Source organism: Cibotium barometz, chromosome 54 (assembly GCF_041138505.1).
Source record: "Cibotium barometz isolate CiBa-2024 chromosome 54, ASM4113850v1, whole genome shotgun sequence".
Classification (NCBI taxonomy): domain Eukaryota; kingdom Viridiplantae; phylum Streptophyta; class Polypodiopsida; order Cyatheales; family Cibotiaceae; genus Cibotium; species Cibotium barometz.
Genome location: NC_141099.1, coordinates 5,925,885 through 5,989,328, shown reverse-complemented (window position 1 = coordinate 5,989,328; position 63,444 = coordinate 5,925,885). Strand labels below are relative to the sequence as shown.

Below are 63,444 nucleotides of genomic sequence, written 5' to 3'. Positions count from 1 at the left end.
TAAAATAAAATTACAATAGATTCTTTCAACTCAACTGGAGATTTTCAAACTTTAATGGGAAAAAATACACTACAAATTGCTTTTTTGGAGCGCTACAACATGATTTTAATGATTAAATGAAATGGAATATATAATCCATATTTTTTTTAGGTTAACATAATTTATTTATTTATTTAATTAAATTTTTATTTTGTGAAGTATACATTGAGCATGATTTATTTTTTTGATAATTATTATTTAGTTCATTCATTGAACGTATTAATTAATTAATCAAGCTCGATTAATTAATCATTTAGTTCATTCATTGAACGTATTAATTAATCAAGCTCGATTAATTAATTAGGGTTCTAAGGTTTTAAAAAATATTGGTTCTAACGTCCTCTCTCTCTCTTTCTCTCTCGGCGTTGACACTCTCTTTTTTTTTTTTCTTTTTTTTTTTGAGAAATATGTACTCTACTATTTACATTATCATCTCTGACTCATGGGTTATAGGTGAGTCATGATCCTCATACAATCTGCTTTAAGCTAATCATTTGTGATGCTGTAACAATCTTCCATCACTTTAATTCTAATAATGTTCCATGGAACAGTTACCTTGCAAAGCTGAACTTTTTCAAAGCACCAAAAGTTTCTAGCATTCCAGATATAGAATAAGAACCACATCCTTATTGACTGCATACAGAACTGCAATGCAACAGTAGGCATAGGGCATAAACCAAAGGTTACTGAAAACAGTGTAATTTTAACAGGCATACACTGTTGAATGTGAGACAAAATCCATTGCCACCATTCTTTGACTGGTTTACAGTACCAAAATACATGTTTAATGTTTTCCATTTTCCCACAGAGGGCACATTTCCCATTGCCAATGTTTTTCTTGTGAAGCAACTCCCCAGTAGGCAGGGCACCTGCTAAGAGTCTCCAAACAAACACTTTGTGCTTATGTGAACAGGGTAAGCTCCATATTGATGATAATCTGGCAATCCACCAATCCTGAGATCTATGCATTCTCCACAATTTATTGCATCTTTCTGATATATTCTGTTGTGCCAAGAGAACCTGATAAAACTGTGAGGTTGTGGACTTCCACCAAGAAACTGCCTCCCCTGGAAGCTGCCAGTCTCTGAACCTTTCCCACAAATTGGTATTAGGTGGAATCTGCAGATTGAATGTGTATGTACATAGTTCATTCCAAGCAAGTCTGAAATTGCAGCCTAATCTGAACCTTCTCTTAGCTGTCAAGAATAACACAAACTTGCCATCAGAATCAATTAGCTACTTGATGTGCCTGACCCCTTTCTTGTACATTGTCAAAGCTTTCCTACCCAATTTATAACAGGGTGCCTTTTTAAACAAAAAACTCCAAAACACATTTTCATCCCCTAGTGAGTTCCCTGTGTATCTAACTCTGCCATCCCAAATCAGAAAGGAGCAGATGTGTTTCCATGAGTCAATAAAAAGTTGTGCAGTTTGACAACCTGTTTTCAAAGGTGCATGTGAAAAGAGTTTCTCCCAATCAGATAAATCCCAAGCCCCACCATGGAAATACACAACAGAATAGCCAATGATCTGCCACATGCATCTAGCCCATAAAGTATCTCTTGAAAACATGTGTTTAAGCATGGTTGCTCTTCTTGCATGAGCATGTGCAGCCAGATTTAGCACTCCCAGTCCCCCTCTCACTTTGGGTTGACAGATCATATCCCATTTGATGAATGCACAGGTTTTCCCCTTGTTCCCCCATAAGAACCTTTTGAATGCAGTTTCAAAAATACTCAAGTGTGAAGGTTTCCAGTTCAACAGAGGGATATAATAGAGCAGATAGGGAAGCAGGATAGATTGCACAATCCTCAATCTAACATGTAGAGGCCATTCATCACAGAACCATGAAGCAATTTTGGTCTGAACTTTGTCTGCCACCCAAGATGTGAGCTGTTTGTTAGTCACATTGACTCCAATAGGATAGCCCAGATGTCTAAAAATGTGACCCTGATGCACTCTCTTACCAGCCCATATCAATGCATTAAAATTTTCTGCAGTAATATCAATTAAGTGAGATTTATGCAGATTCAGGTTCATTCCAGCAGCCAAAGAGAACAGAGATATATATTGCATGCATTTGAAAATGTTCCTATTAGAAGCCTGTAGAAACAAGATGGTATCATCTGCAAATCCCAAGGCTAAGAGTTGCTCTCTGGTAAGTTGAAGCCCTTGAATATTGCCTGCAGCAGCTTGAGTTTCCAAAAAAGTAAAGAGGGGATGTGTGGCCACTGCAAAAAAAAGGGGACTCAAGGGGCATCCTTGTCTGACTGATCTGCTCATATAAACTGGAGGACTTAATCTGCCATTGATGAGAACCCTAGAATATGCTGCAGCCCCTAACAGATATATGCATCTGCTTATTTTCTTCCCAAAGCCCATCTTTTGAAGAACCTGTTCAATGAAATCCCAAGCAACTGTATCAAATGCTTTGGCATAATCTATCTGCAGCATAACCATGTTCTGAGCAGTTTTTTGAGCAAGTTCAATCCCCAGTTGCACTGACAGTATATTGTCCAATATGGACCTGCCCCCAATAAACCCAGATTGGTTTTTGTGTACATGTTTCCTCAACTGAGGAGCAATTCTGAGAGCAACAGATTTAGCCAGCACTTTATATAAGAGTCCCATCATAGTTATGGGCCTCCAATGATGAAGTTGATTACAGAAGGTTTGCTTAGGCAGCAATTTGATTACCCCCTGCTTAAGATCTGGGTGCATATACTGTTGTGCCCAAATATCATTGATAAGAGAAACCACAGTTGGACCAAGTTCTTGCCAAAAACAGATCAGAAATTCTTTAGAGAGACCACAGTATCCAGGAGTCTTGTCTACTCCCATTTTACTGAGAGCATAGAATACTTCATTAGTAGAAAAGGGGATCTCCATTCTCTGGGCATCACTTCCAGAAATGGAGGTGTCCACTGTTGCTAACAAAATATCAATAGCAGCTTGTCTTTCTGCACATGTATCAGTCTCTCTCTCGCTCGCACGGGGCGCTTTGCCCTAGCTTGAATACGAGGTGCAACTGCTCTGAACACTCCAGAGAATACTTGATTAAAAAAAAACAATTAACCCTAAAATCTAATATCTAAGGTTCCTCTTTCATTTCTATTCAACATACTCCTAAGGTTTTAATACAATTAATTAACCAATTAATTAATATGCAAACAAAATTTTGGTACCATATATTTAGTTCATTCACTTTTGACAATTATTTTTTAACTGATTTATATTTAGTCAGGCCTTAATATGCAACATTATTAAGACTTAGTACCTACCTTTGCGGAACTATGTCTCTTTTCCGTATAAGATTCGGGGGCTGCAGCTTAGTCTGCAGAAGCTAGGCCAAGAGTGTGATCTAAGATTGGCTCTCACTATACATCGAAGCTAGTGTGCTCTGCAGGGCAACAGGAGACCCACTACAAGAGGTATGCAAGCATTAATTCAAGCGGCTGGTTGTTCACAGTCTGTGCTTTTCAGTTTTCTGTGTGTGTGTGTGTGTGTGAGAGAGAGAGAGAGAGAGAGAGAGAGAGAGAGAGTGTTTATGTCCTTTTTTACATGACTGAAAGTGGTTCTCTTCATGTGCATATGCCATGATTGAAAAGAGATCCTTTTTTTTTTTGGGGAGGGTGTGCGTGTGCGTGCTAGTTTGTGCAAATCTCTTGGGCCTATGCCATGTTTGTGAACTCTGCCTTTTAATCACCCAGGCAAACATTATGGCCCCAAAATGAAAATCCATCAGCTGGCTTTATCTCTCAAGGTTGACACCCCCTCCATGGAATGAGGGGGGTTTTGGATGGGCAAGTTTGCCCACTCTGTATGATGGTTTATCCATGAAATTCAAGGTGCACATATCTTTATGCACACTTGAACTTGTGCCACCACAGGGGTGTCGATGACGTGAGGGGGGATGTCATAGCATGTAGACTATGCTATACGCGTGATGGAGTTGATGGTTTGAAGGTTTGTGAGTAGGTTCTCATGGAGTCAAGGCTGCTTTTGGTTTTGTTAAGATTTGGAAATAACCCATTGGCATATTCAAGACTGCCTGTTCATCCTTTGAGGTCAGACTAGAACTTTTTTAACCACATGTATTTTGAAGGGCATCTTGAAGGAGAACTTTTTAGTGGGTGAGCCATGTCTGAACCAAAACACATTTCAAAATGACATTAGTGAGAACAGTGTTCTTTATCATTTTTTAGCCACATGTATTTTGAAGGGCGTCTTGAAGGAGAACTTTTTAGTCCCCCTCGTAACCGTACGTGCGACTTCCACTGCACATGTCTGAACCAAAACGCATTTCAAAATGGCACTAGTGAGAATAGTGTTCTTTTTGTAGTGAGCAGCAAACACATATAAATTGCTTTGAGTGAAAGTTGTTAGTACTTCCGTGTGGGCAGTGTTAGTAGGCAATTCTGTGTGGGCAGTGGTTCTTGTTTTGTAAATTAATCTTTTAGATCTGATTGAGTGTTTTCCACTCCCTTCCTTGACATTTTGAATTTGAATGATTCCTTCAAGTGTAGTGCTGTTTGGATATCAGCATGGTTGGAGCCTTCTTTGAATGATATGGCTTTGAATTAGAGAGTTTCTATGATGTATGAACTGTCTGATGATATCTTTTGATTGATTGAGCTTCAGTGGAAAGTTATAGGTTGAGCTTCTGGAAGAGGAGAATGCCTTTTTATAAACAACTTGCTCGACATGGGTCATGTTTAACAAAGTGGTTCCGGGGGAACTGGTCCACCGTTCAGGAGATGTTAACTTGCCCGACAAGATGACTAACGCCATGAGATCCTTCTAAAGGCAAAATACACATGAAGAAATCTTGTATGGGAATTGAAAGAAATTAGAACACTGGGAGGATGATTTCTGATACTGAATTGCTTGTAACCCCTGACATTGAGAAGAAGTATGTGCATGGGGTATACGACGCTATTGCACCTCATTTCAGCTCCACACGGTTTGCCAAATGGCCCAAAGTTGCTTGCTTCCTGGAGTCTTTAGTGCCTGGTTCTCTGATCATTGATGCAGGCTGTGGAAACGGCAAATATTTGGGACTGAACCCACGATGCTTTTTTGTAGGCTGTGACTTAAGCTTCCCCCTTGTTTCTATATGCTCTCAAAGGGGGAATGAGGTCCTTGTAGCAGACACTCTGCAATTGCCATACAGGACCGGGTTTTTTGATGCTGCTATATCCATTGCAGTGCTGCATCATCTCAGTACTGAAGAGCGGCGCAGGAAAGCAGTTGAGGAGCTGGCTAGAGTAGTTGCTGCAGGAGGCAAAATTCTGATTACAGTGTGGGCAGTTGAGCAAGAAGATAAGACCTTGCTGTCAAAATGGACCCCACTGACTTCGAAGTATTCAGAGGAATGGGTTGGTGTAGGAGTGAACTCCAAAATCAGCAATAAACAGCCTGCAGCTTCTCTGCAACGTATTGAAGAGCATGACTTGCAAACTGGTGCTGCACCTGATCATGACATGCTAAAGTTGGCAGAAGAACCCAGTGTTGATACTATGCAACAAAACTTCAGTACAGAGAACACCGAGGCCAATCACGCAGAACAACAGGACTTTTTTGTTCCATGGCATCTGCCTTACCACCGGGCTGAGATAGGAGGAGCATCTGCTGCAGCTGTTGCAAGTGGGTTTGCAAGGAAGGATGATAAGAAGGCAGCAGTTGTGTACAATAGATACTACCATGTTTTTGCTGAGGGTGAACTAGAAAGGTATGAAATCTGCTTCTTGCATTGTCTTGCATAGTGATTTGTGTTAATTTGGAGGAAAGTTTCATTAATTCCAAACAGTGTGAATCTGGTTAACAAATGAATGCCCGAGGTCTGTATGTGCAACATTTGGGGAGTGTCGGGGTTGCATGAAACATGAGGTAGGTAACTCACAATTTGTACGTAAAGTTGTAATCCTTGCTGTTGCATTTGTGAAAAATGACCATGCGACATCGGATCTTCTTTCATCCCCAACCTTTGCTCTAGTTTATTTTTCCTCTGTCCCTAATACAGTCCTAATAATATTTTTGTGAGGGTATTGCTGCCCCCTAGCAGAGTGTATCCTCCATAAAAACCTTAGGCGCATCACTTGTGACACCAGAGATGATCCAGGGTTTTTGTCCCCCAATGGACAACCCTTTGTCAGATGTTTTGCACGTGTGGGTGCAACCAAGACCACATCGGCGGTATGACCAGATTGGGCCATAATACAGGGCAGACAAAGCAATAAGGTTTAGCCCAAGCACTTTATATAATTAATACGAACATTTGTGGGTAAAAGCATGGCATGAGCAGCCTGACCAGCTTTGTACAGCAGACCTGCAACTGTGCAGCCCCCTCTCCTCATTCTTTAGCATTATGCTACAGCCTACACCTGTTGAGCCTTTCTCCACCTTTGTGAACAGCCTACATATCGAGCCTTTCTTGACCTTTGTCAGCAGCTTGGAAATGCAGCAAACATTATCTTCTTCCCTTCAGTTCTGCCAGTGATCATTGCAAACAAAGATTCTGGGATTGGCTTCTTCAGTAGAGTTCTATAGTTTCCTTCAGTTTTTAGTGTTCATTGTTCAGGTATTTTGGCAGACTTGTAATTTGGGCAATTTACTCACAGCACTAATAGAACTTACTTTAGCTGGGTATCTGTGAGTGCTTTTGAGTTAGTTCAAATCTATAGTCGCGTAACTTTCTCTATCACTCATTTGCACAGGCCTTATAGTCTATAGAACATAGGGCTTCTCAGAATATTTCTTTTTGTCCTTTTTCAGTGTTAGTTGCCCAATTAGGGGTCAGCCTGTAGTTTCAGGAGAACATTATCTTTTAGGAAAAGTTTTCTTTTGCATCCTAAAGACTTTCCCCCCCCCCCCCCCCCACTTTATGCTTAGTCCTTGAGCTATGGAAGAACAATTCGTTTATTCCATGATCTTCAGGAGCATGTGGCTGCCCAAATGACTGTCCTTTCCACTTAGCTACAGAAATTCAAGCCTCAAAAGGATCAGTATTTGACTCTACAGTGGAGGATGAGCAGAAGCAAGATGAGCTTATAAGTTGAGAGGTTCGTGGATGCTCGAAACCATCGCTGCATGTGTTTGTTGCACATTGTAACAAACTTGCATGTTTTGGGGGTTGAAAACCTTTAAAACATTTCTAGCTATGTTTTAAAATGCTATGAAACTTCACGGTGAAACTTCCTCTGCTTAATCTTGAGGCTGAATGTTTTTACTGATATATATATATATATTTTTTGGGGGGCTCATTTGCATACACTTCTCCATCCCCCTTTTCGCCTGTTGGTTTCATGCTTTGGTCTTTCTTTTGTAGCATGACTGCGCCAAAGGGAAATACGCCACAAATTGATGAATAAACTCCATAATTGCGGCATGATCACACTTACCATCATACTTGCTAGAATTTGGTTGAGGTCGTATGATGGTGGTGGTTGGGGCGGTGGAGGAACTCGGGTCTTTTTGTGCCACTGTAGGGAGAATTGCTGACGCATAGTTGCTTGCATAGATGCCATCAATTGCTGGTGTTGGAGTGCGTAGCGTCTTGTTCAGGCCTTTGTTGGTGTTCTCGGGCTGCTTGGTCTACTCGACGCTGGTCAAATCCGGAACTGCTGAGGATATGCACATATGCTGGCTGAAGCAGAGAGGATCTTCTATGCTGCCTTGCTGCCTTGGACTGAAGCACGAAGTTCTTGCGGCTGATTTGTATGCTTCAAGAACCCTAGGCATCTTAAGCACACATGTTCTCTTGATTTATTGGCTGAATACATGTGGAATGAGGTGAATTATGCAATGATCCATGGGGCTTGCATGGGAGACTCACATTGTCACATGCACCCTACAATGTGGTGCTATGTGACACACTGGCTCACCATTTAATGTAATATTATACAGCGTTAATAACCTTTTTAGGAATATTTGTCATATGTCGTGGACCCATTGTGAGCCCCAATCCGGGCATGAGCTACTTAGGTAAGTGTCTGAGCCTTAGGTGTCAAGGTCGATCCCTTAACCCACTTGGAGAACAAGCATATAAGTCATCTAAGGTTAGGGCATCAATAAGTCAGTCCATTAGTTGTATATACAAAGCATGTAAAAGCATGTAAAAGCATATAGAAGCATTGATGTATGGGACAGCCCATTGCCCAGCCCATGAGGCCATACTAGGCATAGTATTTGCCTTGTCTTGATACATAGCATCACCGACCCCCACTCATATCTCAATCGGCAATAAATTTCCAACGTATATAACAGTCAACTAGCATTAGATGTTGGGCCAACATTCAATGCCAACATTTAAGATGTGCACATTTGACACTACATAGAGGCCGGAATGGGCCGACCCCCCTCAGAGTATTTTATTACCCAGGGAGAAAAATACGATATACAAGCTTTGGGGGAGCACAAGCTCCAGATTTATTGTCACATACACGCCCATGCCATGGCTAATCCTCTGCATGAACAGCCTTAATCCTTGACTAATCATCAGTTAAAGTTAGCATCTAAGTCATCAGTTCAGCAGCATCATTAGCATCAACATAAGTATTAGCAATAGCAGCACATCAGCACCATCAAATCATCAACATCAACATTACCATCATCATCATCATCATCATTAGAACCATCAGCATCATCATGAGCATTAGCATCATCACTAGCATCAAGGAGTGCTTGGCATCTTGTCGGCAGCGAGCAGGGGTGCCCAAGCAGTAGGCGGCCACGTGCTAGGAGCACGGTAGAGGGTATGGGCAACATCGCAAGCAAAGTGCAGCATAAAGGGAATATTATCATGATTTGTGGTCCATAGAGCAAGCCACTGTTCCTATGGCTGACTGACCAACATACTCATCTCATATATAAGCATCAAGTCTCAATTCAGTTCATGTAAGTCCTTAGAGGTTGGGTGTGGTACACTAGATGGTAGCTCCATCGTGCCGGTCACCTGAAGCCTTGGCATGAATGTTGTGTCGCCTACTCCACAGAGAGACGAGGTTTGTGATGGAGGAAGAGCACTCTTGGGATTCGTTCCTTGACCACTTTACCTGGACACTACTGTGTTACTTTGGTATTATGTCTCATGTTTGGTAGTCCCTACGGAACACTTTGGATCAAGATTGGACTTTTGAGATTGGCTGTTGTGTCCATGTTATTGGGTATTTGAGATGTTACTTGGCTAGTCCTAGATTAGCCTTTGATTTGGACTAGTTTGGAGACATAGGTGACTCTTGTATTCGTACTTGAGTTTGGATTATGGATCTTCTTCATGATCTTCTCCACGAATAGATGAACTTCCTTATGGAAGTATGGTATATAGGTTTTTATGGTATGCAGGTTTATGGATTAGCATTATGGTGTTAGAAGTCATCTCCTGTCTATACATATACACCAAGGCCTCTGTTGTGGGTGTCCCCGCCCTTATTAGGTGTTTTCTCATTTCTCCCCACTCTCTGTATTTTTCCCCATACTTTTTCCATTTTTTCCATGGCTTTGGGAGCCAATCACCATCACGGGCTGGCAGGCGCATCTCCTTTGACCGACTGTACACGTCCTCATTTGTGACCTGGCCGACTCAAGGTTGCTGGCCGAGTGGTCTTTGAGGGCTGGTCGTGGAGATCTGTCCACTGTCGGCTGCCTCTGGAGCAGGCCGATTGCTACCTGGGGTCCATATAAAATGGACCCCTATAGCCCATGCCATTGTATCACTTATTCGGGACTCCTGTGTATATACAGAGTACATACCCAGCCATACTCTTGTCTGCGTTTTTCTCCTTCTGCTCCCAGTTCAGTGTGTTGCAGGTTGACACTTGTCTTCTACGTGGGCCCTCGTTCAAACGTGGAGTCCTGCACGTGTTTGCTCTCAGTTGTGTGTCTCATATTCTGCTGCGCATTACGACATGGTATCAGAGCACAAGGCTGCTTGAAGATCCTGGAGACGTGGAGAGCTTGCGGGACTGTTGAAGCCCTTGAAGATCCGGGAGACTTGGAGATTCGGGACTGTTCGTGATTGGTGCTGATTGAAGGCATTGGTGGACCGTACGGGACATGGAGAAGCGAGGAGTAAGCAGTTCAAGCCTCATCTTCATTGTGTTTCCCACCCAGCCTCCCTTCAGAAGACCAAGTTCACCCCCCCGGAGGAGCAGGACTGTTCCTGTTTTTAGTGCTGTTTGGGAACCCTTGTGGGCCGTTCGGGATGTGGTGAAGCAGGGAGCAGCAAGTGCAGATTTGTCTTCAGGTTTTTGTTCCCATCCACCCTCCCCATTAACACAACTAAAGTTCACCCCCACAATGGTAGATCTAGTAGAGATGGTCGAGAGGCATGTGAAGATCCCGACACTCCCCATGTTCTCGGTGGACCGTCAGTTGGACGGGAACAACTATGGCATATGGAAGGTTATGATGGAATTTGTTTTGGAGTCTTACGACCTTGCTGATTTCATCGTTGTTGGGGTTCCACGGCCGGAAGCAGAGGAAGGGGAGGTACCGTCGATCCGAAAGGACCGGGAGGCACAGGCACAGATGTGGGATCGTGTCAACGCTAGGGTCCGTTTGTTTATCTTCCTCAACTGCACACCGAAGGTAATTATTCATGTAAAGCATATGATGTTGGCCAGAGGTATATGGCAGCATTTGGCCTCTCTTTACAACAGGGTATCGCCCATGAAGAGGATTTCCTTGGAAGTACAGATGCGGGTTATGAGCCCTGCAAAGTCGTTGACGATGCGGGAGCATATTAACAAGCTGCAGGCTCTTCAGCGGGAAGTTCTTCAGGCTGGGAAGGAGATATCGTCAGAGGATATGGCCATAACGTTGTTGTCACACTTGCCCTCTTAGTACTCATCATTTTACTCGTCTTTGATTACTTGTGGCAGGCTCAGCACCATCACGTGGGAGGAGCTTGTGCCCATGGTCTTGGACCAGGAGGAACGATTCATGAATCCTCCTCAGGATGGAGGTTCGGAGGCCTTAACTGGACAACGATCGAAAAGCCGTAACACGGGCAAAGGGAAGGCTTCATCAGAGAAGTCTTCTGAGAAGAAGTCCGTTACTGACCGTGAGAAACTAAAGGCAGAGAGGACCTGTAATGATTATGGCGAGAAAGGCCACTATTGGAGGCAGTGTCCCAAGTGGAAGACTGAGAAGGGTGAAGATTCCTCAGCACAGCAATCATGAAGACTCCGGCTTTTGTGCACCTGGAGGTGATGGACACAATGTTTCATTTTCTTTAGGCAGGGAGGAGGTTGGAGGATTCTCCGCAACGGATACTCGGGAGTGGATTCTAGACAGTGGTGCTTCCAGGCACATGACTCCTTCCCGTTCAGATTTACAGGATCTATGCAGGTATTCTGGTCACATTCTTACTGGGGATACATCCACCATCCCAGTTCACAGTGAGGGCAGGATGGAGATGGTTCCCGATGGCAGAGGGGGGAAGCATTCCTCCCAGGTGTTGTATGTTCCGTCACTTGGTTTTTATCTGTTGTCAGTGCATCAGGTTTGCAAGACTGGCGTACGGGTGGAGTTTGATGAGCATTTTGTTGCTCTCCGGGACAAGGCAACAGGCGAGGTGGTTTGGGAAGGCGGAGTGGAGAATGGAGTTTACAAGCTTTCAGCACTCTCTCTCCTAGGTCCTCAGGTTTGTGATGAGTGGCAGTCTGGTAATGGTCACTTAACTGTGGATACGCTGCAGGTGCACGCTTTCCGGGACCAGATGGTGGATAGCGTTAGTTGATGGCAACAGTTGGCAAGAACTTTCCAGTACTGATGTTGGTGGTTCTTGTGTTCGTCAGTCAGAGGAAACTAAACAGGTAACTTATACTCTGATGTCTCGCAGTATTCAGGACAAAGATACTCCTGTAGATGAGGATGATCTTTCCACGGGGACCTCTCGGAAAGCCAGGCAGGTGGCAGTTGATTACTTGCAGAAGGAGGTGCATACTCCAGGCTTTGTGGTTCTGGATTCAGAGGGGGTGGTTGACAAGTTTCAGAAGGCCTTGCGTGGTCTTCTGCAGGTTTCCAAGACTTGGCTTTGCATCTTACAGGTGTTGATCCTTGTGAGCAGTGTGATGCCTCTTTGACTCAGAAGCAGAATGGTTCATTGATTTGGTTGATGGACACCAGATTGGACGGGAGCTTCCTGATGAGGCAGTTGAGCTCATGGTTGCAGATGACTCTTTGGGAGGCAAGATTGCGTATCCTGTGGTTTCTGCGGCATGCGAAGGATCATGGACTCTTTTACACAGGAGGGGGATTGATGGATGGAGTCCGACTCCACGGTTGGAGTGACTCAGATTGGGGAGGAGATCCGGACACGAGGAGATCTACTTCAGGCCCAGGAGCAATTTTTTGGAATAGTAAGAGGCAGTCATCTTTTGCCTTGTGGTTGACAGAGGCAGAGTATTGGGCTGCTTGTGATGCTGCTTGTGAGGTGGGGCGGATATAGAGGTTGCATGGCAGGATTGGGCTTCCACTGGAGGAACCCATGGTCATCCAGAGGCACTTTGTTCGTGAATAGATCGTTGCTGATGACATCTTGCTAGAGTTCTGTTCGACGTAGGACAGTACGGTGGACCTCTTCTTCACGAAGTCGCTATCTTAGGATTTGCTTAGGTGGCACCCCATCTCCCTCTGGTTGGTTTCACAGCCAGGAGCTGAGAGGGGGTGTTAGAAGTCATCTCCTGTCTATACATATACACCAAGGCCTCTGTTGTGGGTGTGCCTGCCCTTATTAGGTGTTTTCTGATTTCTCCCCACTCTCCGTATTTTTCCCCATACTTTTTCCATTTTTTCCATGGCTTTGGGAGGCAGTCACGGGCTGGCAGGCGCATCTCCTCTGACCGACTGTACACGTCCTCATTTGTGACCTGGCCGACTCAAGGTTGCTGGCCGAGTGGTCTTTGAGGGCTGGTCGTGGAGATCTGTCCACTGTCGGCTGCCTCTGGAGCAGGCCGACTGCTGCCTGGGGTCCATATAAAATGGACCCCCACAGCCCATGCCATTGTATCACTTATTCGGGATTCTTGTGTATATACAGAGCACATACCCAGCCATACTCTTGTCTGCGTTTTTCTCCTTCTGCTCCCAGTTCAGTGTGTTGCAGGCTGGCGCTCGTCTTCTACGTGGGCCCTTGTTCAAACGTGGAGTCCTGCACGCGTTTGCTCTCAGTTGTGTGTCTCATATTCCGCTGCGCATTCCGACATATGGATCCCTCTACAAGTTTATGGTTTGCATTGTGCATTCTTGGATTTGTGTTTTGGGAATATGGTTTTGTCTTATGGAGACATGGCTTTCCATTGAACATTTTCAACGTGATCAATTCTTCACCTAATGTTTTATGGATGTTGAGGACTCTTGGATTATGCAGGATTTGATGGTCTTGACATTTTGGATTCTTCAAGATCTTTTGTTTTGGGCTTTGGATTTTATGGCCCCTCTTACAGTTGAGAACAATTGATTGAGAAGAGGGGGCTGATGTCACCCTTGGCTCTTATTGTGTTTTCTTTGTGGAATCTCAAGAGATCCAATGATAACTGATTGAACTTTTGGACAAAGGTCACATCCATCCTAGCAAGAGTCCTTTTGCTGCATTTGCATTACTTGTCAAAAAGAAGGATACATTGATGTGACTGCGTTGCTTAAGCCCTCAACAAGTTCTCAATCAAGAACAAGTATCCCTTTTTCTGATTGATGAATTATTTGATCAGCTATTACATGTGAAATGTTTTCCAAAATCGATATGAAGTCAATATATCATTAGATCAGCATTGTTGAAGGTGACATATGTCTCATGTTTGGTAGTCCCTACGGAACACTTCGGATCATGAATTAGTCGTACAAGGTGACCACCCAAAAGCTGCCAGGGCAGTGGGCAAGCACCATATAGTAGGTTTAGCATAGAAGGTGCCGTTCGGGAGATACAAAGAGTAAGTACCACACTTGGAGCTAGACGGACAACAGCCTTCATTCGGTCACGGTGAAAGGAGAGAGAGGGAAACACATACGAGAGCAGTTGCTAGGAAAAACGACATACAACCACCTTTTGTGCGATCTTTGGCGAGAGAGGACCTAGTCGACTTTCTTAAAGGGTTCTAGGTGGTCGATAATTACAAATCCACATAAAGGTGGAAAGTTTTCTCTCGAGGTTACATCTGGCAATTATTCATTTTATTACTTCTCTCCACGTGTCTAGATTGCCAAAAAGAATACATAAGATGCCCAATGTTATTAAATAGTGCCCATCCATATTAAAATGAGTGTGAACTCAAAAGCTTATAAATGGGCCTTTATAAAAATGTCTCCTTTATGGCTTCTTTTCACATGCTTTAAGCCTTGTAAAATACCATAAATATGTAAGCAAACAAAAACATTCCACTTGGGATAAGTAGCATGCAGTACGAGATGTCGTCGGCACTACCTATCTCTTTACACATCCAAGTAGGCCAGACACAAAATACGTCACTCTAGCAAAAATCCTCTAATGCATTCACATGCATCCATGAATTATGCACATGCATATGTAATGGAAATTTGAGTACTTGTACTACTTTTGGGCACTTTGGAATTTCCACAGTCTTTTCACATAGGAACATGCCTTGTTTGGTGACACCATCATCATCATCATCACCATAAGCATCATGGAAACGCTTTGGGGCTTGTCGGCAACCAGCACAGACACCTAGGCAGCAAGTGGCTAGGCAACAAGTTGAAGAACAGCTAGTGGGCAAAGCATTATAAGAAGCGCATCATTTAATGTAATAATTTCAGGAGTAGAAACATGTGTAAGGGCCAGAGGTAACTGACCAAGGGCCTAACCATGCACAAACATTCAGTCACCTTTTTGTACCATATTAATTACAAGAAAACGTGACACCAACTCTCTCTCTTCTTCTCTCTCCTTTGTCTTAACGATGTTTAAATCAACATCTTGTTCTTAATCAGCCATAGGGCTGTGGATTAAGCAATAAGGCTTTTGCACATGCAACATTGGTATCAAAGCATTCAAGCTCAGCCACTAAGCATAGTCCCAAGGAAGGTGCACAGATCGAACACAAGAATGCAGTAGGGTAGCAGATGGAGTGGTCTGCAAATAGGTGAAGCTAGAGGAAAGCATTCCCCAAGGGTATATAGTCAGAACCAATACATCATTAAGCTCTTAGATCAGTTCCAAAGGCCTACCAATAGGCATGATTAGTTCCAACAGGTGACCGGCCATTGTGTTAAGGGAAGGGATAGTAGGCATGGGGACAATGGTGGAACAGATGCTCAGTTCTTCAGCAAGACTTGGAAGTGGAGATCAGAAGTGGAAGGTGTTCATACTTAAAGTCAAAGTTAGAGTCAAAAGTAGCAGGTCAAAGTTAGAAGTCCAGGGAGGAAGGATGACAGAGTGCCCACTTCGTCATCAAGTTTAGCAAGAGGGGATGTCACGTGCTTGCCCATGCCATGGCTGATCTCCAGCATGAACAACATAATCCCTGATTAGGACAAGCATTTAGGTCATCCACAATATCATCTTCATCAATAGCATGAGTAGCATCATCAGCATCAGCATAAGCATCAATACCATCATCATGAGTCTCAGCATCGGCGTCACCATCAGCATCATCATCACCATATGCATCACGGAAAGGCTTTGGAGTCAGTCGGCAGCTATTTGACCGGAGTCGACAGCCAACAGACACCTAGGCAACAAGCAGCCATGCAACAGGTTGGAGGACAGCCAGTGGGCAAAGCATTATAAGAAGCGCAGCATTCAATGCAGCAATTTCAGGAATATTAGTGTCCAAAGCTGGCCTCAGGAGCATCTGCCGGCCGACCAGCACCTCAGCATAATATATAAGCAAAAGTCCCTTATTCATTTAGTCAATTCATCATTGTAGTCATCAATAGAAGCATATGTAGGGGCCAGAGGTCACCCCTCCGGGGTTGACCAAGGACCTAACCATGTACAAGACTACAAGCATTCAATCACCTTTTTGTACCATATTAAATACAAGAAAACGTGACACCAACTATCTCTCTCTTCTTCTCTCTCCTCTGTCTTAATCATGTTTAAGTCATCATCTTGTTCTTAATCAGGCTTCGAGCTGAGGATTAAGCAGTAAAGCTTCCGCGCATGCAACATTGGTATCAAAGCATTCAGGCTCAACGACTAAGCATAGTCCCAAGGAAGGTGCACAGATTCAGCAAAAAAATGCAACATGGTAGCAGATGGAGTGGTCTGCAAAGCAGGTGAAGCTAGAGGGAAGCATTCCTTGAGGGTATGTACTCAAAAACAGCACATCATTAAGCTCTCAGATCAGTTCCAAAGGACTAGCAATGGCATGATCAATTTCGGAAGTTGACCCGTGATGTGTTAAGGGCAAGGGATAGCAGGCATGGTGTCACCAATTGGCCGACCATTTGGTCCATTCCTAGTTTTTGCGTCTCGTTCACTTGAGGCCAGGCCGGTGTCTCGTGTGAAGAGGCCAGTATTTTGCTGACATGGACGGGAGCCAGACTGGTGCCACCCGTGTGTTAGCAGGATGGTGTCGTATGGACGGGAGCCAGATCAGTGCCACCCGTGTATGACCTGGACTGTGTTCGATGCATGGGACTGTCACGCCATGGAAGAGCCAGTATTCGTGCCGTGTTTTACCTATGGGACTGTCACACCTAGGGAAACTCGTGCCTGGAACTGTGTCTTACCTATGGGACTGTCACTCCATAGGAAGACCAGGATTTTATGTTTTTATGTCGTGCCAGTTTTGTGCCGACAGATATTTTGTACATGTTCCATGAACGGGAGATATGTCCATGTTATTATTTGCACATGCACACATGATTTGTATGCTTGAAACTGTTTTCGCATGACATGTATTCGTGTGTTTGCCTGCCTGACGTGTTACTTACTGAGCGGGGACGCCTGCCAGTGAGTCGTGAAGTCTGCCCTGTATTCTGACGAGTTTCAGTGCATGTGAACAGGTGGTAAGTATATGGTACTTGTTGTTTTAATGTTTTAAATTCTAACCCTTTCATTTATAAGGTTAGGGGTTCACACTTATTTAAAAGTGGGCACCCCCTTTGGGCACCCACTTTGGGGCCAAGGTGGGGAGCCTCACTTTTAAGTGAGTGTGGGGGTGGGCATGGTCACCAACCCCCACTAATCCCCCACATGCAATCGTGGACAACACTAAGGTTATCTCCACATTAAATTTTATTAAAAAGAAATCTCCCCTTCAAGCGTTAATGCCATCGCATCTATCTGGGGGTGAATTTCATCAACCGGCGCTGGCTGCTCTTTCGGCTGGCGACTAGCTTGCTGCAGGCGGCTCTTATAATCTGCACGAACCTGTCCCCAGGCGGCTGGCTGCGAACTGCACAGCAGGTGGCCACCCATCTCCTAACTGCTGCGCCTGCCCCTCTACAGGCGGCTGAACCCTGCTGCTGGTGGCTGCGTTGAAACCTGCAAGGTACTGCTTATGCTGCTGTTGCCTGCGCCAAAATCTCTACAGGCGGTTGAATGTGTTGCTGGCTGCGCCTACTACCCTAGGCGACTGCTGAATCTGCCCCTTCACAAGGTTATGCTGTGGCTGCTCTGAGACGTGGACTCTCTACAGGCGACCCTTTGCTGCTGACTGCACCTCAGCCTCTCCTGCAGGCGGCTGTCACCTCCACCAGGACTATTGTGGCTGCTCTCACAGGCGGCTGTGGTCTCTCGTGGTGGTGCTTGTTTTGTTAGTTCTACACGAGACTGCTCCTTCATCAACAAGGGTGGTTTCATCTTCATCATTCCGCAAGATTTGGTCTTTTATCAACCAACTGCAAGTAAGTGATTTTCAGATTTGAGTAAAGCATTTAATGTTTAAAATCTGGTAAAAGATTCGTCCCGCTCGGCCTACACCCGTTCGGTGCCGGGTTGTCCAAGCTATATGGGCGAACCTCGGTCCAAAGGTGCTGAGATCGGGAGAGCCAGGCGTTAGTACGAGAGCGCCTGTCTGTGCGTGGTCTCGGAACACCAGTGTGGTGCTCTCCGCGGAGTCCAGTGAAAGCACAGGACCGTAGCGATTGGACCACACTAGTGGTCGATCTGCTTCGAGCTTCTACATCGAAATTCGAGCTATTTGTTTGGTACTGTTTTCATATGTACATGGACATGATCTGGTTCTCAGAACCCATGGAGCATTGTATTCTTTAAATACTCCCAATAAATATATCATATATTGAGGGGGGGGTCGGCCCGTTCAGGCCCCAGTGCTGGTGTCCATCTTTCCATTTCTGTTCATTTAAAGTTCAAGTTGTTTTAAGTTGTCCATTTCATATTTGTGGTTTTAAAGTTGTGCTATTAAGCGTGTGGGTGTCCAACGGAGTCTTTCCCACTTGACGGGATCGGTTTCATTGGTATCAGAGCACGGTTGTTTCCCTCTTCCTAGTGGGGAAACGAACCTGTGTACTGGACATCCCGCTTCTAGCAAACTTTGAACACAATGGACAGCCAAGGCAACCCTTTGGAAGTGCCAAATTCGAGGGGTCCATCTAGTGCTTCTCGTGGGTCTGATGCCCTGCGAGGTAGACACAAGCCTCTTGAAAGGGTTCTTGATAGTGAATCCAAAGGTCAACTGTCTCCAGGAAAGACAGTTATGCTTGAACAAGACCCTGATGCTATGAGAGCTGAAATGGAACATATGAGAAAACTTTTGCAGGCTCAAGAGCAAGAATTGAAGTTTTTGCATGAAGATCCACATCTGCAAAGTGCTATTGAAGCCAGGAAGGCAGATGCTATGGTTGATGTAACCTTTGAATCAATGGCTCGTGAAGTGGGCAAGAAACCAAGGGAGTTGGCACTTGCCTATCTCCTTCGCAAAGGTGATATCAAAGAGGGGGATGACGGAGAGCTAAAATTCAGAAATCCACCTCGTTTGAAGCATGGAGATCCCGCATCCCAGAGGCTGAAATCTTATATGCAAAAGGAAGAGGTGACTGTCACCTCTCGTCATGCATCCTCTCCCCAAGGCACTAAGCCTGACAGATTTATGTATGCCAGTGCTCATGGAGGGCACGAAAGTCACATGCATGCAAGATATGTATCTCATGGTGACAGGTCTGCTTCCAGAAAAATTTTGCCTTCTGAGTTGTCTCATGGAGAGACCATGCCATATGCAGGTAAGTCACATGCATCTGAGCTTCGAGTTCGTGGAGCACATGCCACCGTGCCCCATGAAGCTTCTTTGACGGCCCATGGAGCCCATGCAGACAGGGCTACCCCGTTGGATAAGGGGAAAAGAAAAAGAGAGGACCATGAGCCTCATGCCAGGAAGCTCAAGGAGTTCAAAGCAGGTGATAAATCTGTCAAATTTGATGTCTTTCATGGTGAACACGATGCTTCTAAGGTGTTAGCGTTTGTGGCACAGTTCGACATTGCTTTTAGCGATGAGGACTTTACAGAAAAGTCGAAGGTGCGCCATGCTAGCATGTTTCTGAAAGCCACTGCTGCCCATTGGTGGATCACCGAAAAGATCACCAAGGATCCCATCTCTACTTGGAAGGAATTCAAAGATAGATTTTATGCTCAGTTCTTGCCACCCAATGCAGAGCAAACTCTCACTCAAAAGTGGGATAGGCTGGAACAAAAAGATAATGAGAGTGTGCAACAGTATGTGAACAAATTTTGGAAAGTGTTGCTGGAAGTGACTCCCTTCATGCTAATCTCTGAGGAGGAAAGAAAGAGGAAGTTTCGTTCTGGATTGCAACCTGCATATAGATCGGGTATTGAATTGCACCCAAAACATACGTTGCAGCAACTCACAGCTTCTGCCCTTGCTACAGAGCAATTGGTGCTCAAGATCAAGCAGGATCAAGGAGGTTCCAAGGCGAAGGACAAGGCTGTCCCAAATCAGCAAAAGGGCGGACAGCCATCTAAAAAGAACTTCCGGGAGCCTTACAAGGGTGGTAAAGCTGAAAATAAAGAACAGGGTCCAAGAAAGAACAAATTTGGATTAACCCCGGAGCAAAGAGAGCAATATGCTAAGGATGGAAAATGCTTTTCTTGTGGTAGCAAAGACCACATGTTTCGGCAATGCCCAGATCGCAAACCAAAGCACGAGGACAAGCACACCAAAGCAAATGTTCATGCAGTTCCTGATGTGCAAGGTAATACAGGTCATGATGCAAAAGAGCGTATGGTTTGCAAGGCTTGGGGCCAAATTAAGGATCAGCCCGCACTTTTCATGTTTGATGACTGTGCAACTGACAATTTCATCTCTATGCAAATGGCAGCTGCATTGGGTATTGAGGTTGAAAACATGGGACCTCAGATTGAAGCCGAAGCTGCATTTATTGGCAAAGAGGTGCAGGTTACCCCTCTGATTGGGAAGTTGCGTATTCATATACAGGGCTACCTTGACAATGAGCATTTCTTAGTTGCTCCTCTGAATGGATGTGATGTATTGTTGGGCAAGCCGTGGCATCATAGGCTTGAGCCCCGCAAAGACTATAAGTCTAATATGATTTCTTTTATGCATAAAGGCCGCATGCACTTTATTGATGCTGGCAAAGAAGGGGATTCCATCCCAGTTGTATCACACATCCAAATTAATAAAGCAATGAAAAAGAGTCTTTCAGCGTACTTGATTTTTGTGCGTGATAGTCTTGTGCCAAATCATCAAAGTGTGGATGCTATGACTAATGATAGGCTGAATTTTCTTAATGCATTCAAAGACTGTTTTGCTGACTCATTGCCAGGTGAATTACCTCCCCAAAGGCCCGAAGATCATTGCATAGATCTTGTGCCAGGTAGTTCTCCACCTAACAAACCCGCATACCGAGTGAGTGCTGCACAACAAGAAGAAATTATGAAGCAGGTAAACGAGCTTTTGGAGAAAGGTTTGGTTCAGCCAAGTTCCTCACCTTACTGCTCTCCTGTGCTTCTTGTTCAAAAAAAGGACGGATCATTCCGTATGTGTGTGGACTATAGAGCTTTGAACAAGCTTACCATCAAGAACAGATTTCCTATTCCACGTATTGATGATATCTTGGATAAGCTTGATGGTTCGGCTTGCTTTAGCAGACTTGATTTGAAGAGTGGTTATCACCAGATCCGCGTGGTGCCACAAGATGTCCATAAGACTGCATTCAGGACAGCCTTCGGATTATATGAATTCTTGGTAATGCCTTTTGGTCTCACCAATGCTCCTGCTACTTTTAATCGTATGATGGATAGGATATTCCGATCCCATCGCAAGTTTACAGGAGTCTTCTTTGATGATATCTTGGTTTTCTCAAAGAATGAGCAGGAACACAGAACTCATTTGGTCACAGTGTTCGAAGAGTTGCGGAAGCATAAACTTTTCGTCAATGCCAAGAAAAGTGAGTTTTTCCTTTCAGAGATTCATTATCTGGGACATATTGTATCCAAGGATGGAGTTACAATGGATCCTGCAAAGATCGAGACTATTCGGAATTGGCCCGAATTGCAAAACGTACATCAAGTACGTAGTTTTCTGGGATTATGTTCGTATTACAGGCGTTTCATAAGGCATTTTGCTATGATTGCCACTCCTCTACATGATCTCACAAAGAAGAAAACTGTTTTCAAATGGACTTCAAAGGAACAGAATGCTTTCTTGCAGCTCAAGCATGCGATCATATGTGGTCCAGTATTGATTGTTCCTGACTTGCACAAGTCATTCGTAGTTGAATGTGATGCTTGTGGTGATTGCATAGGAGCTGTCCTAAATCAAGAAGGGCATGCAGTTGCATACGAGAGTCGTCGTTTGCATGATGCTGAGCTTCATATGGATATCTATGAGAAAGAGCTCTTGGCTGTAATTCACGCCTTAAAGATTTGGAAACACTACCTTCTTGGGGCTGAATTTGTAGTCAAGACAGATCATCAAAGCTTGAGATACTTTCTATCTCAAACCAAGCTTTCAGAGAAGCAAATGAGAATGGCAAACTTTCTTTCCATGTTTCATTTTCAGATTGTGCATACTCCAGGAAAGAAAAATGTCGTGGCCGATGCACTATCTAGGAGGCCTTATATTGCTGCAGTCTCAGTGGCCTCTCATGGAGATCTATCTGCTATGAGAGATTTGTATCATTTGGATGCTGATTTTTGCCATATATGGACTGATTTGATGGCTGGTCATTCACATGCCTCTTATGTTATCAATGAGGGTTATCTCATGAAGAATAATTGCCTATGTGTGGTGAAGGATTTGCGTCCAAAGGTTATGGACGAATGTCACGCTCCACCATATGCTGGTCATAGAGGTATTATGCCTACTACTCGCATGATACAGAGGTATTTCTTTTGGCCAAGCATGCGTAAAGACATTGAGGCATATGTGCGTGCATGTATCACTTGCCAAAAGGTGAAATTTGATAGGCAAAAGCCTCCAGGTTTGCTTCAGCCATTGCCTATTCCCTCGCAACCTTGGGAAAGTATCACGATGGATTTTATTATGGATTTGCCTAGATCCCAGCATGGGAATGATGCTATTTGGACTATTGTGGACAGGTTTAGCAAGCAAGCTCACTTCTTGCCCGTCAAGAAAACCATCAAAGCTGATCATATGGTAAAGCTTTTTCTTGCTAATATTTTCAAGCATCATGGTATGCCTAAATCCATTGTTGGGGATAGAGATCCCAGGACTACAAGCCTATTTTGGAGGGCTTTATTTGATAATATGGGTACTAAGCTTGAGTTTTCATCAGCTTATCATCCCCAAACGGATGGCCAAAGTGAAGCTGCGAATTCAGCTGTGTTGGATTTATTGAAGTGTTATGTGGCAGATCAGAAGAGTGCATGGGAGAAGTATCTTCCACTTGTTGAGTTTGCCTACAACAATACGATCCATGCTTCCACAGGAAAGGCTCCGTTTGAGATTATTTATGGCAGAGTGGTCTTGCCACCCATCCTTCGAACAAAGGATGAGATTTTTGCAGCTGATGAATATGTTCGTGACTTGGATGTTGCCTTTGGTCAAGTGCGGACAGCCATTCAAAGATCTCAGGATAAGCATAAAATGGCTGCAGACAAGCATAGAAGGGACATGGAAGTCAAAGAAGGTGATTGGGTATTGCTGAAATTTGAGAAGGCTAGGCTTCCGAAGAGGCCAGGACGCGAAGGATCATATCCTAAGCTTTCTCCTCGCTATTATGGACCCTTCAAGGTGATTCACAAAATCAATGAAGTGTCCTACAGGCTTGCTCTACCTAGTCATTGGAAGATTCACAATGCTTTTCATGTGAGTCTATTTCGGAAATATGTGGGGCCAGATCCTGATGAGCCTGTCACAGAAGATCCGCCACAGATTGAAGAGCTTGAGGAGATCCTCCAGCCAGAACAGATTGTTTTTCACAAGGAGAGAAAGCTACCTGCAGGAAAGCTTTCCAGGAGATACCTTGTGAACTTTAAGAATTATTTGCCTATTGATGCCAAATGGGTAAATGAGGATTACTTTGCAGATTATCCGCAATTGTTGCAGGCATATCTTGAGGCTTTTAAGTTGAGGTCAACTCTTTAGCAGCCCGGGGGATGTCACCAATTGGCCGACCATTTGGTCCATTCCTAGTTTTTGCGTCTCGTTCACTTGAGGCCAGGCCGGTGTCTCGTGTGAAGAGGCCAGTATTTTGCTGACATGGACGGGAGCCAGACTGGTGCCACCCGTGTGTTAGCAGGATGGTGTCGTATGGACGGGAGCCAGATCAGTGCCACCCGTGTATGACCTGGACTGTGTTCGATCCATGGGACTGTCACGCCATGGAAGAGCCAGTATTCGTGCCGTGTTTTACCTATGGGACTGTCACACCTAGGGAAACTCGTGCCTGGAACTGTGTCTTACCTATGGGACTGTCACTCCATAGGAAGACCAGGATTTTATGTTTTTATGTCGTGCCAGTTTTGTGCCGACAGATATTTTGTACATGTTCCATGAACGGGAGATATGTCCATGTTATTATTTGCACATGCACACATGATTTGTATGCTTGAAACTGTTTTCGCATGACATGTATTCGTGTGTTTGCCTGCCTGACGTGTTACTTACTGAGCGGGGACGCCTGCCAGTGAGTCGTGAAGTCTGCCCTGTATTCTGACAAGTTTCAGTGCATGTGAACAGGCGGTAAGTATATGGTACTTGTTGTTTTAATGTTTTAAATTCTAACCCTTTCATTTATAAGGTTAGGGGTTCACACTTATTTAAAAGTGGGCACCCCCTTTGGGCACCCACTTTGGGGGCAAGGTGGGGAGCCTCACTTTTAAGTGAGTGTGGGGGTGGGCATGGTCACCAACCCCCACTAATCCCCCACATGCAATCGTGGACAACACTAAGGTTATCTCCACATTAAATTTTATTAAAAAGAAATCTCCCCTTCAAGCGTTAATGCCATCGCATCTATCTGGGGGTGAATTTCATCAACCGGCGCTGGCTGCTCTTTCGGCTGGCGACTAGCTTGCTGCAGGCGGCTCTTATAATCTGCACGAACCTGTCCCCAGGCGGCTGGCTGCGAACTGCACAGCAGGTGGCCACCCATCTCCTAACTGCTGCGCCTGCCCCTCTACAGGCGGCTGAACCCTGCTGCTGGTGGCTGCGTTGAAACCTGCAAGGTACTGCTTATGCTGCTGCTGCCTGCGCCAAAATCTCTACAGGCGGTTGAATGTGTTGCTGGCTGCGCCTACTACCCTAGGCGACTGCTGAATCTGCCCCTTCACAAGGTTATGCTGTGGCTGCTCTGAGACGTGGACTCTCTACAGGCGACCCTTTGCTGCTGACTGCACCTCAGCCTCTCCTGCAGGCGGCTGTCACCTCCACCAGGACTATTGTGGCTGCTCTCACAGGCGGCTGTGGTCTCTCGTGGTGGTGCTTGTTTTGTTAGTTCTACACGAGACTGCTCCTTCATCAACAAGGGTGGTTTCATCTTCATCATTCCGCAAGATTTGGTCTTTTATCAACCAACTGCAAGTAAGTGATTTTCAGATTTGAGTAAAGCATTTAATGTTTAAAATCTGGTAAAAGATTCGTCCCGCTCGGCCTACACCCGTTCGGTGCCGGGTTGTCCAAGCTATATGGGCGAACCTCGGTCCAAAGGTGCTGAGATCGGGAGAGCCAGGCGTTAGTACGAGAGCGCCTGTCTGTGCGTGGTCTCGGAACACCAGTGTGGTGCTCTCCGCGGAGTCCAGTGAAAGCACAGGACCGTAGCGATTGGACCACACTAGTGGTCGATCTGCTTCGAGCTTCTACATCGAAATTCGAGCTATTTGTTTGGTACTGTTTTCATATGTACATGGACATGATCTGGTTCTCAGAACCCATGGAGCATTGTATTCTTTAAATACTCCCAATAAATATATCATATATTGAGGGGGGGGGTCGGCCCGTTCAGGCCCCAGTGCTGGTGTCCATCTTTCCATTTCTGTTCATTTAAAGTTCAAGTTGTTTTAAGTTGTCCATTTCATATTTGTGGTTTTAAAGTTGTGCTATTAAGCGTGTGGGTGTCCAACGGAGTCTTTCCCACTTGACGGGATCGGTTTCACATGGGGACAGCACTAGAACAGATGCTCAGTTCTTCAGCAAGACTTGGAAGTGGAGATCGTAATTGGAAAACAACATAATCCCTGATTGGGACAAGCAGTTAAGACTGCATTTATGTGATCCACAGTATCATCTTCATCAGTAACATCAGTACCATTATCAGTAGCATCAGCATAGTATCAGCACCATCATCATGAGCTTGAGCATCAGCATCATCATCACCATAAGCATCATAGAAAGGCTTTGGGGCCTGTCGGTAGCCATTTGACCTCAGCTAGCAGCCAACAGACACCTAGGCAGTAGGTGGCCAGGCAACACGTTGAAGAACAGCTAGTGGGCAAAGCATTATAAGAAGCACAACATTTAATGTAGCAATTTCAAGAATATTCATGTCCAAAGCTGGCTGACAGCAACATCTGTTGGCCGACCAGCGCCCCAGCATAATATGTAAGCATAAGCCCCTTATTCATTTAGTCATTTAGCAGTGTTTAGTCAATTCATCATTGTAGTCATGAGTAGAAGCATATGTAGGAGCCATAGGTCACCCCTTCGGCTGACCAAGGACCTAACCATGTGCAAGCATTCAGTCACCTTTTTCTACCATATTAAATACAAGAAAACTTGACACCAATTCTCTCTCTCTTTCTCTTTCTCTTCTGTCTTAATCATGTTTAAGTCAGTATCTTGTTCTTAATCAAGCTTAGGGATGTGGATTAAGTAGTAAAGCTTTCGCGCATGCAATAGTAGTAGTACCAATCATACTAGCCTTGAGCAACACCAGTCATAGTGGCTAAGGATAGACACAATGGCTAGTCACACTAGTATTCATCATGTCCCAAACAAGAGATTTTGAAATTAATGATGTTCTTACATCACAACTAATTGTGCTTAGGGAGCTATTCATCATGTCCCAAAGAAGAGATTTTGGAATTAATGATGTTCTTACATCACAACTAATTGTGCTTAGGGAGCCAAATGGTGACAGTACTTGGGTCTTGTAATTTGAGCAGATGGTGTTTTAGTTAATCCAAAGAAGATTTGAGCTATTGTGGATTGACCAATTTTGCAAAGCATCCACGACATTATATCTTTCTTAGGACTCTCGAATTTTTATCATACAACAAATGTTTGAAGATTGCCCTTGATAGCAACTCTAGTTATAGCAATTGCAAATTCTTTTGAAGTTATGACATGTTCTTTTGACATTGCGACTAGTGGGGACGAGTTCGAGCTATAGCCTTTGATAGTAGTCACAAGCTTTCAACAATATAGTCGCATTATCCGGTTTATGATAAGAAATTACTATACATCGCTTATCGAGCCTGGAAACATTGTCTTTTGGATGTATATTATGTAGTCAAGACAGATCATCATTTATTAAATATATCTTCACATTGTGGGTGATGAATGCACGACAAGGATGATGGTAGAGTATTTGGTAAGCTTCCATATGACTAAAAAATGTTTATGGTCTTCAAAACATTGTTGTCGATACTCTGCATAGAATGCCTAATGCCTTGGCAATGGTAGTATCCATAGTTACTTTGGACATTCTTGTATGTTTTAAGGATAGATACTTATAATCAAGACTTTGTAAATGCATTTTGCACACGTATTGTCTTACTCTAGCCCTTCGGACTTAAAGATTGATGCAACTTATTCCTTGGTGAATGAGTTGATTTATTGCAAGATCATATTTGTCTTGCATGATGCAAATAATTGGAAACTTTTGGTGAAGGAACATCATGAAGTTTCTATGTTGCAGATCTTATTGATTCTTGACAACTTCTTATTATTGGTTACGAATGAAGCAAGATGTCATCAAGATGATTACAACATGCTTCTCTTGCCATCAAGATGATTACAATATGCTTCTCTTGCCATCAGATGAAAGCTACTTGACAAGCTCTAGCAGGTCTTCTTCAACCACTTCGAGTATCAAGTGAATGATAGGAAATTATTGGTAAGGACTTTATTACTACCTTATCTTGATCCTCCAAAGGTAATACACAAATCATGGTAGTGGTAGCGAGATTATAAAAATGGCACATTCTACCACTAGTAAGAAGACAACTCAAGCTCGAGATATAGGCTCCTTATTCATTCCACCGTCTTCAAGATACAAGGATTGCAAAAGTCTATTTTTTCCAATCGTGATGTTACAGGACTGAGTATTTTACCTCTTTTCTTACGCATTGCAATTATGTTTTAAGCATGTTTAGCATTCACTAATCATGTTTTACTCTGTATATGCATATGTAAGATTGTACACGTGTGTGGGTACAGATACATGTTTAGTGTGTGTGAGTACATGTTTGTGCATGCTCATATGTATGTACATGTGCATGTATGTGTTTTTGGGTATTTCTCTTACTGTGTTGCAGGTACAGCAGCTGAGATCTCTCCTTCTTTTGTTGGGCACTCAAGGCAGCGTGTGGGGCAGCATAGAGGTGGCCAAGGGGGGGTGGGGGGGGGCCTGTGGGGCAGCATAGAGGTGGCCAAAGGGAGCAGCCGGGTATCAAAACTTGCAGCGTAGCCGAGTAGCAAGCCCTACAACACAGCCAGGTAACAGCTGTGTAGTGCACAAGGGGCAGCCAGCGCAGCAAAGCCGGCAGCACATCCAAGTGAAGTGGCACTGCCACGTTGCAGTTGCAGTTGGGCTACATCTCAAAGCAAGCAAGCTGGCGCACGTTTTAGCCGCAAACCCCCAAAAACGCAGAAGAGAGACGTCGGGCAGCAAAAACGCAAAGGGAAAGATGCGTTAAACCCAAAACGCATCGCCATGTATTTTTTTAATAAAAAGAAAGAAAGATAAAAGCACTTGTAGAAGTTTTTTTTAAAAAGGGAGAAAAGCTATGCTTTTTATCCCAAACTTGTATAAAAAGGGGGCCAAGGCTCTTGTAACACAACACAAATCTGGGTGAAAGTTTCAAGAAGACTCCTCTATGTGAAGCAAGGAGATTTCTTCTTGGAAGTTATATAAGGGCTACGCCGACTTCAAGTGATAAATAAATACCTGCGGGGGCGCCACACTTTGGGGCCTATTGGTCTCTTGTGTAGGAGCGCTCTAGCTCCACCTCTTTGAAAAGTTTATTAGTTCATCAAGAGTTTTAAGTGTGATTAAGTTATGCTCACCGCCCATCAAGTCTCTGAAGGCCGGTTTCAAGGTTCCATTGCCGGGATTCCATCGTCAACTTTTTCAAGAGAGCGAGCCTGTGGTCGACACATTTAATACTATGGCTGGAACTAGTGCGGAGATGAAGGATTAATCTTCAGAAGAGGAGGACTACTTCGAAGAAGACAAGAAAAGCGAGCAAGAAATACCTCCCGATATGCCAGAATTTGAAGATAATGATGCCACCTATGAAGCAAAGATGCAGAGCTTGATGGAGGGATTAATGGAACTTGCGAAAGACTCACGTTTTCCACAGAACGTCAAAGCTGAATCAACCACGGAAGCAAGGGTCCGAGAAGAAAGCTAAGCCTCAACATTCGGCTCCCATCTACCCAAATTTTCAGCCATACCGTGATTCTTCTTCTTCTTTTCTCCCACCTACCTATGGAAACCCTGCTAATACTTCTCATCCTGGTTACTTTGGTGGAGTCTGTCTTTCATTCCATGACGGATGTACCCAACATGGGCATGACTGGGAGCTATGGTATGCAGCCAGGTATGTATGGAACTTATGTGGTGGTGGCGGAAGTGCATTAAATAAGAAGAGATTATGAGCCAAGTGCGTGATCTTTTGGGTTGATTCAGCTGAGCTCTTCGCCCTGTTGTTCACCAGTGCTTTTGGTACAAAAGCACTGGTGGATGTGCATTGATTACAGGGCACTGAATAAGATTACCATCAAGAACAGATTTTCTATACCATGAATCGATGATATCTTGGATCGGTTACAGGGAGCAGCTTACTTCAGTCGCATTGATCTGAAGAGTGGATACCATCAAATTCGCATCAGACCAGGAGATGTGCATTGATTACAGATTGAATAATATTACCATCAAGAACAGATTTTCTATACCATGAATCGATGATATCTTGGATGTGCATTGATTACAGGGCACTGAATAAGATTACCATCAAGAACAGATTTTCTATACCATGAATCGATGATATCTTGGATCGGTTACAAGGAGGAGCTTACTTCAGTGGCATTGATCTGACATCTCAAAGCAAGCAAGTTGGCGCACGTTTCAGCTGCGAACCCCCAAAAACGCAGAAGAGAGACGTCGGGCAACAAAAACACGAAGGGAAAGATGCGTTAAACCCAAAACGCATCGCCATGTATTTTTTTTATTTAAAAAAAAAAGATAAAAGCACTCGTAGAAGTTTTTTTTAAAAAGGGGGCCAAGGCTCTTGGAACACAACACAAATCTGGGTGAAAGTTTCAAAAAGACTCCTCTACATGAAGCAAGGAGATTTCTTCTCGGAAGTTGTACAAGGGCTACGCCGACTTCAAGTGATAAATAAATACCTGCGGGGGCACCATGCTTTGGGGCCTATTGGTCTCTTGTGTAGGAGTGCTCTAGCTCCACCTCTTTTTCTTCTTCTTCTGGCAAGTTTATTATTCCGGTTCATCAAGAGTTTTAAGTGTGATTAAGTTGTGCTCACCGCCCGTCAAGTCTCTGAAGGCCGGTTTCACGTGATCCGAAGTTCATAGGACTTCTCTTTTTAAGTCCCTTGGTACAAGTCTGTTATTTAGTTTGGCTTAGCATCCTTATACAGCTGGACAAACTAACAAAGTTAATCAAATTCTTGAAGAGAGACTTTGAGATTGCATACAATTGAGGTTAGCATCTTGGGAAGATTATTTATCATAGGCAAAATATGCTTATAACTATTCACTTTACACATCCATTGGCATGATTGCATTTCAATCCTCTTATGTTCATACACTAATTGTGTGGACAAACTTTATACTACAGCACAAGGTGGCTTCAGTGGATCAATTGATCAGAGTTCAATAACAATTTCAGCTGGATGTTGTAGATATTCTTATGCAAGTCAGAAATTAGATGATCAGAGATCAAGAGTGTGCCTCTAACAAAGGTTGCTGTCATGATGAATTTCATGAAGGTGATATGGTACTTTTGTATGTAGCTCCTCTTTGGTACAAGGCATTGGAATTGGTTTATCCGAAGTTATGACCACGATGCTGTAGTCATTTAGAAGAATTCTCCTTTAAGTCGTAAGTTGGACTTACCTTCTTCATGGGGAAAGATTCTCAAGATTCTTATTACATTGTCAAGGAAAGATTTCAATCCTGGTCCCTAGGATCCAAAAAGCTGAAACAACACGGTCTACATTCAACATTTCACTTATCTTGGCTTAAGAATTGTATACAAAGAGATTTTCCTGTTCTAGATGTTTCAGCTCATGTACGAGAAATTGAAGACAAGCATGCTGAAATGTATACAAAGAGATTTTCATGTTCTAGATGTTTTAGCTTATATGCTAGAAATTGAAGACACGCATGTTATATTAGTTTTAGAAAAGCTTCTCGATGTTTGAAAAGAGAAAACTCCACAGAAGATAATCACAATATTTTTGGTAAAATGGATAGATTTAGATGATTTTGACTCAACGTGGCAAAGGGACGAAGATTTGCAAGAGTACCGTTAACTTCTTCAATAGTTGTTCTAGCAATGTAAGTCACTTTTATAGCTGCATGCCTTATCTTAAGTGTGTGTGGGGGAGAAAAGGGAGGGAGGGGGGGTGGGGGGAGATATGGGGACGGGGATGTCACAAGTATGATAAATCTGCTTAATTAGCGCCTAATCATTGTATCAAGTGAATAGATACTATTGAAGGTTTACACTCTAGCAAATCTTCTCAAACTCAATGAAGAAACATGGCACAAACTAACAGTGATGCCATTTGCAAAGGGAATGTACCATTGCAAGAACCTTCTTGTTAGAAGTGGTGTGAAGACTGTTACTAGTCTATTAACCTAGTTAGGCATGATAAAGACTTAATACACAGAATTAATGATGTATTGAGCAAAAAGTTGTCTTGCATTGATGCTAGAGCCTTTTCTTAAATAGAGGCTGAAAAGGAACAATTGAAGAGGCATGTATACTGTGTGGAGACATGACCTTTGATTGAGTAGTTATGTCTCTTTGAGTAGTCGTGTCTTATAAAAAGACATGTCCTTTCACGTGACCGCCTTACAGCTGCATTGATGGTATTTTCTTTTGTAGTTAGTAAAGACTTAATCTAATGAAGGACAATGCGTTGGATGAGGTTTCTTCAGCGCATTGGAGCAGTTGCATGGAGGGCATTGCTTTAAAGTACACCATTAGGATTGTTTGTTGTATTTCAAGGATCACCTTTGTGTGGTCAAGGACGGGGACTTTTGTTGAGTGCTTCTTCAAAAGGTACATGATGTTCCGATGGGAGGACTCTCTGGTCATTTGGCTCTTCTTTTGGCATCACATGAATTCAGCAGCTGGGTTTTGTTAGATCTACAAGAAGTCATACCAGGAAACCAACGTGCAACTCTTACTTGATGTTGATTCCAGAGTTGTCGTGGAGGAGATTTTCATGGATGTGGTGGCCAAACTTCCAAAGAGACAGATTTCAGAATGACGATGATTCACAGTGTTTTATTGCCATTTTGTGGAGCACCATGCCTCGGAGATCAACCCTCTGACAAATGCTACATAAGAGGATCAGGTAGGCTTCGAGAAGCTGAAGGTCCTCATCTTGTATCTCGAGCGTGCGATCTCCCCGACTTGGACAAACCTTCACGGTTTTTCCTGACAGTAGTGTTAGTGGAGGCGTCTACCTGATGTAGTTTTCTGCTGCAGCTAATTTATTGCCTTGTTTCTCACTACCAAAAGCTGAAGCTCTCACTGTTTGTGCTGCATCCAAAGCCTCCTCATTGACAACAGCCGCTCTAGTTTTGCTGCCTCACAAAAGCTCACCGAAGCTTTCTTGCATCATTCAAGCAACTGAAGCAGAGGGCCAACACATCACCACCAAATGCCATCTCTGCTGATTTGCAGCATGATTCACTGTTCATTGCAGCCACATCAGCACCAAAGGCAGCTATCTACTATTGTAGCTTGCCACCAATGACTGCAGCAGCATGGGCATCCAATTGCCTATGAGAGCAGGATACTTGGGGGTGTAGAGTTGCAATATTCAACTACCTGTGGTGGCGCATGCCCTTCACAAATGGCAGCAATACCTAATTGGTGCTGAATTCTGCATTTGCACTGACCACCTACACGCTTTGTTACATTAAGATTTGTCACTCAGACAACTCTGCTGGTGGTATTTGTTTCCTAGTTTACTTTTCATATGCCTCGGGTTCAGATTCTTTACACCACTGCATTTATGACAGGATGGCTCTACTTTTAAGGACCTTGTTTGCCTATGGTTAAGGACAGGGACTTCCGTGGAGTGCTTCTTCAGGAGGCACATAACGTTCCTGTGGTAGTGATGAGGGGCCAGAGAAGCTCACTTGTCTCTCCGTTTGGCCTCACATGTGCATGCAATGCACATGTTTGGTTCTTTCAGATTTGCCAGAAGTCAAAGCTCCTGTTAATAATTGTGTATGACACTAGCAGGTTGCTCAAGATGGTGATGGACTGGCAGTGCTGGTGAGATGTTGGTAAAGGTGGCTGTGACCTTGTGTAGAGATTGGACTTTCAGATCCCCAATGATGGGTAGCTTAATCCCCCTGGCTGGGCTGCAGTGGCTGGGAACGTGTGCGCTTGCGCAGAGAGAGAGAGAGAGAGAGAGAGAGAGAGAGAGAGAGAAGAATGAAAGATAGTTGTATTAACGTCTTCAGAAGGCCAAAATGACCTATGAGACCAAAAGGTTACATCATATCCATGAGGTACATCATCCTAGGTACAAAATAGTAATAAAGAAAGACAACAAAAATCTAGAACTATAAAATCTGATCTAGGTACATGAGCAGAGAGCTCTCATATCACCCTAATACATCCCTCATGGGCCGCTGTGACATGGTGCTCAAAGTGGTAAAACTGAGCTGGCACGAGAAGGTCCTACGATGATGGGAGATGAGAGAGCATCTAATAAAGACCCAATGGACCTATGAGACCAAAGTGATAACAATGTCCGTGGCATATCTCATCATGGAACGGAAAATAAAATAGAACAAATCAAAACTCTCTCACTAGAGTGAAATGAGAGAGAGAGAGAGAGAGAGAGAGAGAGAGAGAGAGAGAGAGGTTCTTATAATATATTATCATTGTGGCAGGCTTGTATCTGATGTAGAAGGTGTCCGTATATTGGAAAATTTTTATGATAAATCTAACTGGTGTGTTATTCTGGGAAGAACTTGATGAATTGTATTGTGGAAAAACTTTTTTTTGCTGGCAAGGTCATATTCCCATGCTCACTGGAGTGTATGTGAAATTGGAATTGCAGAAGGTCATGCAAAGAGAAAAACTCAGTATGCAAAAACAGGGAATGCAAGGCACTAAAAGTCTGAGTAATAAGAAAGATCTGAATAATAAGCTTGTGTGGAGGCTCCACTTGATTTGGTGTTTATGATAATGCATAGATGAGACCTCCATTGTTTGCCTACCTTGTTCTGGATCATTATTGCACCAAAGAACTCATCCCTTCAATTTTATAAAATGTGCTTTTAAATTTGTCACATTGACATGGCTTTTGTGCATATGTCAATGCTCTTAAATTCTGTTTCTTCATAGTGCACTCGTGCTGTATGCACGTGTGCGTAAATACATGCATGCTCATGGACGTACACATGCTAGGAACATTAATTTTTTATGAGTAGATTAATTATAAAATTAAATAATTATTTTTGCTCACATGAGAGTTGTTTTTTTAATATATAAATCAATAGATAAGGAAGTCGCTCATGAATGGAATGGTGATGAGTGTATGTGTCATGTGCATGCACATGGACATGCTCATCCCAGGGCTAATCCGTAAAGGGCAGTAAATAAGCAGAGCGTTCAGGGCATGAGCAGGGCACATGGGATCTTAGAAGGCTTGAGAGTTGTATTTTTAATATATAAATCAATAGATAAGGAAGTCACTCATGAATGGAATGGTGATTCATGTGCATGCACATGGACATACTCATCCCAGGACTAATCCGTAAAGGGCAGTAAATAAACAGAGCGTTCAGGGCATGAGCAGGGCACATGGGATCTAAGAAGGCTTCTTGTAGGTGTAGGATCTGGTCGGCAGGGTACTGGAGGTACTACACGGCTGGTCGACATAAGGATATCCTATTTTATGTATTTTTCTGTTGGTTGACTACCGGGTGGTGTCCCAAGGCCTATATAAAGGCTCACCCAAGAACCTTTAGATCATCTCATTCCTTTTGGTATTGGATCATAGATTAGGAGTTTTGGAGTCCAAGACTACCTTTTCAGGGCATGCCTATGGTTGCCAGAATTATGTACCCTTTTTGCACTATATGAATATACGGAAAGTACAGTTGTCTCTCTTCTTTGTGTTTTGCATCAGTGTGTTCCTATGAAAGGTGTTTAGGGTTGAAAGAAGGCACAGAGCTTCCGCGCATGTGACATTGGTATTATAGCTTAGGCTACTCTTGCATGAGTCTAGATAGAACCTATGCATGCTGAAAATTAGGGTTTTAAAATTTAGGCTTTGTGTTTTTCACTAAATCTACGTTTTTGCATTAGCTTTTTGCTCATTTTCAGCATAGTATAGTGCGAGAAAGTCTAGATTTTGGCCTAGCATGATCATAGGGAGTTAAGATATGGAAATTCCAATTCATCCAACTTTTAGCAAACGGTGGAGTAAATCCCAATGATCCTGAAAGGTATGAGGCAAAGAGAGACTTGGTGGTAGTTCGACTTGAGATCCAAACTTGACGGGTAGGAAGGATGCTAGCACACAAGGATCAACTAATGTATAATAAAGATATTAATCACATGATGATTACATGAATTAAGCTCTTAAAATGAGCCAAGGATTATTTCATGATTTTATAGCTTTGAAGGAGTCCTTATCCACAAGATACATGATTTTATAACTCTTAAGGGTCCCTTATCCACAAGATACATGTAGTCTTGTGCCATCCATGTGTCAATAAATATCCACACTCCATGTGCCTCCTTGTGCTTTCTCTGTGTCAATAAATGTCCACACTACATGTGATTCCTTGCGCTTTCCATTTGCTACCTTTTTGACCATTGTCTTCAACTTTTACAAGTATCAATATAAATCAACCTTTGTGTTAGAACACTTAGTCTTTCTTGTTGTTTAATGTGCATGCTCTCCTCTCCTCTCTACTCGTGTCATATCCTCGCACATTGCTATTTCAACACTCTCCCTTAATGTGATGAGGGTCTTATCACTTAACATGTTACATTGAACCTATAATCTTGGTCATATGCTGGAGTGGTTTGTCTTAGTTTTTCCTATGGACTACAATGATTGCTTTGACTTGACACTTTACACATGAGAGGATGGAGTTATAACTAGCAGGGGTGAGACTTATTCCCCAATAATTTTACTCACTCGTGGAAATCTCAAGAGTGCACACACTCTTGACGCTCTTGAATGCCCATTTGGCCACGTTCTACTTGCTCGAGAGCAAACACACTCTTGACACTCTCATATGCTCATTTATCCATGTTTTACAAAGGTTACAATAAATTCTAGCCAAAATTCTAGGTAAGGCACCTAGTCGTAAATGCAACATGGGAGTTATAATCTCGCTTGATCACACATGATTCTAAAAACCCAAAAATCAAGCATGAAGTATAAGAAGTTTTGACAAATTGTTACATAGCCCGTAGCGGCTATTGGGAGCTTGATCAGACTTTGAGATCGCCCACCAGAGCGTGGACAGAGAGCGAGTTGGAGAGGGCACCCGTGTGTAGTTTCACGGGCGGTTGAGTGTGTGTGTCGCAGACAGACCACCATATATACTCGGTAGTGGGGAACCTTATCTCCATTTCCTCTTTGGTTGGGTGGGGATCCAAAGCTCTCCTCCTCCGTTGTTGACATGTTGCCGCTACCATAACGTGACATACCATTTCCCCTTTGGTTGGGTGGGGACCCAAAGCTCTCCTCCTCCATTGTGGACATGTTGCCACTACCATAACGTGACATTGGTATAAGAGCCCCAGTTCTTCGCCTTGTGAACGGGACCGGGTCCACAAAGGTTAATCAACCTTATCAAGATGTTTTTTTAAGGTGGTAGGGGGATCATCTTATCTCTCAGCACGACTGTGTCTGGAGTAGGAAGGAGCAACAATGCCAAGGAAGCAACTCTCTTCATCGTTTTGCTTGCGTGGGCAGCAGCAGGCACCAAGGGGATTATCTTATCCATTCTGGACTACAGCGCGGGGGGAGCAGGAGAACGTGGTGCCATAGCTCTGTGGGAAGGAATCGCTTGAAGCTGGGGGTTTGAGCCACAAAAGGGCGTGGTGTGCGCAGCAGCAAGAGCATCTTACACGCAAGCGGCAAACGACGTCACCTTCTCTTTCCCGCTTCCAACCTGTGCGCAGCAGCAGCAAGGAGGGTCATTTCCTCTCTCTCGTGTGCACAACAACAAAGGGGGGGTGTCACTCTCTCTCCCTCTTCCAACGTGTGCGCAACAGCAAGGAGGGGAGACATCACCTTCTTTCTCTCTCTCTCTCTCTCTCTCTCTCTCTCTCTCTCGTGCGCAGCAGTAAGTAGCAAGAAGCTCAGAGAGGAGGATTCGAACCCGGACAAGCGCGCACAGAGTCGAGCGCGACCACCTACAGCAAAAGGGTGGGAGGCACGGAGAGTAGTATTCGAACTTGGGTGGCTGGGCTACCCCTCAAGCCAAGAAGAAGGGAGAGACAGGGCAACTGTCGTACAACACACTTGTGTGGATGTAGAGGATGACGAGATAGATATCTCGATAGGGTCCATTGCCCAGTTGTTTGCTAGGACAGCGCATTGGAGAAAAATCAAGTTTAGATTCTGTGTGTGTTAGGAGCATTCATGTGCCTAGTCATGGTAGTCGTGTAGGGAGTGTAGTTTCATCGAGATCTGCGCAGAGGAGGGTGAATTTCTCTTGTGTACAGAGGATGTAGTGCCTTGAGCAAGATCACGGGCCGTAGCACCTATGAAGCAGTCCGTAGGCGACTGCTAATCTTCTCAAGGATCTCAAGCTGCCGAGCTTTGGGGGGAAAGAGAAAGAACGCAATAAGGAATCAGTAATAAATATCTTTTTGCAAGAGTAGTCAGATATTTACAAACCTCAGGTGGTTGCTAGAGGATGTGAGGCCTGACAGGCAAGGCGGCGTATAAATGGTAGATAAGTTTGGCTGAGAGTGCCAGACTTTCGAGCACATAGGTAGACTTCAAAACGTTGTTTTGAAAAGAGTTTTTAAATGTGAATGGGTTGCAAAGGTCCTGGCGTGATTGGGATAAGTGCTCGATACATGGCATTTCTCTCACTGTACATCTTCAACTATTGCGAGATTGTGTTAAAAAAGATCATATGATAATTTTTTTTCTCGAGAATTTAATATTTTTGAGGTTTATTTAATGTTAAAGTACGTTTTCTCATGCTAACATTAGATAGATGCAAGTTATTCGTATATTATTAATACGATTATACCTCGTATTAGTAGTTATTTTTGTTTGGATTATTTCTAAATGATATTTTCATGGTTTTTTACCATTGTTTAGCCATTCTTTTTGGACATGTTCCTTACTTTCTTCAATTGATGGCTAGAATCTACGTTCAAAGTGTGTCTCACCTTTGACACTTTTTCATGATAATTTATTTTATACTTATTTAAGTGTGGTCTATGCTTAATTTCCTAAGCCTAAGACAAATTCTATCATGGACTAGTTGATCGGTTTGTTTTGGTGGATTTTATTGGATGTTTTTCAAGCTTTATTTGGACTCATTACACAGCTTCTACCTAGATCACTTGTGTCTAGGGGTTTTTTAATGAGTGTTACATACATGTGTTTCACTTGCTTATTTTGGAGTTTTGCATGAACGACACCACATTCATATATATACTCCGAATTGATGAGTTTACTACTAATTTTAATGCTTCTTTTGGCATGATTAATGTCCATTAGATGGTATGCATTGATTTTTATGATCAACTATGGTTTTCATGGATTCGAGGAGCTTCTATGCTTTTATCCATGGTTTTATAAGGATCTTTTGATCTTTTGGATAATTTCATGTGCTTTGAAGGTAGCATTTGCCTTTGTTTTTGCACGTAATTTTGGAGTATATTCCTTGTACTTTTGTATATATTCCAACTTAGATACCTAGTTATTTATGTATCTAGGTGAGTTATTTTTCTACCCCAACTTTATTGTCTTTATTGGATAGTTATCATTAGAAAGGCGCCATTAATTCAAATGCTTTTCTAATGATGTACTCGGAAAGAGTTATTTCTTGATGTGGTCTCAGGAATATAGAGACAGGTGTTTTAGTATGTGAAAGTCTGGGATAAGGCCATCTTATTTCTTTTATACAGGATTTTATTCATATTTCCTAGAGGACATACTAGGGAGTTTCAAATTGTATGGGTGGTATCATGGTAGTATGGGGCTAGCGATCCCTCACATATATTATTTTATGGGATAATTTGGGCTCAAGATTGTTGCTTTGCTTACATCACTTAGCATGTTGACCTCAACATTCAAAGACAATCTCATTTTCTGAATTCATTTAAAGTTGTTGTGTGGACATTCTCTAGATAAACTTCTTTATAGCGTGCATGTATTGATGAGTGTAATCTCGTCGACATTTTCACTTGTTGAAATCTCTTTTAGAGTTCAACGACTTTATCTTGTTGTGTTCGGATAAAGAAAATTTGGATTTTTTCTTTGTTGGCATTTCTTTCTCTAGTTTCGTACTTTAGGTGATTTATACAATCAACCTGATGGTTTATGGATGGACATATGTAACTTATCGAGACGTTGATGACTCTCTATGTTGATATGGGTAACTCGGGACGCCGATAATTCCATGAGCAGATGTGGTACTTTATTCCGAATGGTTTACAATGAGGAAACTACTTTGAGTATGAATTCCTCTGATCATCCACAGTCTGATAGCAAACAAAGTGTATGAATCAGATTGTAGAGGATATGCTTCGTGCATATGTCTCTGGAAAATCATCATATTGGGAAAGATATATTTCGATGATGGAATTTGCCTATAACAATTTTAAACATACAGCTATTGGTTTTAGTCCGTTCATACTTATGTATGGGTATCAACCCAGGGCACCTATTGATGTCGGTCTTAAGGACATTGAGCTTGATGCATTGAGGGATTTCTTGCGTGATATGCAGGAAATGCTGACCGAAGCTCAGGATTTTATCAGGAATGCTCAGGATAGGGCACGGTTTTATACTGATAGAGGACGCTCACCTAGGTTTTTTGAACCAGGAGCGTTGGTTTATTTTAAAGTTCCTAAAGATTCTCAGACTTTGTTAATAGGAAAATGCTCAAATTTTTCTCCTAGATATTGTGGTCCATTTCGAGTTATACATCGGATTGGCACGGTTGTTATGAACTAAAACTACCTCCACATGTTAGAGTTCATTCAGTCTTTCATATCAATAGATTGAAAGGGAAGTTGGGAGGTGAGGATGACATAGTTACTCCTCAAGAACTCGTTGAAGTCGAAGATTTATCCTATGTTCCACATGAACCTGATAAGGTACTTGAATTCAGGGAAAGGAAACTTTATAGTTGACTAATTCCTGTGGTTAAATTTAGGTGGAAAGATTGGGAAATAGAAGATTCAACTTGGGAGTCGATTGAGAATGTTCAGCGCATATTTCTTTCTTTTCATTCCAAGAGTGCAATGTTTTGAGAGAGGGGAAGTTATGCACATTATGTGTGCATATACTAGGAGGCTAACCCACATTAGGCTTGTGAGCATGGGAGCATGGGAACAAGCTCGAGTGGAGCATGGGTTAGGACTAAGTTAAGGGTTAAGGTTAGGGTCAGGCATCCAAGGGTCACACATGGGAAATGGAGAGTCAAGAGTCACTTGAGGGCTCTCTTATATAATAGGGGCGGCATGGAGCATACTCAAGGGATGGTCTCTTGATGTTATCTTGAGGCTAGGTTATGTTATGCTCTCTTGTGTAGAGGATCATAACTACTCACCTACCATTTCACACTATAGCTACATGCTGCTGGATTGGAGTTATACCTCTTGATGGTATGGAACATCAAGGTAAAGGTATGATGTACTTCATTATAATTCATGTGTGCATTCCTCCTTGGGCTTGGGGGTGGTTGGGTGGATGAGATTATGCTTGATTAATGCATGTTTATGCATAACAATTATCTAGAGAGATCTTAGGGTTTTAACACATAGGTAATACACCTAAACACTTTTAAGTGTGCTAAATCTAGTATTCTACTACTAAACTTCTATTTAAGTGTCATGCCTTGAATTGCTACTACAATGGGGGTTCTGTTTATAATATAAACTACAGATGTTATTACTCTTTAGCCCAAAAATAGTGAGGCACTCTTTCTCGTTTATCAATGCACTAAGGGTTCTGCTCATAATATAAACTGTAGTTGTTATTGCTCTTCATCCCATAATTAGTGAGATGTTCCTTTCTCATTCATTAATGCATAGGTAACTTCTGTAATATACATGTTCTTCCTTTCTAGAACCCCATTTTACTTCGAGGTGTTATCCCATGCTCTCTTAGATAACCACTGAGTTCATTGGAGAAATATTATCCCCCACCATCTGATTTTATGTACATGCCTTTTTCCTTCTTAACCATAGCCTTGAAGCTCTAAAAGTACGTAAACACTTCACTTTTCTCTTTCATGATGTAAGTATACCTACACCTTCCTAGTGTGATCATCAATGAAAGATACATAATAGTGGCATTCTTTGATTGATGTCATCTTTGTTGATCCCTAAACATTAGAATGCACTACATCTAAAGGTCTTTATCTCACATGCTTAGACTATTTTCCCATTGGCATGTTTCACATACTTTGTACATTCCATCCACTTTGAACTTTGGCAAACCTGTAGAAATGCATTGGGCTTGCATATTTTTTTTGCATTGAACGAAGTGCACAAAGTGTAGAGTAGAGGCATGCAACAAGGCCCTCCACATGGAAAGTATTATACCTGAAGATTAGATGTAATAGCTAAAAGCAAAGGTAGAGATAAAAGAGAAAGTGTCTTTTGAGCTCATGCACAAGATAGCCCAGAACACCTATCAGAGGTAGAGATAAAAGAGAAAGTGTCTTCTAAGCTCATGCACAAGATAGCCTTGTTTTGGAAGAACACCTATCAAAGTCCAACAAGATTCTATAGCAAAAAATTTACATCATTAACAAATGCAACATAGATTTGGGAGAAGCGCGCTCCAAGGCTAGCGAAATGTAGGTAAAATAGCTAAAAGGAAAGGAACCCTAGAGGACAATACAAAAGATATGCTACAACAACACAATATAAGGTCAAGGATGTATACAAAGGATTTGGAGGAGGGGTTGCAATTTCTAAAAGATGCACAAAAACAAGTCAAGGACCCCTCAACACTAAGCACTCCTACGACAGTCATAAGGAGAGGAATACAGCCTTAAAAGATGTAGCTTTAATACTCCTTGACCTCCTATGTGACAGTGAGAGCCCACACAATCGAATGTATGTGATTAGATACAACTTGAGCCTTGCATTCATTTTCCAAGGGATGTCGCTTCGACGAGCCCCTCTCTCGATTGCATTTTTCTAGGCTATGCAGGCAGGTACCCCAGGTGCACTGGAACCATGATGTTCTTTCAAGGGATAGTGGCCCTACAAAACTTTGCCATTTTTATATCAAGATGAAATGCATCTCATGATAACAAATTTCATTGCATGGGTATTTTAAAGTGAAAAGGCGCTGATAGATTTACACGAAGAATGCATTGAGCCAGCTTACAGTTAAAGAATACAAATTTCATTGCATGGGTATTTTAAAGTGAAAAGGCACTGATAGATTTACATGAAGAATGCATTGAGCCAGCTTACAGTTAAAGAATACACATACACATCTAGGGTGTTGATAGATATGGGTGTATGCTAGGTAGATCTGAAATGGGTTGAGGGCATGGGAAACTGCCAACAACACAGATGGTAGGTATATCCAAAATGGGTTGTATGCTAGGTAGATCTAAAATGGGTTGTATGCTAGGTAGATCTAAAATGGGTTGAGGGCATGGGAAACTGCCAACAAGAGAGATGGCATAGCTGCAGGGCCTATGAGCTTGCAAGATTTTTACTTCTCTATATCAGAGTCCAAAAACTCTAATGTCAACCTTCTTCGAAAAAATGAGATCCTCAAGTGGTACAACAACTTCATTTTTTCCATAGCCCGCTAATAGACTACAATCTCCCACACGACTCTATATAATAGAGCTGAGCTCATTGAAGAAGGAATACCTAGAGTCAAGTGGTGGCAATGGAACATGGACCACTTAGAGCATGAGAGGCTGGCTACCACAAATCCATAAAAGAAAACTTCTTCACCAAAAAACACCATGGAGAATCAGCTAGCTTGGAGGCTCATTTGATTTGCCAAAGGCCCCATGTATAGGAATACATACCACAAAACACCAACCCAACAAAGAATTAGTCCACAATGCATGCCAATTAAGAGGATCTACTCATGGTAGAAGTACTTTGAGAGGCATGCCACAAAATTCTTCTTGAAAATTTTTCCAAAGCCCCCCTCTCCGCTGTTCGAGTGAAGCCATAACAAAACAGTGGATACTCAAGGTAATGAGCATGTTCATGGGTGAGCAGAAGGATTCTAAAGACTTGCATGCCTAAGCCATCTATAAGATCTTCCATACATTGACAAGGATGGCATATTTACCATGAAAGTGAAGTGTAACTATAACCTCTATGGGGACGCCCGTTATTTTATTTCAGGATATTTTATTTTGGATGCACCTTTTATTTTATATCATCTACTAGAATTAAAAATTTTTAATCAATGTGTGTGTGCTAGTATAATGTGCTAGTATAATGTCTACTAGGATTAATGTGTTTAATGAGCTATGTGGGCTGGTATGATATGGTCAAGATTAATGTGTTTAATTAGTTGTGTGCACTAACTAATATTATTTTGGACGAAGGCAATGATTGAGTGGTGGATTATGTGTTAATCACAGGTGGAACATGTGTTGGACCACTGGAAGACATGTGAACACCTTTTATGCTTTCATATTTAGGAATCTTTATTTTTGTAAGGCTAATGCCTCATAGCTTTGTACATACCAAATAGTATTTTATACTTTTCGTAGGCCCAAGACTTTATATTAAAGCTTGCTATATTTTTGTAGATCTTGCATGCTAATAAACTCAAAAGCACTTGCTTCTACTTTGTTTTTGGAATTATCTTTTTGAAAAGAAAGCAATTTTTCTATTACACATAAATATGGGAGAGTGGTACAAGTGCCACACTCCACCTAGGGGAGATTCAACACAATGTTGTGTCGATGGTGATTTCTACTCTATTCTCCATCTCTCTCTCTCTTGTTTATTTTATTTGGTTTAGTAAGGTTTATGTCTTTAATTTATGCAAGTATATGTTATGCTCTAATTTTTCTGTTGAGAAATTAGAATTCCTTCTCCAAGTGTCTTAAAGGTTCTGACAACAGTAATTGGCCTTCAATTTTACCATCGGCTTAACTCTGAGGCAAATCTACTGCTACTATAAGCACACTCATTACTTACCACCATTTTCCCAACATCAAAGGACTTATGACAAAAATTTTCCAATGTGCCATGCCAAATATTTTCCAGCCATTTTTTGTAAATCCTCTATTTCGACATGATGCTATTAAAAACTTCTCATTCACATCATTTGCATTACACTAATGCTTCTGAGGATGAAATCTAGACTATGCAAGGGAGTTGTTACTCCTTTTCTGTACACATTTTGTAATCCCCACTCTAACTTAGGTATTTCACATTCCATATAGCTCTAGGGGCCCACCTTTGTAATGAAAAAGCTAGCCATATAAGGCTTGTACATATAAAGCAAACATGTTGTGAGACTATAACTTCTCCACACATGCCTCTTACTAGCTTTTGAGTTTGAAGCAGGGACCATGTCTTATTTCTTTGCTAGTGTTGTAGTACATGGACTATTAAAGGCTATCCAAACATTATTTCCATCACTTCAAAGGGGTTTTTTTATGTATTTTGAAGTGTAGGGTGTGAATAGGTCTAGATCAACCATCCATCTCTATTGTGCTTATCTAGTCTTGTGTGTATTTGTATTTTCTTATAAGGAGCTCAAGCTCACCCTCTCCCTCACATTCTTCTCATGGTATCAGAGCGCATGTTCACAAAGAGAGCTCAAGAGGCAAGCTAAAGGCAAACAAAGGAAGCAGTACACAAGTTAGGGTAACTCCATCTCTTTTCCTTTGATTTGGAAAGCAAATACAAGAGTAGTAGGCACAACACTAAAGTGCAATGTCATAGCTAGAGCTGACTTTCACAGTGAAGTATGGGGGAATTATATTGTGCGAGCATGGTCCGTAGGATCCCATGGTTATCAAATTTTTAGATTCGAGGCCATCTTGGGCCCTGTTTTGGCTCTGTAATTTTTTCATAGGCAATATGTAGAAGTGTCGATTTTAATTAATATGCCTAATTTATGGGTTTAGTGCATAGTTACAACTAAAATTTGGTTGTAGGACATTATATGCAAAGAATCTGAGATTTGTAGATTATTAGCAGATGTATGTTTATGTGACTGGTTCACATACAATTGTTATAAAAGGTTTATAGTACCGCATAAGGTGACTCTATTGGAGATTATAAACTTGCTATAAGTGCAAAAGTTTTTGCAAACACTATCTAATAAGTTGTTGCAATTAATCATATCTGATAATCTATCCTAGATTATGAGTGAGAAGCTAGATAAGAATAACTTCCAAGCATAGAAGTTCAGGATGAGAAACTTCTTGATATGGAAAAAGGATATTGGGAGTTTGTTTTAGGTGACAAGAAGAAGCTAGAGCTTCCAAAAGAAAATGTCATTTATCAACAGGTGCAAGCCCTTAAGACATGGCATGAGAGAGCCATCAAAGTGATGTATTGGTTTTCTATTAGCATGTCGAATGCTATGACTAATCATATACAAGATGCAGTGTGACTTAATTTAAAATTAAAAAAATCCCCCCCCAAACAAGGAAATTTGAATTTCCCACTAGTCTCAAAAAAAGAAAAATAAAAAAATGGTTCATGCGTGAATAATGCATTTTATGCACTCATGTCTTTTAGGTTCATGCCCTAGGGATCCGTGCCCCCCAAAAAAATAAATTTATTCAAAAATCGGCTCACGTCCTAAGCAGTTCACGACGTTAACCCTTAGGTGTTCCACAGCGTGAAACAGTCCCCCTACGCAAAAAAAAATCAAATTTAATTTTTTTGTTTGAAGATCTAGTTCATGGCGTGAAACCCTAAGCATTTCACGGTGTGAAACACTAAGTATCTCACGTCGTGAAACAGTCTCAAAAAAAAAAATCAATTTTGATAAAATCCGTGAAGTCCGCGACCCGCTTCACGCCATGAACTGCACCTTGCTAATTTACAACGTGAAAGGGGTCCGTCGGGAAAAAAAAAACACCCCTGTTTGGAGGATTGTATCTCCTCAACTGTGAATCCGATGAAAGCGCTCTAGTACTCATTGGAAAGCTGACATCGAGCTCTTCAAATTTGGTCTTGACCGCGTCTGAAGTCAAAATCGATCGTTTTGGCCTCCGAGCAAAGGCTCAAAATTTGACCCAGAAATCGAGACAAAACGGTTCTTAACGTACAAAAAAATAGTGTGAAAACGATTGCGAACTATACTTGGGCTAGTTTTTGAGGGTCTAAATGACAAAATCACAAACGACGTAGAGAGACAAAGTTGTACTACTCCAAAAATACTACAACTCTCTCATACAGAGTTTTTCCAAATTCCTTTTGGAACACCCTCAAAAAGGTGCTGCAAAACCAGGAAAAAATTCATGGAAATTTTTTTCCGTCTTGAGACAATGATGGAAAATAGGTTTAAGGATTTACTCTTCCATCTGGGAAGTTACTAGCATGCACTTTTTTTCGGAAAAATATCCCTAAGGTCATTCACGTGCATGTAGCATCTAAGCTAATTAGGGAAAACAGAAACTCGTTTGACCTAATGAAAAGTATGCCAGGCCTCTTGAGGCTGTAAACGGGCTGTGAGAAAATCTAAAAAGCAAAAAAAAAAAACACGTGCTTGCTCATTAAAGGAGAAATTAGTAACGTCAAGATATGACAACGATAGAGGGATTACTAGGGCTCACAGACGGACTGAACCCAATGTCTGACATCTTCAAGCCATTGAGATCTATGCCGCAAATGCACCTCCCAATCCCATTCACCATGCCAACAACAAGAGTGTCATCGGCTTTTGCATCCCTTGTCACTTCAATCTCACCGGGCTTTGGTCCTTTACCTAACATTTCCACAAATCCTATAGGTATCAACCCTTTCCAACCCCTGGATGCCCACACCTTGGATATACTGACTAGTCCAAGAGCACTCACATACAGCCTCAGTGACATACAAAAATATGGCCGTACAGATCTCCAAAATTATGGGCAAATACGACGGAACAACTGATCATGTTCAATTCATTCAAATGTTTGAACAGAGATGTGAAGCCTTTGGAAATCCAAAATACCCCACCAAGGTACATGCATTGAATCTATGCTTAGTGAGAAAGGCTAGTCGATGGTTCATCACATTGATGTCGACCATCAAGACCAACTTCAAAATCTTGAAAAAAGCCTTTATCCACGGCTTTTCAAGACGGTGATCGGTAGAGTGCAGCAAAAGAACTTTATTCAATTGAGCGTAAACAAAATAAAACCATTAGAGACTTTATCCTTCGGATAAAACTCTTGGACTCACGATGTGAGTCATGGAAAAAATTAAACTATTCTCAATTGAAGAGATGCTTCATGATGGGCTTAAAGAATAACAGCTTACATAACTTGATCATTTTATCCAATCCCGAAACATTTGATCAATGTTGTAAAGAAGTAATACATTTAGATGACAACATGATGGAAGATGATATACTACGAGATGTTCCTCATCTAAACCAAGTGAAGCAATGGAAAAAGAATGATCGATCTCGAAATTGTCATTCCCTGAATTCTATGCAGCCTTGCTTAAAAGCTTTCAATCGACATCTCTAAGAGAGGATAAGATCCTTGAAAGCTAAACATCCTTAATTCCTCTACAAGTGAGGAGCAAAATGCCTTGTGTTAAGTGCAATCACTATGACCATCCCAATCCCCATTGTGCATACAAGGCACCTATGACCATCCCAATCCCCATTGTGCATACAAGGCACCTATTTTCCTGTACTGCATATATTGTAAATCCTTTGGTCATGATACTATAAAGTGTCCAATTCATCAACAATTGACTCAAAACCTTCATCTTCCTGTCGTGCACCAAGCAGAAACAGTCCAAACGATAGAAACAATCCAAAGAGTAGAAACTGCTCAAGAAGCAGTTAATCGAAAACTTCAGTGTTTCTATTGTCATGGACCGCACAAGGTGGTTGATTGCACAGTTTGAATACTTTTATACCCACAGTCACTGTTAACCCAATTCTAGGGTTAACAAGAGCTACCACCATTATCTTATATCAAGGAGTCACATGGTAGATACATCAAAGGGTCATACATTCAAGATATGAAGCAATAGTGTCCAAAGCTATAACTTGGACGAACGCCCGTAAAGATGTGCCGGAGTATTTATGGCGATTCCTGCTTCAATAGGGATGAAGTCCTAAGTGATTTACTTCTTGGATATATTATGAGAGTAGTCATTGTAATAGCATTAGGCCTCTTATGAGCCTAAAGTGCCCCGTCGGCCATATTTTAAGTGAGTGTGAATACTTATGGCCATGTATATAAGTGAATTTCTCTCATAATACAAGATACTCTCCCATTGTGCAATTGAGTCTTGATCTTGCTAATTCTCTTGCTAATCTCTCTCCCTAATATATGCTAGTGAGTGTGTGTGAGTGAAGTGAGGTGAGAGAAGGGACAAGTACCCGTAGTGCAACGCGATGGTGTGACAACGCTCATGGGAGGCACGGTGCCCCGGTGTTAAGGCTCGACCTTCAGATTGAGCCTTTGTTCTCCATGCTAGTGTACGGCCTTAAGGCTCGAACTTGAGTTGGAGACTTTGCTCTCGATGCTAGTGTACACCGGCCTTAAGGCTCGAACTTTAGATTGAGCCTTTGTTCTCCATGCTAGTGTACTCCAGCCTCAAGGCTCGAACTTGAGTTTGAGCCTTTGCTCTCCATGCTAGTGCACCCCTAGCATCTGAGTGCACAACTTGGATATAGACCCCACCTTAAGATCGAACCTCCCCTACATGGAACTTATGTGTTAAGGCTCATTCTCCATGCTTAACTTTACATGGAACTTGGCCTTAAGGCTCCAACTTGAGTTCAAGCCTTACCTATCTATGCTAGCGTATCCCTAGCATATGAGTGCACAACTTGGATCTAGGCTCCACCTTAAGTTCGAGCCTCTCCTACATAAAACTTGGCCTTAAGGCTCGAACTTGAGCTTGGACTTGAGCCTTGTCTCTATATGCTGGTGTACCGAGTGCACAACTTGGATCTAGGCTCTAGCTTAAGTTCGGGTTTCCCCTATATGGAACTTGGCCTTAAGGCTCCAATATACTAGTGTACCCCTAGCATATGAGTGCACAACTTGGATCTAGACTCCAGCTTAAGTTCAAGCCTCCCATACATGGAACTTCGCCTTAAGGCCCAAACTTGAGTTTGAGTCTTGCCTCTCTATGCTAGCGTACCCCTAGCATATGAGTGCACAACTTGGATCTAGGCTCCGGAGCTTCTGTATGGATTAAGTAAATGCAAGTGAGGCCCCCGCTATTCAAGAAAACTAAGTGAAGCATCAATAATTGTAGCATGCATTAAGTTTCTTAAGTTTGATAGGTTTTGATTTGATATGTAGCATTTAAATCCATTTTTTTCTAAGGTTTTAAAACTTTTTTTGTGCTTCACAGGAATGGAAGCTAGCAGAGCGCCTGCTACCTTGCAACCACATGGTGCACCAATCTTTACTCTGGATGCTCTCGAAATAACAACTCAAGCTAAAAGTGTCACTCCTAGAATTAAGGTGGATAAAACCTTCGAATTGAGTAACAAAGAAGGAGTAAAATGGTTTGTGGATAGCTACGATGCTAGTGCAAACTTCAAAGGAGTCCTCTATTTGTTTCTGTCTCAAGATGATACATCATATGGAGATATGGGGATTGTGGTAGGCGCTAAGGATGATGTGGTGGATGTAAGAGCAAACCCATGTTTCACATGCAATGTATTGCTAGAAGGAGAAACTACAAAAGCAAATAAGTTTTGCTTATCATTGGACACTTTTCACTTGGCAGACATGTAGGGCAGTAAACTAGGAAAGGACAATTCTATTGTAAAGCTAGGATTGAAGATCATTGACTTTTCCAATCAAGAAGACTCAGGGGTGGATAATGTGGAGGACCTGGTGAAAGCGGTGAGGCATGCAAAGAAGGCTTTGGATTCACGAAAAAAGTCCATACATGAAAAGGAGACAACAACCACTCAAGTTAGGAAAATTGTGGAGAAAAAAGGCAGGGCCATAGTGAAGAGTGCACTTGAAGCATCTAGAAATGTTGGTGACAAAACAAAAGTCCTTGATGTAAGCACAATAGCAGCTGAAGACATGGCAGGCTCTCAGGTGCAAGAAGAGGAGCAAGCACTTGCAAAGAAGAGAAAGGCAAAGCACTCTACAAAGGTTCAAGAAATCTCTTCAAAGAGGCAAAGGATAGAACCAGCAAGTGGTTCAAAGGAGATAGATGCGTTCGATGATGAGCTAATGGAGGTTGAGACTTCAAACAAGGGCAACAAAGCAATGATCTCATTAGAAATAAAGAAGGGATATTATCCCTTTGGTCTAAATGAGGTCTTCAGCATTGATGTGATGAAATGTTATCCTGCTCCTTCAAACTATGTGTAGAAGGTTAAATAAGGATTGGGTTTGTATTTTGACCCAAGACTTTATTGAGGACCCAAAGCAAGAGGAGATACTTGCAATTTTGATGCCCTGTAATCGTGCTACGAAACAACCCCTTGATAATCACAAAAGAAGATATTCATAAAGTTGAATATTGGATTATCTCTGGTCAACACTCCATTAGTGCTACAAAAAGCTTGCAGGCTCTAAATATGGCTAAAGTGACCCCTCAATTGTGTCAGCAATTTAGGTTCGGGAGATCAAAGATAATTGTAAATTGCCCGTCCAAGATTTCTCGTGACATTTCCAAGGATGCAAATTTATCTGTTGCAAAGTCAATGCAAAAGGAGCCATTCCTCGATCAACTTCTACAAGCTCGAGCATAATGGCATGCAAACGATCGTCCTAGTAAACCTTTGCCTACTGTCAATCAACCCAAGATGGACGAGTCTTGGAAGGTACTCTTTTGATTCTTTGCTATATCTTGGTAAATCATAGACATACATTACTTCTTCTTTACTTTTCATAATATCTTTTACGGATCTATAGTTTCAAGTGTAGCAGTAGCATAAGAAAGATGCATGTGAGGCTTCTTCTCAAACTACATAAACTTAATAGTTTGGTTTGAAATTGAACTTCAAGCCTCATCTCTCTGTGATGGTGTAGCTCAAACTTAAGTATATTTGCATACGGAGGTGACGCTCAAACCTAAGATTGAGCATCACCATTATATACTAGTTTAGCATTGGCAAGTGAGGCTCAAACTCAAGTTTGAGCATAAACTCTAAATGATTGAAAATCCATAGATGCATGATTCCTCCTAATATTTTGTGATATCTATAGTAAGGGCGCTAACTTCTTACTTAGCAACTTTGCAGGCCTTTGTGGAGACCACGGAGCATACACTACATAAGAATTTTGTCAAAAATGATTTACACTTGCTTCTATGTGATGATGATGTATGGCAGAATTGGGTTAAGATCATGATGCTATATGCAAAAGGCTTGCTACCAAATACAAAGGGAGAAACTCAAACTAAAGGTCTTGATCAAAATCCCAAACTTTCAACTTTGAAGAGGGCAAATTCAGTAGGCACCAGGAGGAACAGTCACGCTAGGCCCAACGTTGTTTAGGTGCATTTTAGGCCTTCAATAGAGTGAAGTTTTGGACATTCAAACAGCACTTCTTGACAAGAGAATATTGCTTAAGAAGGGAAAGCAAACCCATCAAGGAATGGATATGGAGGAGATGGCTTGGAAGCTAAAAACAGATCGAGTGCTCAAAGATGCAATAACCGCCTTCTATTTTGATCTGATAAGGGAAAAGATGACTTGGGAACAGGTGTGTGAGACATGTAAGCTAGGGGAGTATGAGTATAATCAATTGAGGAGCTATAGCCAGTCCTTTGTTAGGGACTCTCTCAATCGTTCAAAAAAAAATCCTTCACTTCCAAAAAGTGTAGTAACTTTACTCAATCACCTATATAGAGCATCTATGGGTATTGTATCTCAACAAGAGTCTATTCCTTGGACAATTAGGGGGGTGGGTTTTGATATGACAAAGATTATAGCCTTCTGTAGTGAAGAGCATGTACCATTTCAACTAGCAATCATGGACCTACATGGTACAAAGGAGCAGCTCTCGTCAGAATTTTTCTCCAAGTTGGCACTTGCTTTGAACACACTAAACTCACAATATGAATATATTCTTGTGTGTTTTGTTGATTTCATCACCATTGGAATGCTTATCGAAGGGATTTCTAGCCAGTCAACAAAGGTGCACTATGAATTTGGCATGATCCACACACAAAAAGATGATGCCTGGACATCTGGAATAGTTGAGATTGCAACTGTTATTCTTTTCATCAGCAAGGTTGACAAGTTTGAGGCCATTGATAAGGTTCTCACAAAAAATGTATTCATCTCAGGCTCTAGTGGCCAAAATAGAGAATTCATCGACAAAGGCTCTATTGACGGTCTCATCACAGGGTTTTGTCAAAGAACAAATAGGAGTATACTTGTAACACTTTAGTAAATGAAGCAGCTTATGATAGAGAAACTTTGTATGTATTGGAGCAATACATGAGAAAACGCTATGTTTGAGATACAATTTGTACTCAATTATTATCTTGGCAAAGTGTCTACGAAGGGTTTTTGTCTTTGGATGAATTGTAAACTTGAATGTAATACTCATTGAAATTTGATTGCTTCTGGTGTTTCTAAACACCACACTCTTTGGAGATCCCTCAATTCTAAGGTTCCTTTTCCAAGTGTTCTTTGGCATTATTATCCCATGTTTTTACTTCAATGTCCCTCAAATTTGAGCATATATATCATGAATTATAATCTTGATATAGTGTCTAAGATGGGTTTTTATCTGTGGATCAATCGTAAACTTAGCACATTGTTACTGTCATTGAGATTTACTTTTTATTTTGTGTTTCTAACACCACACCCTTTAGAGATCTCTCATTTCTAAGGTTCCTTTTTAAGTGATATTTAGAATTCTTTTGGCAAATTAAATAAAGCCCATGTTTTTACTTCAATGTCTCAAAGTGGAGATAGTATTTAATATTATCTTCTTCATATGAAAGGTGTTGTATAATCTCAATTAAGTTTAGTGTCATGTTTCCCTTGTCCTTCCAATATTGTTGCATTGACATATGTATCTATACAACTACAAACAAATACGCCAAATAGTTGTGTCAAGATATAATCTAATGGCACAAAGAGTGCACCAACAAATAGATGTTAGCTCAAACTACACAAAAATACCGAGTTTCCAACCAATCCTATAAGAAATGGGACTCGAATAATTTCCAAAATTCCTAAATTTGTCTTTCTAGTACATGTTCCTCTTTCATGCGTGCATGCATGAAAGAGAGATGAGAATGTGCTCTAGTACATGTGCCTCTTTCATGCATGCATGTGTGTGTGTGAGAGTGAGAGGTTGATTACCTTGCATTCGTGGTGCGAGTGACTTCATGACAGTGTGGAGGTTGTGTTCAAAGGAGTGGATCTTCCAAAGTGAGCTTGGGGAGCCTCAAGGGACGTGAGCTCGAAGCATTAGTAAGTACCCAACACTTGTTGTGTCTATTTCTTCTCCTGTTTGTGGTTGTGTGGAGTTCCTTCTTATGAGATGTAGTAGCCCATAACATTTTTGGCGCCGCTACCGTGGAAACACCTTTGTTTCTTCCACCCTCTTAGAGATTCACCATTGCCTTTGCATTTGGAAGGTGCAATGTGAAGAAACTATGTAGATAAGGTTTGAATGGTAGAGAATAAATTATAAAAAATCGTGTGTTGAATGTGTGGGTGAGTACTTGGAAGAGCCTAGAGGAAAGCTACACTGGTTTTTTCTTTCAATTTTGATACTTTTGTCACCAATCTTGCTACCGTGAGCTAGTAGGGGTGGCACTATGTTTTTTTTTTAAATTGACAAAAATTATAAAAATAAAGAGCCATTGGTTGTGTTAATAACTTGCATTGCATTCCTAATCCTAGCACGACCATTCTGGACCGATTGGATAGGAAAATAACACTCCAAAACATCATTATGTTGACGCGATAGTTAAACATGTGAAAGTGCAGAAAACGATTAATGACGTGAACCATTTCTTGCTACGTCACAACATGAAGCACCTTCCGCAATCAGCGCCGGGAGTTTTGGGATTACCTTGCTAAAAAAAGGGCACCTTATCCTGACACATTTGACACAACGAAATTGAAGAATACTATCACATGAAACATCAATGAAGCGTTTCACAATGTGAAATATTTTCTATTTCACGGCGTGAACCATTTCTTGCTACATCACGGGCTAAGCCTTCACGGTCTTAACACTTCACGTGTTAGGAGTTCATGAGTTAAGCTCTCACAGATTGCTAGTTCTCATCGAATTAAGGGTTGTTAGACCAACTATAAAAGAGGTACCCTAATTGCACTATTTGGGTCTATCTGACTCAAATTGAAGTAATTCTGAGCTTATAAAAATTGAAGCATGAAACCTCAAAAGCCACAGTGCGAGAAATAGTTCACAACGTGAACCATTGCCTATTACTTCACAGCGTGAACTGCTCTCTGCTACTTCATGACGTGAACCATTCTTGGCGGTTTCATGGATTACTGCTAGTTTATGGCCAGAAGAGACTGTTCGCGGTAGAAAAAAGTGAAAATGTTGGAGTAGTAATTTCTTCTATCGAAATACACTCTCATACACTTGAGGTCCGGTAAACTCATTGGAGACAAACTTACTCCCGACGAACGACAGTGCATCAAACCACCCAAGTTCTTCCTACCAAAGGAGTGTTGGTTCAAGCCACTTAGCTAGCACTCAATTGAGTGTTTCAACTCGGAGGAATTTGACCATCATTGACACAAGTAGTGAAGAATCCATGTCACGTAGGCTGTAATGCCTGTGACCGACGGCAGACCGGATGGCCATGTTCGGGGTTCAGTGGGAGAGGACGCCTATGCGGAGTCATGGGCGGCCAGGCTAGTGTGGATGGCAGGCCACACACTATATAGCCTGGGGGATGAGGGGCAATCCTCATTCTTCCTCTATGGCTGGGTGGTGAGCCAGAGGCCGTCCCCTCCTGTGGTAACGCCCGTAGAGCGGCGTTACGGGTATGTAACAATCCATCTAGAAGAAGGGCTACAATTCTTTCGCCTTGGAGAGGAAGAAAAACCATCTTCCCCTGCAAGATCCAGTGCAATCTTTGATATGGCCAGAGGATTGTTTGGCCTCTAACATGGCACAAAAGAGACGCGCAATCCGTGGGCACAAGCCCATCAACCAGCAGTGTACATGGTCTAAGACCAGAATTACTAACCCAACCTTCTAGCTCTAGGTATACTAGCACAATGAGGATTAGTGGAACGACCCCCCCAGGGTTAGGAGGGATAAGGAAAGTGCGACCAAGACAAGTCAAGTCTTCTTTCCCACATCAGAGGAAATAGAAACAGACTTGAAGAGGGTTGAGGCAGAGTGACAATTGCGATTATTGAGCTTAATAAAACAAGAGCTCGATACTCAAAGAAAAAGGGCGAAACAGAAGGAAATGGAGAATGTAATTCCACTTCGATCACGTGGCAAAGAACCAGAAACATCTAGAAATACCATTGATAGCATGTGGATGGGCATAACAGGAGCAACAATACCAACTCGAGACCCATCAACGAGGAATCAAGGGTAGATGAAAGCCTTGAGACGTAAGAAGAGGAGGAAAATTTACCTAGGGTATTTGCAAAAGGTGAGGATTGCCTCTATACAAGAGAATATATACAAGAAATGATCAATGATCCCACATTCTTGCTAGGCATGGAGCTCTTAATCCAACAAAGGCAGGCTAAAGCCGCTAATAATGAGCAAGGCAATGAGGAGTTGGCCGGATCTAGCCATAGACTTGAATTAAATAGAACCAATGCAAGAAGAGGAAGAGGTATAGATAGGGGGGGAGTAGCTCCTCGAAGACTAATTGTGGGTCCAAATACAGATCTAAATGCTGTCTCACAAGGGCGGATATGTTAAATATGGCCGCGAAAATGTACCAAGGTATGGTTAGGGAACTAGGCACTCCAAACCATCCCAAATGAAGCCACATATTATTTCCAAGCTTGTGCAAAAGTTCTCGAGCAATGGGGACCCGAACCCGCATGTAGAGTTCTTTGAGCTCTTATGAGTGTGCTTTTTTGTATGTACCCAGAATGAAATCACGAAGCCAGATTAAGGGCTAACAAGGCTAGGGATCCAGTGTATCCAAGAAATAAGCTGATAAAGGAAAGGAAATTGGATGTTCCTACTCCAATTCTAGAAGGATCCGAGTAAGGGACCCATAGTGACCTCATGGTGAGAATGTTTGAGGAAGTAAAGCAAGATTTGTCCATTCCTTCAATCCCTAGGGTTGAATATGCGACAAACACATGGATGGAACCCTCACTTGTCAGAGAGCCTAGAGACATAGGCAATCTTGCAACCATATTGTCTACCACCGTCAAAATTCTACTAGGACCATTGTTACACAATACACTAGCATTATGGGTAGATATTAAGGACTAGGTAGAGGGAAGATTAAACCCAATGTCCATTGCAAAGGAGACTCAGTCACCTCTAGCACAGAAAAACCTAGTGCCTGAGGAAGAAGGAACTCCTAGATTCATCAAAATACCTGTCAATCAACTGGGCCGGTATTATGAGAGTGATGATACAAATTCTACGATCCCAATTGACCAATAACGGATACCAAGCACGCACTGGCTATCCTGGATGGAGGAGCAGGGGGGTGAGCATCATTATAAAATGATGGGAAAATTGGGGTAAAACAGAATTGGAAAGAGCAAATCTAATCATCAAAATGGCTGACGGAACATCTTCAAGATCTATGGGGTTATTGAAAAATGTTAAAGACTTAAGGTCTTTTCATTCCGCTACTATCATACATTTATTGTAATGGACTTTTTGCACCAACTGGATTCATATGACATTATTTTGGTCAAACCTTTCATGAAGGAAGCCAAATTGGTGCATGATTGGGCGTTAGATCAAGTGTATATTCAAAGGGACTCACATATTCTAAAGATTGATCTACAAATGTGGAAGGCACACCCGCCGATGGCAGGGAAATTGTTTGGAAATGATTTGGTCACCACCAAACAAACCATGTCCCTACAAGTCTGCCAACGAATGGAGGAGAATGCATGGGACGAGGAAGAGGCCACAATGTACGCGTCGCTTCCACCCCCAGATTTTAGTGAAAACTGGATGCATGTGCTTGCTACTATAGATGTGTCACCTTCTAGAGGAACAGAGTACGTGAATCAGGGAACATTCCTACTACCTCAGTATGCATGGTAGATGTAAAAAGAAGAAATGGAGGATGAAGCCTCTAGCATAAACGGTTATGGATCACAAGGCCGTCAACAACACCCAATGCCTCAAAAGATTACGTAACAAAAGAGGTATATCACTCGACAAAATGCCCTATTACAAAGTAAACTCACGGTTGAGGTATCTCGAGGTCACTAAGGTGCACGAGGAGTTTTAAAACAACCGGGGGGTGAAGAGTTGAGTAAGATAACCCTAGAAGGAAAACGAGAGGAGAAGGTGATACCTCAAGAGACGAAAGTGCCTAAACTCATGAAGGCAGGACATAGAAAATGAAACAAGGCTCTCGATGAAGCCAAGCACGAGGCTAAGGTGGTGATGGCTCAGACAAAAGATAAGGAGGATGACAAGCCAGACCTACTCTCAGTGCTGCCTGACCATTTTAAAACATACAATATTGACGAACAAAAAGTGGTCCAACTAATAGCTAAAAGGGTAAAGAAAGATGGCCATTCCACATCTTACGATGGTCCAACTTAAGTTAAGGAGGTTGATCTTGCTGAGAAAAGGGAGGATCCCAAACCTGTCTATATTGCTAAGGACTTAACTACAGCTGAAGAACAAGAACTCATTGCTCTCCTCATAGAATTCAATGATTTCTTTGCTTGGAAATATACTGAAATGAAGGATGTACCACCAAATGTGGTCCAACACACGATTTTGATCATGGACGGATCAAGACCATTCAGGCAAAAAGCCATACCAGATGAATCTAAAATATGCAGCGATTGTAAAGGAGGAAATTGATAAACTCATGCGGATTTCATCTATGAAATTTAGCACACAAATTGGATCTCACCAATCATGATCATACCAAAAAATAATGGGAAATTAAGGGTCTGTGTTGATCTTAAAAAAGTCAATATAGCCACCAAGAAAGACCACTACCTAGTGCTATATACTAAACATGTATTGGAATGGGTAGCAGGTGAAGAAGTTACAACTTCTTAGATGAGTTTTTAGGTTATAATGAGGTGTCCATATAGCACCAGAAGACTAGCACAAAATAGCCTTCAATATGATGTGGCATTCAATAACCTTATAATAAGTAGATGTGGGGAACATTTGCTTATAAGGTTATGTCTTTTGGCCTGACGAATGCCCCAACAATGTTCCAATGATTGATGTGCATAGCCTTCAAGGACTACTTGCAAAAGTGGCTAGAGGTATTCATTGATGATCTATGTGCACACTCACGCTGGACTAAACATTTGGCTTGCTTGACAAAGTTGTTTGAACAGTGTCGATTATATCGTATATCCTTAAACCCTTTAAAATGTCAATTTTGGGTCAAACACGGTGTAATCTTAGGGAACATTGTGTCTAAAAACGGTATTTCCATGGATGAGAGCAAGGTAAAATTGATCTTGGAATTACCCCCACCATCCAACTACAAGGGTGTATAGAGGTTTATGGGCCATGTTGGGTATTATTGACATTTCATCTTGTTCTATGCTAAAATCACTAGACTATTGTACAGACTACTCATTGTCTTTGAATGGACTGATGACTGCCAAGAAGTATATGATAAGTTGAAGAAGTCACTAGCAAGTGCACCTATTCTAAGGCCACCCAATTAGGATTTTGTATTCCACGTACACATTGATGCATCGAATTTTGCGATAGGATGCGTATTGGCGCAACCTGGGGAATTCAAATTGGATTACTCAATTTGCTTTGCAAGTCGTCAACTAAATGATGCACAGATGAACTACACCACTACACGGAGCGTGAAGGGTTGGCCATGGTTTATGTTGTAAAGAAATATTGACATTACTTACTGGCCAACAAGTTTGTATTCTTTGTGGACCATCATGCCCTATTATATTTGGTGAACACAAACCTTGCATCATGTGAAGAATCACACGCTAGTTACTTCTACTCTTGGAATTTGACTTTATAGTTACAGTAAGAAAGAGAACACAACATGTGTTGACTGACCATATGTCTAGAATTCCAAACGGAGAATCAACTGGCATTGATGATGACCTCCGTAATGCTTGTCTATTCAAACTTGACATGGTGCCTAAGTGGAGCGAAGAAAATTTGGACTATCTAGCTCATGATTTTCCACAAGATCAACCTTTGAACAAGGATAAAATGCACCGACTCATCATTAACTTGGCTGCACCTTATCAATTAATTTTTAGAGAATTATATAAGCTAGGAAAAGATGATATCTCGAGAAGATGTGTGCAAGAAGATGAATTTGTCATGATATTAGAAGAAGAACACTCAGGAATAGCCAGAGGACATTTCGTTGGAGAAGCTATAGCTCGCAAAGTGCTTCAAACAGGACTATGGTGACCTACGTTATTCGGGGACACCATAGAGTTTATGAAAAGATGTGAGGAATGTCAAAGATTTGTTATTCCACAACAAAAAGACAGGATGCCACTCACCCTTCTAATTTAAGACAACCCTTTGAGAAATGGGGGATTAATTTTGTTCGACCCATTAATCCAGCCGCACATCCGTCACACAAGCCCGATATGTGATCGTGGGGCCACAGATTATTTCACAAAGTGGGCAGAGGTGAGGGCCTCTAAACAAGTTGATGCTCAAGTTCTTATATAAACAAATCATTTCTAGATTTGGTTGCCCACTTGAATTAGTCAGTGATGATGGGGTTCACATTTCATTAATGAGGTCATTGAAAACTTACTTACAGGATTCCTTGTAGTACATTGTAAATCATAACCTTCTTACCCACAAGAAAATGGTCAAGCAGAGAGTACCAACAAGATTCTATGTGCTATTTGACAAAAACCTTAGAAGCCAATCGCACGAATTGGGAACACAAGCTCACTGCAGCTCTATGAGCTTATCGTACATCGTATAAGGTAGCGACGGGGTATACTCCCTTTCACCTAGCTTATGGTGTTGATACAGTGATGCTAATGGAGTTTTTAGCTCCAAACTTGCGAATTACAGTACATGAAAGGCTTACTGAAAATGCATTAGCCAAGAGATTGGTTGATTTGGAAAAACTTGATGAAACTAGGCTAATTGCATCACATGGGCTTATGGTCGAGAAATTACGAAGAAAACGTTGGTTTGACCATAACCTAAAACACAAGGAACTAAAAACGAGAGACCTCGTCCTCCTGTATGGAGTTGGAGGCACCAAGAAAAAGAAACTCAAATACAGAGGGTTAGGACCTTTCAGAGTGTTCGAGATCACCCCTCAAGGGTCGGTCCCAAATCGAAACCATGGATGGAGTAGAAATGAAAGGTTACATCAATGGGAGCAAACTCAAAAAGTATTACAGACCCCTTACTCAGGAAATTCTTGCACAAGAGCATCTTCTGAAACAAAAGAAGGAGCTAGCCAAAGAGAAAATTAGATAAGCTCTAGAAGGAGCCAAGGCAAAGCAAAGACTCCAAGGAAAAATTCTACATGTGAACATGGCTTTACTCACCTTGCTTGACGAGGAAGACATGGACATTGAGCCTGCATGTAGTATCAGTGTAAGAGTTTCTACGAAAAAGAGTCACACTAAAATCATAGCATTAATTGATATGGGATCAAATCATAACTTGATCTCCTATGAAACATGGGTAGCTCTAGAGGCAAACCTCACCTTGAGGCCTCTAATGCACAAGTTCGCAGCACGTGCATTTGTCAGCTATGCATTTGTCAGCTACTACAAAAATTGTGGGATTTTTTAATGTTAATATTTCTATTAGAAATAATGCATTGGTTGGAAAGGTATTTGTCATGCCTGTAGGATTCATGGAGGAAGAGATGATTCTTGGACGATCCTGTATTTGCGCCAGTAATTGTCACATCCAATGGGAAGAACGGGCAGTGCAACTCGATGATGGCTGTTGGAATTAGGGTTGCAGGAATGCACACACAACTTCAAGAAGATGAGGGAGCTTGAGCACAACACAGTAGTGTATTATGAGTGCCAAAAATGAAAGATAACAAGCCCTAGAAGATAATGGGCGTATATACAATGCACGGGGGAAAAAACCTCCTAGTGAGGGAAAAAGTGCCCCGGCGGTCCTAAGTGTGTTCACACACATCACTACTATAATATGGTAACAAATCCCCCCTGGAGTGATGCGGTGAACAAGAGCTAGCACTCATGTATAGGGAAGTGTCTAGCTATGTGGACGAATCCACAAAAGGGAGTAAGCCCAAAGCTTTGCGAAAAGCTTCGAACTTCTCACAAGGCAGAGCCTTTGTGAAAAGGTCTGCAAGGTTATCCTGTGTTGGCACATAAGCCAAACTGATCTCTCCTGCAGAGAGTCTCTCCCTGACATAATGGTAGTGCACCTCAATGTGCTTCGTACGAGCATGGAACACTGGGTTCCGCGCAACTGCCAATGCGCTCTGACTGTCAGTGAAGATGGTGGTGGCAGATGGCTGCCCAACACCCAAATCAGCCATAAGGCGTCTGAGCCACACACACTCAACCGTAGCTGTGAAAGCTGCCCTGTACTCAGCTTCACAACTAGAAGTGGCCACAGTAGGCTGCTTCTTGCTCAACCATGATATGCATGAGCTTCCAAGCATGAAGCAAAAACCACTCGTGGACACGCGTGTGTCATAACAACCAGCCCAGTCAGAATCTGAAAAAACATGTAAATCTGGCGGCAATGATCCCCCCTTGGGATAAAACAACCCAAGATGCCGAGTACCACTCAAATAGCGAAAGATACGCTTCACTGCCTGCCAATGCTTAATGCCTGGGCTATGCATAAATCTGCTCACCTGTGAGACTGCAAACTGAATGTCTGGCCTCGTAATGCATATATAAATGAGGCAACCAACAGCTGTCTGATAGAGTGTGACATCAAAGTGATCTCCAGCATCATGAAGACTCAACTTCAAACCTGTCTCCATTGGAGTAGCAATAGGCTTGCAGTCTTCAAGGCCAAATCTCCGCAACAATGTTTCAATATACTTTGTCTGACACAAAGCAATACCTCCATCACACTGCTTAAATTGTATCCCCAAATAATGATGCAAATGCCCCAAATCTGACATCTCAAAAGAGGCATTCAAATCAGCCTTAAAATCAGCAATATGACTCTCATTTGGTCCTGTGAGCAGCATGTCATCGACATAGAGAGCAATGATTAGATGTACACCATCCACACGTTTAACATACAAAGTGCTTTCTGTTGGACTATTCTGAAACCCATGTGTAGTCAAATATGCATGTATTTTTTCATACCAAGCTCGTGGAGCTTGCTTTAAACCATATAAAGCCTTTTTTAACCTGCACACTTTGTTTTCCTGCCCTCTTTGAACAAAACCACGAGGCTGCGATACATACACCTCCTCATGCAAATCTCCATTTAAGAACGCAGTCTTTATGTCCAGCTGATGTACATTCCAACCATTATGAGCTGCTAATGCACAGATGCTACGAACAGTGGTCATACGACATGTGGGAGCAAAAGTCTCATCAAAATCAATGCCCTTCTCTTGAGCATAACCTTTTGCAACAAGCCTAGCCTTATGGCGATCCACTGTGCCATCAGGCTTACGCTTCAATTTGTATACCCACTTAGTGCCAATGGCCTTCTTGCCAGGGGGCAAGTCACATAAAGACCATGTACTATTCTTCATAATAGCATCATATTCTGCTTGCATAGCAGCCATCCAATTTTCTGAACTTTGTGCCTCATCAAATGAAACAGGCTCACTTTCATCGCACATACTAGAAACAGCCAATGCATAACAATCTGACGCATAAGAGGCACCATGAGAGCCAGAACGAGTGCGACTAGACAAAGGGGCATCCAACTTGCTGTCACGCAAAGTCTGCACCAGCCATCTAGGCATGTTCCTAGAGCCCTCAATCTCTTGTCTCTCATCCTCAAGTGCATCATGCACATCTGCATCAGATATAGGCTGATCTGTGCCATCATTTAAAACCTGCATAGGCTGAAAAACTGTCTCATGAGGTATTGCACTTGACTGTGCACCACTGAAAAGAGGCAA

The 63,444-nt window shown here is 42.2% G+C and overlaps 1 protein-coding gene and 1 long non-coding RNA gene across 4 annotated transcripts; both read left to right on the top strand.

Annotated features, from left to right (window-relative positions):
- The first annotated feature begins 3,225 nt into the window (after positions 1 to 3,225).
- Positions 3,226 to 34,198, top strand: LOC147607804 (S-adenosyl-L-methionine-dependent methyltransferases superfamily protein). Of its 3 annotated transcripts, XM_086789856.1 has the most exons (4): positions 3,226 to 3,470; positions 4,681 to 5,770; positions 27,322 to 27,519; positions 33,795 to 34,198. In XM_086789856.1, exons 2-3 carry the CDS (start codon positions 4,905 to 4,907, stop codon positions 27,329 to 27,331), a joined length of 876 nt encoding a protein of 291 aa, XP_086645982.1. In that variant the 5' UTR covers positions 3,226 to 3,470; positions 4,681 to 4,904; the 3' UTR covers positions 27,332 to 27,519; positions 33,795 to 34,198. The 3 variants fall into 3 exon arrangements, with proteins under 3 accessions (XP_086645982.1, XP_086645981.1, XP_086645980.1); XM_086789855.1 differs by lacking the exon at positions 27,322 to 27,519 and having other exon boundaries at positions 3,237 to 3,470; positions 4,694 to 5,770; XM_086789854.1 differs by lacking the exon at positions 27,322 to 27,519 and having other exon boundaries at positions 3,237 to 3,470.
- Positions 27,526 to 28,547, top strand: LOC147607805 (uncharacterized). Its single transcript, XR_015264590.1, has 2 exons — positions 27,526 to 28,006; positions 28,051 to 28,547. It is a non-coding gene; the product is annotated as an uncharacterized LOC147607805 (long non-coding RNA).
- Positions 34,199 to 63,444: the final 29,246 nt, after the last annotated feature.

What these genes read in the sequence shown, in the direction of transcription:
- LOC147607804 (XM_086789855.1), top strand. Translation starts at nt 4,905, where the DNA reads ATGATTTCTGATACTGAATTGCTTGTAACCCCTGACATTGAGAAGAAG. An exon ending in GCTGAGGGTGAACTAGAAAG is followed by an intron (nt 5,771 to 33,794) that starts GTATGAAATCTG and finishes TCATTGTGGCAG; the next exon opens with GCTTGTATCTGATGTAGAAG.